This window comes from Balearica regulorum, chromosome 4 (genome assembly GCF_011004875.1).
Source record: "Balearica regulorum gibbericeps isolate bBalReg1 chromosome 4, bBalReg1.pri, whole genome shotgun sequence".
NCBI lineage: Eukaryota > Metazoa > Chordata > Aves > Gruiformes > Gruidae > Balearica > Balearica regulorum.
This window is the reverse complement of record NC_046187.1, coordinates 68,099,806-68,171,894: the sequence shown is the minus strand read 5'-3', so window position 1 is coordinate 68,171,894 and position 72,089 is coordinate 68,099,806. Positions and strand designations below refer to the sequence as shown.

Below are 72,089 nucleotides of genomic sequence, written 5' to 3'. Positions count from 1 at the left end.
CATTGTCAAGCAAAACATATTCTGTGGCTTGAAAAGTGACTCTCAAACCTCATCCCAAAAGCTTACTTGTTTCCTCAATAAATCTCAGTTTCAAACAAAATGAGGTTAGCTTTGCAAATGTGTTTAGTGTTGCCCATTTAAAAAAAAAAAAATCTGCTGTTGTGGGAAGCATAAGGTAAGAGTCTTCTTTAACAAGTGAACTTTCTCTCTCCTTTGTTTTCATAACATAATCATAGGACAGAGGGCAGGTAAGTGATTCAGAAAAGCCCTGTACAGAGTCAGTCAGCCAGAGACAAGGCTAAGCAGTTCCCTAAAAGTACTAGCTATATCTGGCCATTTTACAGGAGTGACCAGTAGAAGATAATTTACCAGTTGTCCCCAGAGAACGAACAGATGACTACAGCCCAGGAGCGAGGCTGTCCGATACTCAGTGAAATTGGACGGTCTAAACTGCTGTAACCAAGTGCTCATTTAGACACTTATGCAAATGATACATAAATCACAGCAAACAATAACACGTCTGGGGAAATCCAGGCACCAAAATCGAATCCCCCCTTGCATCCCTCACCTCCCCACCAATACACCCAGTGCACTTGATGAGGCCTCTGCCAGCCTAGCTGTGGTGGCATTTGCTCCCCTGTGTTGGGTTTGCGTGGCAAGGTTTTGGTAGCGGGGGGGAGGGGGGGGGGGGGCGCGGGGCTACAGGGGTGGCTTCTGTGAGAAGCTGCTAGAAGCTTCCCCTGTGTCTGACAGAGCCAATGCCAGCCGGCTCCAAGACGGACCCACTGCTGGCCAAGGCCAAGCCAATCAGTGCCTCTGTGATAACATATTTAAGAAAGAGAAAAACAGTGAGAGAGGGCTTTTGCAGCCAGAGAGAGAAGTGCGAAGATGTAAGAACATCTGCAGACACCAAGGTCAGTGCAGAAGGAGGGGCAGGAGGTGCTCCAGGCGTCGGAGCAGAGATCCCCCTGCAGCCCGTGGTGAAGACCATGGTGAAGCAGGCTGTCCCCCTGCAGCCCATGGAGGAAGGATGAGGGGGTGTAGAGATTCCACCTGCAGCCCATGGAGGACCCCATGTCAGAGCAGGTGGAGGCACCTGAAGGAGGCTGTGACCCCGTGGGAAGCCCGTGCTGGAGCAAGCTCCTGGCAGGACCTGTGGCCCCATGGAGAGAGGAGCCCACGCCAGAGCAGGTTTGCTGGCAGGACTTGTGACCCCGTGGGGGACCCCACGCTGGAGCAGTCTGCTCCTGAAGGTCTGCACCCTGTGGGTGAGACCCACGCTGGAGCAGTTTTGTGAAGGACTGTAGCCCGTGGAGAGACTCATGCTGGAGAAGCTTGTGAAGGACTGTCTCCTATGAGAGGGACTCCATGTTGGAACAGAGGAAGAGTGTGAGGAGTCCTCCCCCTGAGGATGAAGAAGCAGCAGAAACAACTTGTGATGAACTGACCGTAACCCCCATTCTCCGTCCCCCTGTGCCGCTGAGGGGGGTGGAGGTTGAAGCCGGGAGTGAAGTTGAGCCTGGGAAGATGGGAGGGATGGGGAGAGGTGTTTTAAGATTTGGTTTTATTTCTCACTCCTCTACTCTGTTTTGCTTAGTAATAAATTAAATGAATTCCCTCTCTAAGTTCAGTCTGTTTTGCTCGTGATGATAATTAGGGAGTGATCTCTCCCTGCCCTTATCTCGACCCACAAGCTTTTCGTTATACCTTTTCTCCCCGACTGGTGAATGAGGGGAGTGATAGAGCGGCTCTGGTGGGCATCTGGCCCCTAGCCAGGGTCAACCCACCACATCCCCATACCACTTCTGCCCTCCCAGGGTCTCCACCTCCTCCCCATGCAGCAGATGCCATTTAGCCCAGGTGGGTGCTACAGAGAGGAGGCAGAGCCATCCCATTTCTGACAGGATGCAAGAGGGGCAGGACTGGCCACCATTTCGGAACCCCACTGTTCTTTCCCCTCAGAAATCAGCCCCTGTGATGGAGGGAAGTGACTAGCATCTGTTACAGCAGCTCTGATTGGTTGCCAGTCCCCACAGAGGGGGGAATGCAAGAAAAATAGCCAATCAGAGAGAGTTTTTCAGCAAGCTGTGCTAGGCAGCCTGGGCCCTGTAACAAATGGGTCCTGAGAAAGATGGTGGCCAGGGAGCTGGAAGAAGGTTTCCATGAAGTTACAGACCTTTATTCCTACAAAGACAATAGCTGAGCCTGACTGGATCTATGAACAGCAACACACAATCCCCCACAAAGCATATGGCAGCCCTCAACTCACTTGAGCATCTGTAATTAGCCCATTTTTAAAACCCGCTCTGGCTTCTTATGCTGCCGTGGTGTGTGCTGTGCAGCCAGGCTGTGTGTTGCTGCAGACGGGCCTGGTGAAAGCGGCCGCTGGTGCTGGTGCAGCAGGAGTGGCAGAGGAAGGAGCCATTGCAGACTGACTCCTGCGTATTGCAGCAGTACCAAGGCTCTGCGAGGGGGCCAGGAGCACAGAGAGGCCAGTGGTCCCCTCACTTCATTGCCAAACAGGCAGCAACGAGAGCAATAAGAAATATTTAGAAGTGTGCAAACAGGGTAGAATAACAGATTTTAATGCAAAATATTCCCTCTTTAGTACTTGCTCTTCCACATCCTCCTGAACTAACGCTTCTTTCCAGGGTAATTCAGGAACGGGCATCTTTGCGCTAGAGGTAGATGTCTGATGGTAGGCAACTATAACCATAGTCTTTTATTTCCATGACAATCCAACAATGAAAAGTTTCCCCGCTGCCTCCTCATGAAATAAAGCAGAGAGACAAAGAGAAGTGGTCAGGCAGAGAAGTGAAAGACCCTCTCTGGAGCCAGCATCGTTTAACAATGATTACTTTGCAGCTCCTTGCCCAGCAGAAATGAGATGGAGGTGCATTAGGGTAAGAAAGTGATTACACTGCCTCCCTTTCAAGCTCTAGACCAGTGCTGTGACTTGATATGGTTTTTATCAGAGACTGCAATGCTGCATTACCAAGTAAGCAGTAAATTATGTCGAAATCAATTATACTACCCCAAGCAGAGATTCTGAGTAGAAAATGAATGGGTCTGGGGGTGGAAGGAACAGACACTGCTTATGCATTTTGATTAGATAGCTAGCTATCATCCTCCATGAGAAAAGAACAGCCAGCAAGTCATGAGATCAGGAATATTAGGTTGACTTTATCACACCTTATATTTTTTGTATGTTTTACTGCAGCCTACAGAAGGAGAGCATGGACCTTACTAGGAGTCCTCTAGTATGATATAAGCTGTTCTGTTTTTAAGTGCTTTAATCCAGCCTCTGGAGAAAAAAAAATAAAATATGACCTATATGTATAGCCTGACAGAGAAGACATTCACTATGAACCTTTCTGCCCAGAAAGTGTATGGATCGATGAATCTTTATTTCTAAAAGGCAAGGTGATCAAAACAATAGATTTATGCTGAAAAAAAAAAGTTTGTTGCAAATTGTAGTGGAATTTTCGTGGAAATGATCAGACAAAAATCCCTCCTGACATCGTAATGGATGAAGAGATTCTTGTTTCAGTAGATTACTACGAACAAAAACCTAAGCATTTACTGCCAGCCTGCTAAACAGAGCAGGAAGAAAATTACGCAGGCTGACATTCAGAGTCTAGTTACAGGCCTGTAAAGCTGAAGTAAGGGCAGTGAAATTTCCAGCACTGGGGTATTTCCCAAACTGAGGAGAAATATTTCTATTATTAACTTCTCTCAAGATTATGAGCAGTGCTTACATTTGATAACTGACATCTCTGGATTGAGTGAAAAATAATCACTGCCTTTGGGGCTGTGGGGTCTTAGAGGGAGGTGTGCTAGGATGTTCCCACCATATAACATCTGATCATTTTTGCACAACAGATTACCATTCAAGCAGACATGTTTCCCTACAAATTTAGCTCCCACTGATTTTCCTCCAGTACCATTGAAGTATCTGAATATGGTGACATGCAATGGAAAGGCAGAATTTGCTTCCTTAGATATAAATATGAGCTATCGCATTGGACCTGTGTTGAGTACAAAGCTTCACCCTAAAAGCATTTCAATAGTCTTGGAGTTTCTTTACACAGCCACAGTAGACAGTGGCTTCTATGAACTCCAACAGGTTGATCTGGCTTTTCTCTCACAGTAAAGCGTACTTCCCTGTGTCACTGCTTTCTCTGTTTTCTTGTTTCTGCAGCAAAGGTGGCTAGAGAGAAATGATCAGAGAGGTGCTCACCTTCGAAAAGGCTCAGGAGCCCACTCTAACACCCAGCCCTAGGGAAAAATTCCACTCAGAAGTGAGACTATATTCTCTAGAAAGATGAGACCTAAAATGACCGACCCTGTGTGTATTAGAATAAAAAATAAATGTAATAGAAAGGAAAGAAAAAAAACCCTAAAACTGTTATATAAATTTTAGTGAATTTTCCAACATCCTGATACTTAGCTTGCCCCATATTTGATTTACATTTTTATTGCCTGAGAAGCCTTGTCCTATTAAAAAAAATCCTGCTAAAGCAATCACACCTGTTTGAAAGTACCCCTGGAAACCTGCTTATTGAAGAAACCTGGATTTGATTTCATTTGATTTAAAACTTGGTTTCTAATACAGCAGGTAAAGAAAATGAAGTTTTATACCTGATTCACAGTTCCCTATAGCAACTAAGAGGCTTGCTTTAATTTCTTCTGTGATGGGATGCAGCATGGGTAATTTTCATGACTGAACCACTGCCTTTATGGGTGACTCTAATTACTGTGTGCTTCAGTGTCTCCGCCTGTAAAATGGGTAGTGTTATCTTCTAAAGTGTTTTGAGATCTATTGTAATAAAGACATATTTGAGAATTTACCATTGGAATTATAATTAAATTATATTACTGATATTAAATTCAGATATTACCAAAGCTAGCTATGTTAAACCTAATAAAAAGGGTTCTCCTCTGTCATGCCGTCAGAACTCTGCTGGAAGTACAGTCTTTAATATTGCCTTCCTAAACACTTCGGAGCACAAAATGCTAGCAGTGTCTGTGCCATGTTTTAGCGGTATGGTTTACAGAGCAGGCTACAGCTTGCACATTCCATAACCCAGCTTTTATGACTACATCGCAAAGATGTAGGATGTCTTCATAGTGTCTTCTCAACATTTACAGGCAACTTTAATGTGCTGATATCTACAACCACCATCTTTCCTGTTGGCACTTGATATCTTGGCCCGTTGTCTGACAATGACTACATGATGGTGCCACAAAAGCATACGGCATTCATGGTACCAGTCCCTCCACATTACAGGTACGCATATGGGCTCATGTTTGGGCACAATGTGGGCTCTGTTCCAAGATAATATTCTGGGACAATGATAAATTTAATGCAGGCAAATGTGGACTTAAGCACAGGTTCAAGCTGTGCTTAAAGTGTAACACGTATCCAAAGTTCCTAACTACCTCACATGAAAATAAAGGCATTTATGCATATGCTTGCCTAATTCTCTTGTGATCTTTTTCTAAATTGTATTGTCTTGAACAGTGAAAAAAATGTCTTGTTTCACTCCTGAAGATGAAGTTCAGTCATCGTGGGGTTGCTAGATGCCCTACATGAGATGGGAGTTCCCATACTAAGGTTTCAAATTCTGTGTTCCTTACCAAAAGCAGATGGGATATGGTTTTTCCTGTTTTTCATCACTTAGAGCTGGGGAAACTGAGAACATTTATAAAGTACCATGAATCCTCTCAAGTCTCTGTCCTGCCACTGACTTAGACTTTATTATATAGCACCTGATGCCTGAGTTTGAGTTGTGGCTCTGCAGATTTGTAAGACAGTAGCTGCGCAGTGTGAAGTCAGGTCTTGCTTTCTATGGAACACCGCCTTATTTAAAGCTGGGTTACTCTCCACTTGCTGTTCCTTTTATCCAGCTTGTGTTTGTCCTGTCAAGCTGTCGGATAACCCCATTCCTTTTTCTCTTCCTGAATCCAAACTGCAGCTGAGCTAGACACAGACCATTGCAATGATATGCATGGGACATAGGAGTGTCTGTCTGCTCAACAGCCCAGCAGAAGAGGCAGCTAGATTGGGAACCTCCTTGTGTGCCAGATGGAAGTGAGAGATTACAAATTCTGATATTATTACTTTCATATTTAAAGTCTGGAAACATCAATAGTGAGTACAATAACCTTTTTCTTTGGGGCTAGGATGGGTACTTGTGGGTGTACAGCAACACTTAGGGAGTAAAATGTGATTGAAGCTATCGCTAAGACGCACATCCTCTCAAAAGGATAGAGTTCCCTCCTTATGAAAGGAGTTACCTGGGTGCAGAAACATGGTTGTTATAGATAAAACTTTCAAGGACATTTCAATGGTTTTGGAACCCAGAACTGAATGACAACTTCATTGCTTCTGAAAATGTTATGTATTTTTTAATATGTTTATAGATTTCCTACAGAGGGTTTCTCTGTGGTGCTCTTATAACTGTCTGTCAAGGTACATTTTACAGTATAATTGAAAAAAATTCCTGGTTTGTATGTTATTAAATGCTTTTTGTCTTACCCCTTTCCCTCTTGCATCTTTAAATTTTCTGCATATTAAAAAGCCTCTTCAGACCCTGGACACACAAACTGAAAGTTTAAAAGAAAAAACAATAAAGCAAGGCTCTCCTCCATTTACAGGCAGGTTTCCTCTAGTGTTTCAGAGCTCTAGGGTAAAATAAAGCACTTGAACATAATGGCATACAATTCCATGCTCAAACCTAAAGGCACTATCAGTGTAGTGTATACAAAGTGATAGTGTAGTGTCTGTTCCCTGAGGAAGAGTAGATAAAGTTATCTACCAACACAAATGGACTTCAAACAGTAGTTTTCAGCTAAAAAAAAACAAACACCACATCCCAGATTTAAAAAAAAATAAAATTAAAAATTCTTTGCACTTCTCAGCTTTCCCCCAGGAATATTCTTCCTTCCTCTGAGTTCCATGTTGTCATGGAGAGTGATGTGTTAAGGCCTGTGAAACTGGCAGGCTGCTTACTTTCAATGTTTTAATTCACAACTAATGTCCACTAAGCAAAAGGAGGCCTTGTTTTCTGCTGTAATAGCAATAACTTTACAGAACTGGCTGCAGAGTAGGAAATATAGGCATCTTTCCCTGTAGAGTCCATATTTGCTCAGGTGCTTGAATTAAGTATTTCACTGAAAGTTCTTGGGTTTAAATATGTGAGTAGTGTGGATTAGCCAAGCAAGGGTTTTTTTCCAGTTAAACCTGGATGAAATTATTGAATGGGACAACTTGTAAAATTTGTGTCTGTATTTGACTCCTTCCAAGAGTCAAATGTTTAAAATGCTGAAACCAAGAGTTTGATTCATCAGTTGCTTCCAACTTACAATTTCAAATCCAGGTTCAAGGAAGAACCAGAAGGCTGTTTGTGGGAAAAGATCTGAAAAAGAATTGTGAAAATGAAGAATCAACTCAACACTAGAAAGTTGAGGAACAATTTAGCTGAAACTAAAATGACAGGCAAGATATTGGAAAGAAGGAATAGCAGAAATTAGCAAAAAAATCAGGAAAGCTCCCTACAGCTACAGATCTTTGGTTAAATATTGCTTCATCTTTAAACAGATTGCTCATAGGTATGATTCCAAAGTAACTACAATTACTTTAAGAAAAATCTTTGGTGTATTATCAAATTCAGTTACCATGTACCTTTTTTGCTATAATATGCATATCTTGTTTTCATCCTGAATTTTTTGGTGGTTAGAGTATCTTAAGAGACAAAGTCTTATGAAAACAGCATTTTCTATATTTATTAATTTAACCAAGGGAAAGTTTCTTTGCTATCACATAAGTTAAAAGCAGCATTGAACACATCAATCAAAAAAGAATACGTGATTATGAAATTAAAAACATAAAGAATATGTCTGTATCTGTATTGAGAACTACAGAGTATCTTATTTGTACATATAGCTGACAGAGTTGGCACTGTATACATGTAAAGAGGCAGCATAAATTATATATTGATATAGATTCCTTCAGTCCTCAGTGTAAATACCTGGAGACTATAATCCATTTTTTCATTTTTTAAGGAAATACTACAAATAACTTAATTGTAAATTTGTAGGATCAGACCTTAACATCTAATATCCCAGCTCTTGACTGATGATATCGAAGAGTTTGTAGAAACTAGAATAATATTATTTGCCCAAATATTTTGGTAAAAGTGTTGTCTTCTCCCTTTCCCCTAGTATATTCAGTGCTTTTGATACATGAAGATAATGTCATTCACATCAGACACATTATGGCAAACCTGGAAAAAATGAGATTGTTTAGAAGAAAGGATAAAGGTAAAAATCAACTATTCTGTTGACAGTATTTGCATTAAAAACGATGGCAATGCACATCACTTTTGCAAACAGTGTGAAGGGACAGAAAGGCACATTTTGCACTAGATTTACTGAGTATATACCCATTGTTTACTAATTTAAGATTTTCTTTCTAGACTTGAGTAGAGAGGACTGATTACATTGCTTCCTGTGCTTATGCAAATCCTCTTCACAGTTGTTGCATTTTTGCAGTATTTATTACCACTCCTATGAAAGCCTACTTTGTGTGGATTGTAGCACATAAATAGTCATGCTTGGCTGTTGAGGGTTTGTGCATCCTGTAACTTTTCATGTCACCATGTCACTTAAGTCACCACTAATTCATTTTTATTCCTTCTGGTCCTCATAATTCCCTATCATTCAAGTCTTTGAAATGGGCAGTGAATGAATCTCCAGAAACTTTTTGTCTGATGATACTTGGCTGGTCACTCTGAACTGTGAATGGACTGCTTCTCTTTGTTTCTTAGCTTCACTTCAATCAGAGGGAAATTCCTTCTATTTCAATTAATAGGGATTATGTTTTAGTAGGACATAATGTACATATATCATTCTCTGTGAGGAGAATATACCAGTAAAATAATTTTTACTTTCACGGAGTCTTGATAATAAGTAATCTGTCCTGTGCTTTCTCTACTAGCTGTTACATCTTAAAAGTATTTCAGGATAAGAATGTATTCCAAAATCAATAGCTATTTATCCTATAAATAGCTGAAAACAAGCAAACACTTTTTTTTTTTTTTTCCTCCCCTGGAAGAAATTAAGCTAAATTCCACCCAGAAACCGTTAGGTCAGCAGTTTGTCAAGAAAGGCCTAAAAAATAAATAATATTAAATTAATTAAAATTGTACATACCAGCTTCAAAATCCTGTAGATTAATTTTGACTCCTTTCCTCTGCATGATTTGAAAAGAAAAAAAGAGACTGTAAAAGCTTTTGACACTTAGTGTATGCTATTCGATCAGAATAGAATTAATTGGCTTGGAGGAAAAACAATTTGCTAAAATAACAAGCAATACATGTCATCAGTGCGGTGATTGAGCCAATCCCAGTAAATCATTGCTGGGATCTAGCCACCGTGCATAAGTCAAAAGTGCTAATCAGAGAATTTTGCAATAGCTTTTGTATGCACTAAACATTTGAAAGACTCATCTGTCTTCTTGAGTCTCATTTGCTGATGCATATTTTCCTAGATTGCCTTTAAACATCAAGTAAGAACAAATGAGATGTTTCAGTACTGTGAAAAGCATATTTTCAAGGCTGTAAAGCCAGAAATGCTGACCAACAGCACCTTTACATTAGTTCACAGGGAATGGGACTGACCTTTTGGACTGCTAAAACGTTTGGTTTATTTGAAGGGAATTTTTTTTTTAATTTTTTTTTCCCCCATGCTGATGGGGAAATGTAACTACCTTGAGTCAATGCCTGACTTTGTCAGGCAGAAGATACTTATATGCATTTCTCCTGTGTAAACCCAAGCACTACTCTGTTCAGCCAATGTGACTGATGGAAGAAAATACCATAAAATGAAAGCGAGTTGTCCAGTATATGCAATGTGACTAGGTACTGTAATGCTAGGAATGGCACAGCTTTGGAGAATAGTCAGGCAGTTACAGCAGTCTTGACAGTGAAATTAAGTGGGGGTGGTAGAAAAACATAAAACCAGAAACAGTTACAGAGAACTATACAAGAGAGCACTGTCACCACAAGAAAGCGAGCAAAAAGTTATTACTATTTTGTATTAGGTATGAACATTCTGATCATCTCCCACTACAGAGCCTGGTATGAAGTTGAGAAAAGTGCACATGCACTGGTATGACTACCTTTTTCCTTTGCTGGACATGACCTACTGATTATATAAGAATTCCCAGGATTTGATTTCTCACACCTCACTTCACCCATATGTTGTTCATGAAAGTTCCTTTTTTTATTTTTTCCTTCTTTCTTTTCCCTTAAAAGAGGAACTGTGTAACCTGTAGAGAAAGATCTCATTCATGTTTAGCCACATAGCCAAAAATCAGATTTTTGTTGTATTTTCATATATTCAACATTGATGAGTGATAAAATAACTATATCCTCTGTGGAGCCCTGAAGAGTCTGAAAGCACAAACTATCTAGACAAAGGTATGACAATGCATGTCTACTTTTTGGCCTAGTAACCTCAACATTGTTCTTTTAAGCTACTTCACAGATAACTGCTGTGTTATAGTAATCAAATGAGGGAACAGCCTCTGCATGTCAGAATGATACAAGAATCACATAGTGCAGAGTCTCATTGCACACAAACTGTGATGCAAGATACTTCAGCAATAAAAATATAAGCCATAGGTGTTTCCTGTGCGATAAGAAATAGTATCATTTTGATGCACAAAGTGTAAGAAAGGACTGATATTGGAGAATTGTCATCCACTTGTGGTATTCTGTAGACTGGAGGTAGGAGAAATAAAAAGATGCTTACATGCAATCTTTGCAGTCTTTGGGGGATAAAGCAAATAAGAAAATCAAAACTCTTTTGTTTATACTTGAGCGTAATTCAATTTAATCTCATTTGGAACATGACAGAAAGATGAAAACTAAAATGAAAACAGCTTTTGAATTAAAGACAATCTTTTCAAATCAATCAACATTAAAGAAGAAAGGAATTGGAACAATAAGTGAATGACATGCGCTATTGCTTGGAAACTTTTGAAATCTTAGCTTTGTAAACAAAAGAAGATCTTCTATATTTGTGTATTGATGGGACTAATTTCATCACTTACATTCCCTGAAACCATAATACACAGGGTTACTCCAGCCATATTCTGTTCATAAAGCTGTTTGAAATTTACTTCCATCTTTCAATATTTGGTTAGTCTTTATACACCTAAATATTCTGTTCTCTTAAGAGACAATATCTATGTGACATAGAATTTATAAGTAGTTCTGTTTAACTCTTGGGTGATGAACACTAACCTATGAAGTGTTGCAGAAGTGTCCTCATAGGTTTACAGAAGAGAATTTTCAGCAGAAACCCAGTAATTCATTAGAATTCATTTACACACAACATCTCGACCTCGCAATCCAATCCTTAGTAAGAATTTTGGAGTATAAAAGTCCATTTTATATACTTCCATGTCATTTTGTGGGATTTGGACATTTAATTAAAGATCTTTAAAAATAACCTACAAGCTACTCAGCTCTCCACTATATTTCCCCTGAGAATGCATTAAATTAGGTGACAATAAGGTAAATTTATAGGTTTTGTACATATTAGTTTTCTCTCACTTTTACACTTGATTGCATAGCAAAGTGAATTAAAATGGGACTAACTGGAAATGCGTGAAATGAGTGGTTTGTACTTTATTGTTCCTTTTATGCCACATGTTGAAGTGCAGTTCAAGTGTGTGTCCATGGTGCGCCCAGTTCTTAGAGTATTCATGTCGACATACAAAATGGGTGTTCCTGTAAGAAAATTAATCCCAAAACACTCATTAAATTCAAGGGTTGAGCATTATGCCTATTTGTGACATTAATGGTATGTTAAGATGTTTTAGTGCAAAAGACTTTAAAGTAATTTTTTAATTAAAAAAGATCCCCTCTCTACTTTTTCTACTTATCAACTCTCATCTCTCACACTTTCCCCATGCTGCCTGCTTCAGCTGACATCTTCTCTATTTGCTCATAAATGTCTCTGTGGCCTTTGTGCTTTGCCCTGCACTACTCCTAAAGCTAGGAATTTCTTGCCCGAAGTAAATATTGCTCCTCTTTCATGTGTCTCTTCTATGGTTCTACCACAAAACAGACAAGAATTAGCTAACTTTAAATGGCTAATTGAGAGTCATTTGGAGCCCGAGGGACTAATGGGGAAAGACTACTTTCATACATTTAATCGAAACCTGATTAAAATATATATGGATACAAAAAGGTTTATATTAACTATCTGCTTTTTTCCTCACTCATTACCTTTTGTTTTTTTCCAAGATTTCTTTGTGGAAGGGGCCATATTTAGTTTCTGTTATATAGCATCTTGTACAACAGATTGGCTCTTGTTGGTATTTCTGGGCTTTGCTATAGTGGAACTGTAAGACGAAACAGTAAGGATAAAGTTGTCTCCCATCTTAGGTAGTCATTTTAGGCTATCTCTTATTCCAGTAGGAGTCAGCAGAGTAAAATTTGAAGTTTAATGAATTGTCACAAAGTCCCATTGATTTTCCTTTTTTTAAAAATAAAAAAAAAATCATCCTTGAAGTTCACTACTTTCAGTGAGTACAGTCAAGTACTTTATGAGTAATTTCACCTCAGATACTTGAGTATCATGCTCAGCCAAGTAAACCTGACATCTAATCCACAATGCAATCCCAACACAATGTAAAAAACAAAAAAAGTGAGAAATTCAACAGTCACTTTTTTTGTGACTGAAGAGCTTTATTCAAATCTTTGCATTTCTCCATTTTCTTTGTACTTAGAGTACACTGTGGAATATATTTGGACTTCTAAACATAATTTCAAATTTTACATCTGTCATTGAGTAGTAGCTCTGATGCTTAATAACCGTGCTCCATTCAGGAAATATCCATTATTCGTTTCCAGTGTACCTTCTGGCTGATGTACTGAATCTACCTTCTGTTGGAGAGTTTTCTACTAGATTGAATTGGCCTTTATGTGGCAGTGCCCAGGTTTTTTAGTTTCAGCTTTTGCTATGCTCCACGTCTGTAACTCCACTTGACATCAGCCTAAGTCTTGGGAATTTCCAACAGGAAATGCTACCCCCAGTATGATCAGACACACTCTTGTTGTCTGCAGTTGGTGTTTTATTTTGAACACCAAGCATTCCTCCCTTCATATATCTGAGAGTATTTCAGTTCTGTGATTAAGGCTGGTATTAGATGACCTTTACTCTTCTTTCCCTTGCTTTCCTCTTAAGAGTTAAATGAAAGCCTTCCGTTCCTCTACAGGGTACTTAGAACTAAGGCACTATGGCGCTAGCAGCAGGTTGGTTTCATTACATTGATAGGATACATGTGCTGTTTTTTATCTCTAGCATTTTCTCAGTAATTCAGCACTTTAAAGTCTCAGCTGTCTACCGATCTGCAGACAATTGTTTGGTGTAATACTATCCGGAAAAAGCTGATAAAACACAGATGTGACTAGGTCTCTGAAATTTGTGGTTTGCTAAGTGGTTTTTTTTCCCTTTTTTTTGCCATTCTTGCCCATGGCAAGTTAGCTTCCCTACCAGGCATGAAGGCACAGACTTTTATTAAAATGTTGCAACAAGAAGGTAATTGCTAAAAATTAAGAAAGTTAGTTGAAATGTAAAGCAGAAACATTATAACTCTTTTCCCTATTTTTCATCATAACCCTTGGCAACCATCTCTCCATATTTTGCCCAATGCACATCCATAATAGTTTTCTTTTTCTAAGCATTCACACTGAAGTGTGGATTTCTGGCAATCCTATACAGATCCGTTGTAAGCAAAATGTTTTCTGGGATCTTTTACGCATTAAGAGCCAACAGCTTGATTTTTCAAAGGGGCTGAGATTTTACAGCCACAGTGAGGCTTGTCTAGATAAAAGATGTGATTGTGCTTGAACAAGATTGGAAGCAATCTAGTTAGATGGCAGGATGTTACCATCTCTTAGTGGTTAGTGTTTAGACAAGGACAAATTATATTCACCATAGCATCAGCTGAACACAATTTTTCCTGGCTTCCATTGACCTCTAACTTGTGACTGGCCTCCTGTCCTCTCACTCAGTTATCACAATTCCATTCAAACACAACCACATTTTGTAATGTAGGCAATCCTTACTGACAGCGTAAGAAAGTTTGTATGTGCTCACGTCTTTTACAAACTCTCCCACATAATCTTATGCTTTTCTGCATGAAGGTGTTGCTTAGTTCATGTACTGTAGAGGTTTCTTAGCATGGTAGGTTTTCATTCTGATTATCTGAATTATGTTTTAACTCTGGTGGTTAGTTTATGATTTTTTTTTTTAATTGATATAACTGGACTAATACAACTTTGAATGTGAATGCAGGTTGTTAACACAGCGGTACTTTGTTTACTCATGTAAATGTTACCACTAACAGTTAAAGGAGGCCAGCTCTTTCCCTCCTCCCAACGAAACTCAGTCTCAGCAGTGTAGCAGCCAGTTTTACTTAGAAGAGACTGACTTTTCAGCAGGCTCTAGGTTCCAAAGTAAGACGAAAATTTCTGAAGACTCTAAATAAGATGAACACATCCAAAAGAAAACCAGACTATGTTGTAATATTCCTATTTAGCTGCAGAGTGTGGGGGAGGCAGAGAAATTTGCAAAAGGATGCTGATTGACATCTGTGTGTCTGTATGATAACTACACACAGCTTTAGTGATTTATGCGCTAGACAGGTTTTCCATTCCGATTCAAATGAAAGGCCATCTTGCAATTAAAGGCTCAGTTTGCAGTTCCTGATTTCTGAAGGAAGAGGGCGTTTCTATTTATTCCAGAAACATTTAGTGGTTACATGCATGGCTGGCAGCAATTTCCCACAATGTGTAAATTAGTCAATCCCAAAGTCAGTAAACTTTTGCTTTGAAGTGGACATTAATGAAGTGCACCATTAGAGCCTAATGATTGTTCACATTTGTATTTAGGGGCCCCTCTTGCTTTTGATGTCTTAGTGCCTCGGTTTCTTGACTTCAGTTATCTAAATGCCAGGACTGCTAAACTCCTAAGAGAACTCAAAAAAAATTTAATGAAAAAAGTTACTACTGGCCTGACTGATGTTGGCACTTCAAAGCTGGAACAGACTAAATTGCTGTAGACTGCTTAATTCAAAAGTGCTCCCTTGTGGATGACAGTGCATGGTGACAAAGTTCAATTGGCAACAGGAGACAGGCAAGATCAAAGACCCTCTATTGTAATAGTTTTGTTCCATGAAGAATTGCTTATTGTCAGGAGTTTTTCAAGCCTTCACTGGCTCCAGCTTCATATCAGGATTCCCTGGTTCAGAACCAGCTTAAATAAATAATTGTAATTACATCCTTCTGATAATACGTTGCAGTTCTAAACGCTGCATGTTGTGTCTCTCCAAGGTCCAAAAAAGAAAAGTGTGTTAGGAACCAGGACTTGGGGGAGAATCTTCTTTTTTGGAACCTTCTTTGTTCAGAGGGATCCAAAAATACAAGTACTGTGGAAAGTTAATGCCATGTTAGCAGCAATTGAGACTTGCTCCAGACAAAGCCACACTGCCTTTACTATCAGGGCAACGATGCTGCATTTTCAAGCTTGTATCGCCAGCCGGTCTGGTTTAGCTTTCAGTTTAAGATTAAACTGAATATAATCCTGTAAACTGTGCTTTCTCTCTCTGATTAAGGCACTAGTCTGAGTGAATTCTTAAGAAATGCTGAACTTCATACTAGCAATGTTAAGACTATAGAAATCTCAGAAATATTCATCATTCACAGCATACCACATCTTTGTTTTCCTTTCCTGACACAGACACTTCCAAAAGATATGTTTTTTTTTTTCCAATCAGAAGCCAAAAAGAGGCCCTATCTGAAATGATCCAGTTACACTGGAAATCATGTTCATTTTTAGTATTTTTGCTATTGTTTTTTTTCCCCCAATAGTGTTCACCATGTGTAAGGAACTGTTGAAAGACAAGAAAGGCACCATCCCTCAGTAACAGTATTCAGGGATGTTGTCTCATAAAATGTACATGACATTGTCAGAACTGCTTGTCTTGAACTAATTATGAAAACATGTTTGGTGACAATTAAGGAAACCACTGTGTGATCATTTTCATGCATCATATTGACAGAAGTAACTTTTATTTTTTAGTAATCACAAATAACATTTTTCACAGAAAATTTCATCATATTTAGCACAAGATGCGCAAGTAGAAAGGAGGGATGAGCAAGTACACTTAGAAAGGAAGCGGCAAAAAGAAATGCATTGCAATTAAATGGACTCAGATCTGTTGATCTTCTGATTCTATTGATAATTTTAATTTAAACAAACCAAAAGACAGCATGCTGTTCCAATCCTTCCTTAAAACTCATTTATGAAGTGCATCAGAAGTGTGTTTGAGTTATTTCTTTCTTTCTTTTTTTTTTTTTTTTTTTTTTTTTTTGCAAGGTCTGAAAAAGCATTCTAAACAGGATTAGAAATGTACTATGCCTATACAATTTAGCTCTAGCAACTTCACGGTTGTAAATTATGATGGAACACATCATTAGCTGCAGACTTGTATGTTCTCCCTTAATCATGCTGAAGTACACATAAGCCCCAGCTGAGCAATTATGAATAATTAAATCAATTAGAGACAGTCTAACACCAGGTCTTGTGGCTAAACTGGTGTCAGCATCCATAATATTTTAACAGTAAATGCAAATGTGTGCATTTGGGTGGAGGGAAGGAGGTGGACAAAGGCTTATACAAATGCCGAAGCATGTTGCTTAGTGATGGCTTTACAATAATATCATGAAGATTATAAGCTGCCTTCCCAAGGAAAACAATGGTAATGAAATTTCAATAAAATATTTTTGTACAAGGTTTAAAGCTTAGAAATTAGTTAATTAAAAAAGGATAAAATGCAAGGCCTAAAAAATATGCTGAATAAATTAGGACTTTACATTCACCCAAAATAAATACTTGCCTTCATGAATTGTGCCTAGCCTCTTTTCTTTTGGTACAACAATTTTCTGTAACCTGGTCCTAAAAGCAAATAAATAAACCAATGTGCCTCCCTTACAACTTTGTCAGGAAAAAAAAATTACACGTTTTTTTTCCTACGTTTGAAGAAAAAACAGATAAATCTGAAGAAAACATGCAGATTTTGCACATCAACTAGACAGTAACAGCACTATTTGATACCATTGTAGAGCAAGCTCAATGTGTTTGTTAACAGAAAGTCAGGTTTTAGACATCTCTGCGCTCTTTCTAAGGTATAGAAGATGTGAAAGAGTCCCTTTATTCTCTTGTCACCATGTGCTGAACCCCTGCTGTGCAATGATCTGCTCTTCTGTGCCAGCCACCAGATGTAGTGCTTGTTCTGCCACCGCATCATGACCATGCCAGTAACAGCTATTGAGTGCTTCTCCTACTACCTTGTTCCTCCCTAGTCAGGAGGAGAGAACAATTTTTGGCTCTCTCCCATCCTGTTTGCTCATGCAGCAAAATGATATATTTCCTCTTTCTCTAGATCTATGATGTCACTACAGACCAATGAACCAACTCAGAATGAGCATCTATTTAGAAGACTTCTCTCTTAAGTATATGTTTATCTTTAAGCATACATTTCTATTCTATTCACTGAGGTCCAAGCAACTCCTTACAAACATTTAAGTGGTCTCCTGACCTAGAACACAGTTCTGTACAACAGTAACAAGAAGTTACATTCAAGACCTAGTATCTCCACCCGACCACAGAAGCCAATAAATCCTGAAAGGAATAATTAGTTAATTTTTTTCTACAAATTATTTAATTTTTTAGCAAAATTACTTACAAGTAATATTTGCTATAACTGATCACCAAGAGATTGTGCAAATAGTGATTCTGCTGTTCTTGTTATTATTAGATTACATTATGGGAAAATTTAAAGAGTCATTATAATCTCTATTGCACAAACATAAATGAAATAGCTATTCTGCTTTGAGAAGGCTCAAGGTATCCTGAAGCTCTTGCCAGTTGTTATTACAGGAAGCAATTTAATAGGAAAGTGTCTAATGATTATAGACATATTGAAAGATAATCAGAATTAAAATTTTTTAATGTATTTTGTCTTTAAGACTTACTGAACATATAAATTGCATAGGTACACTCAATTTGTTTTAAAAGATATTATCTGCATCCCACATGAGGTCTTTGAGTGTGTTTGTTACAAAAGCGATGATTCTAATGGTTATCACAAAGCCTATGCAGCAAGTCAGTGAGGGAGCCAGAAATAGAATCTGTTTCCAGAGTGTCAGCCCACTGCTCCATCTGCCAGGAAGCTCTGCTTCCTTGCCCCCCTGCAACTTGATCAGCACTGAGTAATTCTCCTATTTCGTGGTGTCCATTGTAAGAAACAGAGCTTCACACATGTGCACCACCTAACTCAGAAGATCATGATACACATGGAAAGCTTTTCCTTCTTCTTACTTGTGGAGAGTAGGTCAGTTTGTCTGTATAAAGCATAAAATCTTGAACAGTTCCACTTTTGACTAGGATTTCATTGTGAGTATTTACTATATAAACATATACACAGTTATGTCCCAATCTTGCTAAGAAAATGTTTAATGCAGGAATCAAATTATAAACTGTATGACAAGAAAAAAAGTAACAATCTTTAGAGATGGCAGTTACTTCTCTAGATGTGACGTTTTAGGCTTGCCCATATGGTTGTACTGACCTGTGTTTATAGTGAAATAAGTCCCTGTGTGAACTTTCTCTTCTGGAATAAGGGGGTTTATTCTAGAACGATGACTCTTATTTGGCAAAATAGTGATTGTTCCAGAATTAAATCACCTTTCTGCTAGAACAGACTATTCTCGAGCAGCCATTCTACCATAATTATTTCGGTGGTTTTCCTATGTAGACAGGCCCTGGTGCAGTTCAGGGGACTGGAGAGGTTCCAGAGCAAAAGCTAAGATTAAGAATGTCTGAAAATAAGGCTGCAGCTACAATGACATGGGGCTTTTTTTTAAAAAGAACCATGCCAAATTTCTTCTTCTGTCTTTTCACCCTCTGGGAACTAATTAGCCTCAGCAGTCTAAAACTCATACAGTCTTCGAGGACCGCATAAGCTGCTGCAGGGGCTTAATGTCCCCTTTCAAAGGAATGGTAGCATTTTATACTTACTACTTTTGCAGAAGTGCAAATAAGAGAAAAATGTGATTAAGGAGGGCATAAAGCCCGTTATCCTTGCCAAAGAATAGGACTCCTTAAATATTTGAATGATTATGCTGCTTCAGTCTGACCACAAGGCAATGCAGAGGTGCCAAGATGAATCTCTGACAGCTAACCTGAGCACTGGAAAGCCTAGTGAGCACAGTCCACTGGTACCAGTGTTTCTGCAGTAGCTCAGGTAGAAACAATCATCTTCCCTAATTTGCCAGGCCACTTTGCTAAGGAGAATAATCCTTGTGTAGGGAAATGACATGTCCACCAGCATATCCTGCACTAGATAGATAGTCCTTTTATTTTCTCAGGCTAGTAGTACTTCCAGGATCTTTTCACTCCTCTCCCTTATGTGGTGTAGACATATTTTGCCTGAATCAGCTGGCAAAATATTATATCATGATGACAGCATTTGAATTTGTGGATCTTACTACATAATCCTAGTCATTCACAATAATTGGACATGAAATTCCTCCATGGAACTGGTTTGATGAGGCAGGATTACTTTCTGAAGGACTGGCAGATCGACTGTCTATACAAGAAAGCAGAGATACTACTTCTGTGGTTAGTGGTCACTGCAGAATCAAATCCAATGTTTGCAATTTAACATTTCCATTATGTATACATACAATAAAAGACTACACTAGCTTGAATAAACAGTTTGAATACCAGCTCATTTTTATGCTGATCTTGATAAAGGGTAACAACTAATATAATTAATATGATATGATGTAATATTAATATATTTTAAAAGTGTAGTAAGCATTCCATTTTGTCTGAAATGCAGTACCTGTTCCACTACAAAATACTTTGTGAGATCCATCAAAACTGCTTTATTTTATGCTATGTATGATGCTGTATCCAGAAATTCTTTCAGAAAAATTCTAGCCCCAATAAAATCTGTGGCATAACTGTCACTGACTGAAGGAGACAGCATTATTTTTGTAAGCAGAATTGTGAATTTGTTAATATATCTTTAAAAACATGTTTTAAAATGATCACAATTAAAGGATTAGAATATAAGTACATCTTTACTAAAGATTCATATTACAGGGAAATAAATCCTGGGGGAGAAAAAAAAACACCCCAAAAAACAATCCCACCAAAAAAACCCTGCCCATCTATAGGAAAAAAGAGTCTGCCTAGTTTTGTTTTTCTACATTGCCTTTAGGGGAAATATAATAGTGGAAAGAGAACTCCTATATTAGGCTCTCATTATTATTCTTTTAGTTGTTCTTGCTGGTGATTAAATACTCAAGGTGAATTGATTTCCTGAAAACAGCAACATTTTTTTCCTGAGCAAAAAGAAAGGGAATAAAATAAAACCAAATTTAATCATGTTTGGATTTTAGTTTGTTTTTCAATTTTCCCCTCAAACTATTTTATTTCAAATGCATTGTCCTGTTTCATGTTTTGGCAATCTGAGTGACTATTGGTCTGGTGTGACTTTATTCATGCAAGTTTTAAAAGTTTTAGCCTATGTATGTGGAAAAAAGTTTCCTCAAATCCAAAATCAAGCCCTAAGTGTACTGAATTCTCTGGAATTATGTTTATGAGCTGTGTCTTGCCTTTAATAAGAGGATGTGTGAGTGCATCTGTAACCGAGTCCAAGAAATTTTTATGTCTTGAAGAATAATTCTCTATTCCTCCTTTCTCCTCTGTTGCTCCTAGGAGAAAAATAAAATGTATTTCCTTATGGTTCGTGCAGTATACTTTGTTTCTCTCCTTCAAGTGCACTGAAATGATGGTGAGCCAATGTTCTTTGCTGTTTTCTGCTTTGGCTACATATTTCTTGGGCAACAAATATGGAATATTGTCCAGTGATCTAGGATCTGCTCATGGTGACCACACAGATCAAATATGTAGCTAGTTCAGTTTTATATTTCTGGCAATGTTTTTGATAGGAGAAACTTTATTTTTCCACAAAATGTAGTAACGTAAAATCTGCTGATGATCTCAAACCTCATCTGTAATGCAAGGCATGCAGATCTGAGTGCCTTTTGATAGCTGATGGATCCGTGAGCTTCTTTGAAGTGATGTACTAAAGTTAGACTTTTTAGGATCAATTCTCTCTTATTTTGCCTTGCATAATGCTAATTAATTTGCTCGCAGTTGGGAGTTCCTGTAGGCATTCAGTGGCAAGCAGAGCTTTAAAAATGAAAACACTTATATTTACTACTTTCTCATTAGTCTTATTTTAAATTTCTAAAACCTGTTTCATCCCAGTGCACTTCAGAACCATTTGCAATATTTTTTTTGAGTCAGCTATCAAGTGGACAAATGCAGTCATTCCATTCACGATAAAACACTGCATCAGAGGATAAATCAGGATATCTTCATTCTGCTTATTTGGATTTACTCTAAATCAATTTTCTTATTGAAAACCAGAATTAATCTGAAATCATTCTCACTGCGTATCACTAAGTATATCCAGACTGTGAAGTGCTGTGTGGAGGAAATAGGCATTAGAATCAGATGAAGGAATTACTGTGCTTGTATAGGCACTTTTTACAGGAAAATAAAGAATCCTGGTCAGGAGCGCTAGTGCATACAGACCTGTGTTCAAAAGAAGTTCAGACTATGGTCTTTAGCATCAAACCCGTGTCACCTCTACATGAAGCAGGCTCCCAGAAGATGCTGGATGACAAGATACACCTCTGCATAGCATAGCCCTGCAGTGGTCCCTGCAGCAGAAATATCTTTTCTTGTTTCTGAAGTGCTTACTATCCAGAGAAAGGAGTTGTCTACTAAGTGAGTTGGAAAAAACCCAACCAACCAAAACAAACAACAACAACAACAAAAAAAACCCCAAAACAAAACCAACAAAAAACAGGAAAGCAGTTTTCAGGTGAGAGAGTGGGAACTTTAAACAAAGAGATATGAACAAGAAAAAAAATGTCTAGGACTCCTGGATATCACTGTAAACTATTTTGCTTAACATCTTAATTATATGCAAAGTAATGAGAAGAATGAGATGGTATCTTCATTTTCAAGTGACATTCCAATTTTTTACAGACATTATTAATGTAGCATGATTAGCTGGCCTGGAGGGAAAAATTGAGGATAAATTGTATGGTTATCAACTGCAGGTTTATTGGTCTGAGACTTCCACCACAGGGAGTGGCTGCTGTATGGAATTGATAAACGTAGAGATTTATAAGGTCAAGTTTTATGAGTCTACAGATTCCTTGTGGTGTATTACCACATCCTTATTACAAGCCCCTGCTGCTGTCCAGCTAAGCCACCAGAGGTAATATATTACACTTGCTTGTCTGTTCTTCAGGGGTTTTTTTCCAAAGGAAAAGAGGAACAGGTCAAAATAAAATACAGCTTTCTGGGATTGTATTTGCAGCTTTCTTTGGGCTTTGGGGGATGTAAGGGCAGACTGTCAGGAACTGGGGAGTCACTCTTGAAAAGGCATGAAAAAGTGATTGTTGTGACATTGGGAGAAAAATAAAGTGAAAATCTTAAGGAGGTAATGATTTTGTTTTAAGAAAGATAAAGAACAGTTACATTAAATAGTGACATCTTTAGTATAAGCAGACTCTGGCTTGAGTACAGTAAGATAAGTAAGCATAAGGTTCTCAGCAGCAGCTGTCTTGCTAAATGGTCATTTCTAATAATTAGCTAATTTGGGAAAATATGAAAAGTCACTAAATTACCTGATCATTGTAAGATGTTGGTACGTTTGATAAAGTTGTATAAGGTTTCAACATGCTATTTGTAGGACCATTCTATTAATAGGATTAAGTTAGGTGTCTGTGCTATAACACCACATGTAAAGAAGAAAAGTGTCTCTGTGCTTTTCTCTTTTTCATATTTTTTCCTCTCTATCATATCAAGACAGTTATTGCATGTGCCTTTGATGATATTGATTGAAACACACTGATGTCATATCTAATTAATATGTGATTTGCCAATTGAAATACTATTGTTCATTTATTTCATAATTCTGTGATTTGTCACAAGAAGGGACATGATTCAGATGTCCTGTGTGGGTACTTCAACAATTATTTAACTCAACCTGATACCTTCATCATTAAATGGGCAAAACACTGACACCAACATAATCTTTCTGCCTATTCCTTAGTTAATGCAAAATTGCTTCTGCTATGAAACCACAAACTTATGAGTTACGCAGGATTCATGTAACTTGTGTTATTTCAGTGCCACTGTATATTGTTTAAAAAAAATCATGGTTTTGAGTGCCCAAATAAAGGGACAGCTAAATAGAATGATATTATAAACCCTTCTTGATTCACACAATATATAACCAGGCCACTTGATTCATTCATAGAAGACACAGGAGTGGAATGATACCTGTAAAGTTGCATTTACCATGTTCTTAGTGGATTATTCAGGTGTGATATTGTTGCCACTCATTTGTCTGTAATAATGTTCTGTGGAAATGGTTCGTTTACAGTAAAATTTAGCAGGGTTTGCATTCAATGGACAAGAGGTGGTTTTGAAAGAAGACGTCGTTTTTCAGGAGTGATGACAGTGGCAAAATGTTTCATCGGCCAAAATCAGCTGGTTTTCAATATAAAATTATTCAAATACCAAAAAGGTAAAAATAAGTGTGAAGTATCAGCGCTGTGTATCAATTGCTTTCAGGATTCTTCTGTTCTAAGAATTCCTTTTAAAATCCTTCCATATTAAAGCTAGTTCAGCAAATGACCTTACTTGTGTACATGAGAATATTCTGCCTTGTTCCAGAAACACCACCAACAAAAAAAGGAATAAAGTGATGGATTTATTTATTTGTTACTATCCCTACTTTACGGTACAACTTACTCACAGATCTTAAAACTGAATAACATTAGATCATCCACGCTGACACTCGTTGGGCTCTAGTGCTCTACACATACAAACTCTTACTGTAGAATTTAGGGAAAGGAATGAGTGCGGGGCCTGTGAATCTAATTATACATATATAAAAAAAGCAATAGCTTCAGCTGTATGGTAGCAGGCACATAAGAGTGCATAGAAATCATTTAGGGTCAGAAATGAAGTATATCTTAGTGACTGGCAAAGTAAAATGACTTTAAAGACATTTCATCTGATGTCTGGGCTATTTGCTGAGGATATTGGAGAAGGTGGAATAGGAAAGCATTGATGGGAGATAATTCTTTTTCTAAAAAGAAAGAAGAATCCCTTGAAATGTTAAAATTAGTTAAAACATAATGGGAAGGTTTTGATAACAAAAGAGAAAAAAGAGGGAAATAAAACATAAAATCTTGAATGTAAATTAAATAAAATCATTGAGAATGAGGGACATGTGGCAAGAAAGAGGAATATTTCAACTTACTCAGCTAAGTAAATATGATAGTACACTTTGTTTCTGAGTTTTACCGTAGCTCTGGATATGACAGTTTGGTCAAATGACGGTCTTCTGTGGCTGCTGAGATGACTGTTGAGTGATACAGAGGCTTGGAGATGAGATGAAGTTCTTCAAATGACAGCCTGTGAATTACATCTCTGCTGCCTTTTGCTGGTAGAGATGATAGAAAATGGGAAAATATCTTCTCTCACAGGAAAAAACAACACATTTCATGTTAGTGACTTTGGATTTAAGGAACAAGTATTTAAAACTTTGTATATGTCTAGTTTAAGGCATTTATGTAAAATGAGAATTAATGAATAGAAAAAAATGAGAGAGATTACAGACCAGAAAAAGAGGTGCCAATAGATGAAACAATGCAACTGAGGAATGAAAGAAAAAGAAGTGAGAAACTAATAGCGAAAGTAAGAAAAAGAGGAAAACAGAAAAGTTTTTCCTTCCCTTGATTTTTGTCCTTGTCCTTGTTTTGTCCTGCTCTTTTCTTTTCACTTCCTTCTTTTAACTCTCCCTCCTCACAGAAGGTCTTTTTTTTTTTTTTTTCCCTAGTTTGGAACTGAGTAGGATTTATGTTTAAAATGGAATGTCCTTCTACACTCACAGTCAAAAAAGACATTGAAAGAGATCTCTGTATGGCAGAGAAGAGAATGGAGGACTGCTTTTTATGTCATACAATATTGGTTCAATACTGAAAAAGAAAAATTCTCTAAGGCTGTTTAATATGTGTTTCCTGACCCATGGGACTTGTCAAATCCTCAAACAGTTCCACTTTATTAAGAAGTAGTTAGAGCAACTGGAAAGTGCTTTGACCTGTTGGCACATCCTGAAGAGCCTCAGAGATTCTTTTATACTTAAACTCAGCATCGAAACAACATTAAACCATTGAAATTTCTAGCTCTTTTTGTTTGCTATTCTCTTCTCCAAGTCTTAAGAGAAAAAAAATGTTTTATTTGTTCCTATAATTGTTGCCAGCTTTACATATTATTGCATATTTTAGCCTGCTTATTGAGATCAAACTAGGTCAACATCAATCTTTAAAAAAATTGGCTATGTTTTTTGAACTTCAGGCTTTACAGTAAAAGTAATGAAATAAGATGATGATAAATTTGATACAAAAAGGGGAGATCAATCCTAAATATAAATACAAAGCAAATGCAGAACTTCTATTCATACAGCTACTAGTAACTTATTTCAATTTATACACTGTTAAAGCCTGGAGAGGTGAACAGATACCTGGATCTTAAAACCACAAAGAAAGTATAAATCTTTGCTCTCTTATTCCGAAGGACAGCTCAATCATTTCTATTGCATAGTAACAGATGGTGCTAGGAACGTATGAGAGACAGATAAAAGGAGATGTCACAGTTGCTCTAATATACAGTTTAGTCCTCTGTTTACATGGTAGAGAGACAGAAAATGTGCACAGAAACTGTGGATTTGTTTTGTACAGATACATTCAGCAGAGCATTACTTTCAATACCCTCCTAGATGCAGTGGAGCAGAATATGGCTGACTACTGCAGAAATGTTGGCAACCTTAAGAAGCCGGACTGCTGTTGTTATCCAAGGAACTAGGAGCTTCATCCAAAGTTCAGTGGATTCAAAGAACAAGTTTTGGATCAGATCCCATTTCTTAATTCCTCTTTGCTTCCACAAGGTTTTACGCTCATGCACTTCCATTCACTTCAAGTGAAATTACTCCTGACATACCATTATAACTGAAGACATCCAACTCTATAACACTTACATTCTTCCTAATTCTCATATATTGTACTTCGTAATAAAATTAGAAGGCACATAGTGATTTTGAAGTCAGAAGAACCACTGACAATACATGATCTGCCCATTATTTCTTCACCTCATGGTCATAATTGTGTTTATTAGTAATCAAGAGGGGACTTACCATTACTTAAATGTTAGGTACTTACTCCTGATAATCCTCTAATCAATGGGAAGAGCAGAGCATTTCCAGCAGCTAACTCATCCTAACTATTTTAGAAAGGGAGGAATCATTGTCTAGAGTTACCTCCTTCTTTTTACCTAACTGGATGGGGGAACTTAATTTAAATTTTCCACCTGATTTTTAACATGTACCAAGTCAGGGGAAAAAGCTAAGGTCTAAATTTCTTTTAAATCAGCTCTCTGTATTCTGTACTTCCTAAACATAACACTGCATTCAGTTCTTTTGCAAGGAAATATACGTGACAGATGATTGTACCATAATGACAGAGCAGCTCAAATGAGAGACTTGGCTGGTTCTTCTGGGGGACTAAAAGCTATTTGGGAATGGTATACGTGAAATTCTCAGCTATGCTCTGCAGCTTGTAAGTGTTAATTAAGAAAAGCAAAGAACAGACTAAAATCATACGTAAAACCATAGAATGGGTTGAGTTGGAAGGGACCTCAAAGACCATCTAGTTCCAACCCTCCTGCCATGGGCAGGGACACCCTCCACTAGACCAGGTTGCCCAAAGCCCCATCCAACCTGGCCTTGAACACTTCCAGGGAGGGGGCATCCACAGCTTCTCTGGGCAACCACTTCCAGTGCCTCACCACTCTTAACAGTAAAGAATTTCTTCCTAACATCTAATCTAAATCTACCCTATTTTAGCTTAAACCCATTACCCCTTGTCCTATCACTACACTCCCTGATAAACAGTCCCTCTTCAGCTTTCTTGTAGGCCCCCTTCAGGTACTGGAAGGCTGCTATAAGGTCTCCCTGGAGCCTTCTGTTCTCCAGGCTGAACTATCCCAACTCTCTCAGCCTGTCCTCATAGGAGAGGTGCTCCAGCCCTCCGATCAGCTTCGTGGCCCTCCTCTGGACTCGCTCCAACAGCTCCATGTCTTTCTTGTACTGGGGCCCCCAAAGCTGGATGCAGTCCTCCAGGTGGGGTCTCGCAAGAGTGGAGCCGAGGGGCAGAATCACCTCCCTCGATGCTTCTTTTGATGCAGCCCAGGACACGGTTGGCTTTCTGGGCTGCAAGCGCACACTGCCGGCTCATGTTGAGCTTCTCATCAATCAATACCCCCAAGTCCTTCTCCTCGGGGCTGCTTTCAATCCATTCCTCGCCCAGCCCATAGTTGTACTTGGAATTGCGCCAACCCACGTGGCAGGGACCTTGCACTTGGCCTTGTTGAACTTCATGCGGTATGCACAGGCCCACCTCTCCAGCCTGTCAAGGTCCCTCTGGAAGGTACCCCTTCCCTCCAGCATGTCGACCACACCACACAGCTTGGTGTCGTTGGCAAACTTGCTGAGGATGCACTCAATCCTGCTGTCCATGTCGCCGACAAAGATGTTAAACAGCACCAGTCCCAGTACCAACCCCTGAGGAACACCACTCGTCACTTTCTCCACTTGGACATTGAGCCGTTGACCACAACTCTTTGAGTGCAACCATCCAGCCAATTCCTTATCCACCGAGTGGGCCATCCATCGAATCCATGTCTCTCCAATATAGAGACAAGGATGTCATGTGGGACAGTGTCAAATGCTTTGCACAAGTCCAGGTAGATGACATCTATTGCTCTTCCCTTGTCCACCAACGCTGTAACCTCATCATAGAAGGCCACCAAACTTGTCAGGCACCATTTGCCCTTAGTGAAGCCGTGTTGGATGTCACCAATCACCTCCTTATTTTCCATGTGCCTGAGCATAGCGTAATGTGTGCAAATGTAAAGATACTGATACTGGAAAACTCTAAACTTTACAATACTCTGTGTTGTCCTCTATAGGTTGAAAGAAAATTATCAATTGCATTTAGAAAGCAATATTTCTATTCTTCACTTTCTGGCTCTTTTGCTCTCCTTAGCCATTCAGAGCCCTGTTATTTTCACAACACTGGGGACCAGTATGATCTGACAGGCAGTGTCTGCCTATTTCCTATTTCCTGATTTTCTTCCTGGAGACTCAACATTTCAAATACCTGCTTTCTCTTAGGCCCTCCTCCGCCTTAGGATCTAGGTGACTGAATCCTGGTTTGCATGTCAGCTGCTCCTACCTGGCAATGGCTAGTTCCTTTTCTATAATGCCAACTGAAACTGTTTATGATGGTTTTAGGATAAAGGAAGGTTAAAAGGGGAACAACTGCCAGGAGGAGAAGAGATGAAGGTGTTTCAGGAAATTAATGGTTTGGCTTGGAAATTAAAGTTTTGATTTTGCTCAGGAGTATTATTACTGAATTCCTTTGGTGTAAGATCAGGCCTTACTTAAACATTTCTCAGATGGTGGAATACTTACCTAGCCCCAAAACACCAGGGAGAAGGGCATAGCAAAGCTCTGCAAAAGCTTTTGCTCTTAGATTTACATCTCAAGCTGCATGCTTGTTCACGCTTCACAAAGTGGACCCTTGTCAACAAAAATAAATTTGCCATTTCCTATTGGCTCAGCCATAGTGAAAACTAGTGGGTCAGCTTTTCTTTTCTTTTTTTTTTTTTAACTGATCAGCCACCAATATCTAGTTCCGATAGCTGAGTTTCATGCTTTACTCAATGAAGATCGTAGGTTCAGATACTGTGAAATCCCAAGTTGTGTCATAGTAGTACATCAAAGAATAGACCTTATAGAAATCCCTTCAGAATAAGACACTTAGCAGATTTTAACTAGTAAACTTTATAGCAGTTCAAAGCATATGAACGCAGCAGTTATAAAATCATGTCTGAAGTTTGAGTCAACCATTGTTAAATTTTTAGCTGTAGCATATGTCATTCCTTAAGGCATTTCTTGAACCTAGATAAGAATTATATTAAATTGCATTAAAGAGAAATAAAACAGTTAAGAAATTCCACACAGTTGCTTCTATCGTTTTAATTTGGCCACTTACAGATGTAATTTTAATTACAAGATTACTTTCCATTTTCTAAAGTGCTGACAGAACTAGCACTTAGTCTCCTTACCCTGTGCCTTGGTCCATTTGAACGTCATAACCTTCACTGAGCATACCCACCCTGCAGAGCTTCGAGCCACTTTCTGTCCTGCCTAGGTAACAATGTGAAAAAGGACCCTTCTTCCCCATGTATTTCCTGTGCACAGGATCGTTGTGCACAGGAAGGATTGCAGAGAAAATCACAGGGACAGCTTTGCTTGGATATTAACATTAAACCGAACTACGAACAACTAAAGTCAGGCTTCTATAACATGAAATATTAGACACGTTAACAGTTAGAAGTGTCATGAGTCTACCTCTTCTATTATGTGCTTGCATTGCAGTAGTGCAGAGGAGACTCATCCTGATCCATTACTGAATTCTGCTGGTGAAATGAAAACAGTTAAAAAACAGCTCCTGATTCCTAAAAGCTATACTATAAATATTCTAGTCTTTTATTACTATTTAATCTAGATCTTTATGCAGAAATAGACAATTCTTTCAATTTTACAGCTCATCTGTGATTACAGTTTTCACTGTTGAGGTCTAGTTGCTGCTATCGCCATATACATATATGAAGCAGTTGTGATTGCTATCTCAGGGTGGCGCCTGCAGACACCAGTGATCCCCCTCCACTTCAGAAGGCAGACACTGAATGTTGGGAAGCTGCTATCAACACAGCAACACAAGTTCCAGTTACTTTTCTTGTTAGAGTTGTAAATTCAAACCACATTGGCAAAGACAGAACAGACCTACTGCAAGTCACCATTTGCACCTGAGAAGTGTAATGCCTAATTGAAGCCATTTTGCAAGCTGAAATTGAAGTTCACAGCCTTACTTCAGGCTTACAGAGGAGGTTTGCAACGATAGAGCAGTGGTTGTGGCTGCTCCCTGATGGATACAGCTAGGGAAATCCCTTGTGCAGGCCAAGGCGTATGTTTCTCTCATTGCACATGTCCCCATGTGATAACAATAACGCTGATGAGACAGATTGGTAAAATATTAGCTGCTCCCTCTCTCAGCACATTTAACATGCAGTAATGATGTAGTTTGCCAAAAACAAAGGTGAGGCAGAGCAAATGTTGTGTGAATCCTCAGTGGATAGTATCTGCTCCTGCATGTTTATTTCGTTTCCTTTTTTCATGGTGTTTTTACTCAGTGTCATTCTGCCCAGAGATTACAATTTTGACAAACTCTGAATAAGCCAATGGTTGTGTTCTGGGAGACTCAAGCTTTTCTGAATAACACATGCAGTGCAGCTGTAGTTGAAATCTGTTTCATATTTAGTGTAACAAATTATGCAAAGTACACCAAATAAGACCCATTTCAAATTCCAGTGGGCCTTTCTGAAAACATTTTAGAGAAATGTTTTCTTTGCTGTTTCCCTTCTGCTCTCATTAAAAAGGTGAATCACTAAAAGTAATTGTGTAACAAAACAAAATGACAATTGGTTCAGAAAACAGCATGACAGGCCATAGACTTCCCAAAGAAAAGTCTTCTTGTCTTTTATATTAGTGAGAGTTTGACTACATAATCCGGAATGGACACTTGGCTTAGAAACTGCGCATTTCAAGCCAACAAGGAAAGTTTGAAATATTTCTCACCATAAAATATTTTAAACTACACTTCTTAACGTTTCTTCTGTACTGAACATTTCTTTTTATTTACATGGAAAATACCATGTAACATCAACAAGACTGAATTATTTTGATGGCTATTTAAAGAAGCAAATAATTTTAATAGAAGAGATAATTAGAAATATTGGGGGGGGGGGGAGGAAAGGTAAAATAAAAGACTGGAAGTAAATAAATGTCCCTGGTTCAGATCAAAACTCAGCTGGTGGTTACCAAAAGTTAGAGCAATTTATTTTGGTTCCTTGGGGACACAGTTTTGTTGTTTGTTTTGTTTTTTTAACATGACATTAACTTCATATTGTTAACCTCAGATGTTAAAGTCATGTCAGGCCACAGAAATAACAACACTTCAAAAACTAAGAATTTGGAGGCTTTCTATTTGTTGTTTTGGTTTATAGCTTTTCTTTTTTAAAAAAACAAAACAACCTTAAGGTCTAGAAACTTTCTGCTGATGTAATCATATGGCTCCAAAACAGGGGCTTTACAGAGAAGTATCAAATATCATGGCCATGATAAAAATCTCAAGAACAGGGAATACTCCTAATTAGTGGTTGGTGATGGGATGAGGGAAAATTAAATCTGACTAACAGTCTTGTCTTTAGAAGTTATTGAGCCATCCCTGTCCTGGTTGAGGCATAAATGTCTATGGGAAAAATGCTGCTCTATTTGTGTGTCCTGTATCATATTGGTAATTATTTATAAGTGTCTGTGGTGTCAAGATGCAGGCCTCTATGAGGTCATTTGGCTCAGCATCCCTAGCTACTAACTGTCTGACATCATAATACCAATCTTTATTGGTAAGTCTATACAGCCATGTTAGTTTATAGCTCAAGCTAGCATGCAAGATGAAATTCCCCAGCCATCTATAGTGCTCCTATAAGTTGTCTCACACTTTGGCTCAGATCTGGAGCAAGGAAGCATATTTGCCAAACAGAGAAACTCCACGGTGGATTAAGCAGTATAGACACAACGAATAAAAATCTGTGCTTGGCCACAGCTAATGCAGTACAGACACACCTTTTGAGATTGTCTCAGTGACTTGAACCAGCTACTGTCATGTAAAGGCCCACACCCCATCAAATGCTGGAAAAAGCTTGCATCCCAAAACCATCTTGAGATAACTCCTGCTGCCTGTGGTATTCTTCTGCCTTTTTGCCCATGTCACCAGACAAAAAGTCATCAAACAGAAAGAATCCTAAGAAATTTGAACGTACTTGGGCTCGGGGGTAAATAGGAGGGAATTCCTTTCTGATTTCAGCATCAGAAAAAAGAGATAACTGTTCATTCTTGATTTAACTGCATCTTTTGCCTTGTCTTTGTAGCCTATCATGAGCATGATATTCTCCAGAATGTTGTTGCTATTTCTCCATTCCAAGGGAATGGGTGTTTTTAAACTGAGTTAGCATCTTAAGCTAGCTTGTTAGATAAAAATGACAAAAACGTCAACCAAAATACATTGTTAAATCATCTCTTCACAATCATTTCTGTAAGATATCCAAGCCAGGGCATGCCACTATCAAAGAAATGAAATTGTTTACTTAGCACATTTAAATTTATATTCTGCAAAATGTAGCCTACATGGCACTACTTTGGTTATCATTCTTCTTTTCTTTGCGCTTTATGCAGCTGATGCATCTTTTTTGGCAATGTGGTATCACAAAGTTTAATAGTCCTATAATTTTATAGGGTTTTATTGCTGTATTCTTTATCAAATATTGCTATTTCTTGGTAAACCCTAAGAGCTTAAGATTGAATTAAATTATTTCTTTTTTGCTGACATATTGCCTTAGAAACTCAGATGTGATGTCCAGTTTGCTAAGTATTATCTCTAACAATCATCTCAGCACAGCTGCTTTCAAAACTGTTTTTTTAATTGTATTCAGGATAAACCTCTAGCAAATATAAGGATTAAGTATTCTCATGTTACTGGATGGTAAAATCACATTCTCCTGGTAAATATGTGTTTTGCTTGCATTTCTAGCCTTTCAGTCTCCAACACGATATATGTCATAGGTAGTAGCATCACTTTGTATTTGTTGGTAAAAGTGCTGACAGCATGCTTGGTGTTATACAAAACCTTGGCACCAAGTCAGACCTGTGTTGAAGTGTTGTCCATCTCTATGTGTGAGTAAATTTCAAGAAAGTTAGAGAGCTTCGTAAGTGTCACCATTTTCCTCTAGCCAGACCACCATATGCCTTGCTCTGTCTCTGGGTAAATTCTCCCTCTCGCTGACCTAATGGGAAGAGACCATGAGGAGACAAACTGACCATTCTACTCAAACTACAGTATCCTCCCCCACGTTTCTCATCATCATCTAATTTTGTTATGCTTTCCCATAAAGAAAACAAAACAAAACAAATAAACAACTCGTCTGGCAAGAATTACTCTTCACCAAGCAATTGTGGTTGATGGTTCAGTTATCCTCTTGCGGGGGGGGGGGGGGGGGGGGGGGGGATTTTCAAAACATTCAGCACTGAGCTAACCCCAAATCTGTCAAAGTCGGTGTTGGTTTTACCATTGGCTTTAATGTTAGCAAAGTTAGGCTAGTGTTGGCAGTTTTAGTGCCACTCTAATTAATTCCTGTGTATATTTTCTTTATTATTTTTAAGGAATAATGTAAAATTCATGGTACTTCCATTTTCAATGGGGTTTTTCTTATTAATGTGTGACCAACAAAATCAAGTTTCACAGCTAATATTGGGAAGATAACCACCAATTCCTATCCTCTGTTCATTTAGAAAGAACCACTTCTCCTCATATATTTGTAAAAGCTAAGTATTTTCTTCTGACTCCCTCTAGGAAGAAAGCTTTGTTTCCCCATCTGTAAGTTTTAAATGACCTGCACTTTGGGCTGCACTTATTTCTCCTTCTCTGTCCTTCCCATTACTGTCCGTATTCTTCCCTACCCAATACTGGTCTTAGCTATTTATTATTTTCAAATTTTTAATTTTCATGGAGAGTGTAATTTGTTGCAGGTTCCAGTGGCTCAGATCTTATACACACTCTTCAGTTCAGATTTGGTCATATTTGTAACTACCTTGCCATTTAAATTGTTTTGGCTTTGGCTGTGGCCACGTGACTCGGGATACTTTGATATACTGGTACAAAAGTAGTACACAATAGGTACACAACATTTACTAGGGACATACAAAGTACTCGGTTTTAAGATGCCATCAATTTTTACAGCTATTGCTGATTATATTCAGCTTTACATTCAGTTTTATATATTATATTCCGCTTGTATTGTCAGGTTATAGCTATGAGCTTGTTTTTAGTTATGACACTAAGGACATCTCATCTTTCCGTTGATTTCTTTCTTATAGTTGAACTGAGATTTCACTTCACAATCCACCCGTCAGAATTTCCATTATGCCTCCAAAGCCATAATCATTGTCAGATGCTGTATCATTCCTCTTGATCATTTGACATATTCCTCAAATATATATACAGACATGGAGGTAATTAAACTCATGTATCCTTACTATTATTCTTCTCTTGTTTCAGAAAACCCTATCTTCCCCTTTACTTTGCAAGTAACGACCTTTGAGTTAACAGAACTCTATTCAGCTGCTGTGGTTTGAAGTATATTCGATAACATCTTCATGTTTATCAGTGCTCCTCCTACTACAATGAAAATTGTTTCACCCAAACAGACTATTGCCCCATTGAGATGTCTTGAGAATCAAAAACCTGCCTCTTTACCACCATGATGAAAATCACACACTCTGGATGTGTTTTTTCCATTTAGCCAGGGCCCTTTCTCTTTATTCTGAAAGTTTCCTCCAAACTAGTGCCCAAACCATGCTGTTCTGGAGGCTAAAACTTCATAGCATCAAATGATTGAACTCACCCAACTGCAAATGATATTTCTGTGAGGAGAGACAATGGATGGCATAGTCTAACAGTTCTCTGATGACAAAGGTGAAGGTAGTAGAACTGCAACATATTTCTGATTATTTAAACAAGTCAGATCAGAAATTATGTGTAGTATGTGAAATTATCTGTAGTCTGAAATTACATATAGTAGGCAACTCTGAGTAAAACTATAAAAGATCAGGGGCAATATGTTAATTAAATTGTGTAGGTTGCCAAAATCCCCATTTATTATCTAAACGTGAATATAGGAAAAGTCATGTTGTTCAAGAGCAGTTTTTGAACACAAGTCCATCTGGTGATTTGATAAAAGTATTTAGTTTCTCAAGGCAATCTGAGTGTATACTCCCTAGGCGCCACCGTTTATAGCTTAAATATGACTTGCATGTGGATTCAGCATTACAAATAGGAAACAGCAGCCCTTGGACTTGTACTCTAATGTAGTCCTTTCATCACCCAGTTACCCTTAAGCATCTCCTTTCCTATTGTAATTTGGGCTAAATGCAAAGCATTAGTCCCATCAACAAAAACTAATGGTTCTACTTAGAAAAAAAAGAAGTATATTTAAAATAAAGGAGATGATACAGATAGCTTGCTTTTCCTTGTATCAAGGAAGTTAACTGGATACTGGCCTGCAGCCATCCACTTCTGGACATAGGACTATTGAAGCAGCACCATTGTCATGAAGGATCAGCCTACACCTGCACCCTTAAAAGCAGTTTACCAGGAAATGCATCTTACTGACTAGTGCATGCAGCCAAAATCAAGGAACAGCTCTATTTTTCTATTGATGGTTTTACTGAAACAAGTATTACAGTCCTAGTGAATATAAGAAAATATAATTGAAGAAATAGGCAGCAGAGATGCAGCACCAGGAATTTTTACAATTTTTTGTCACTGTGAGAAAAATGTCACTTTAATTTTCTTTCTTGTTTTAGGTTAGTTGATGTGGTAATGGAACTTTATTTTTAGTGCTGATGCTAACAGATCGTTATAAAAACCATACAGAAATTATTAAAATGCCATATTCCAGTAAAGGAAGGCAAAAGTCACATTTTCAACTGTGGTTAAGCAAGGTAATTATAGTAAAGTTAAAAGCAGTACTTTTAACCTCCGCTAGCTGAAGATTTGACACCGTCTCTGCTGTTGGTACCAAGAAGTTTGAAATAGCACAGAATTGTATAAATTCCCCATGCCATCAAAGATGCAATTTGCATAAAAAAAGAATCTGCACTTTAAACATGGGAGAAATATTTGGACAAGCTGCAACTACAAAATTCAAAATGCTGGTTTGTTCAGGAAAGCAGCACTAAATCCTTGCATCTTCACTCAGGAGAAAAAGTTTCTTCGTGGAACCCATATTGAGGTCAAGCAGAAGGGTAAAAAACTCAATGCAACATTTTTAGTTGTTAAGCATATTCACTACAGTGGAGAAATTAGTGAATTGTGGTCCAGATCTTGCCTCAACAGTCCAACAATTTCTGACACTGGAAGTCAGCCAAATCTAAGCTTTGCCATAGCTGCAGTTTGGCAAAGGTAGCTGCAAGAACCGTAGTGCATAAAACTGAACTATCAGTCTTTCAGATAGTAAATTCTTTTGTGAACTGGACAATGTCCTCCGTATAGTGTGCAGCTCCGAGCACAGCAAGGGATGTTAGCAAACAGTTTCTCATCCTCATTTTCCAGGGAAAGGTTTGCCTCAACCCCCCTATTGACTTACCCTCTCTCCCCCCAGCAGCCTGACAGAATCTACTTCCGTTAGCCTCTTTGTTTCACAAAGGACACATGCTTTTGTTTGCTTCATGCTTCTTATCCCTGCACAATGATTCTCCTTTTTTCAGATCTCTCTCCAAAGCCCTCAGCTTCCAGTTAGGCACCCAGTGCTAAGCACTTCAGTCTTTGTTCCAGTCTTTCCATTTTAGTTTGCTGTAAATGGGCAAGTTTCACCTGTAACAATAAGCATATTTGTGACCTTTCAATCTTGCAGTAATTCTTGTCATCTCGCCCTTTTTCCAAACACTTGCACCTTCTTTTAATAGTTACTGTTTTAGTTAATTGGGCTATGGCCTTTTTTTAAACTGCCTGTTAAGCTCTGTAGTCACCTGAGGCACTGGATACATAAATAATAATTAGTGAAAAACAATGAGATTGAAGCTCCCATTAAATTGTTTCATGGTAAATTTCACCTAGTGAACTCACATCCGGCAACAGGAAAATCAGATACCTTGTAAGGAGAATTAAAGCAGGTTTTGAGGTAATTAATACACAGATACACAGTTAAGAAATCTGGAGGACCTGGCAAATACCAGCTAGGGGTCTTTGATTAATGGATATATTTAAGTAATTTAAAATGAGGAAGCATTTGCTAGATTCCAAATAGTTATGGAAAATAAAAGATGAACACTTGCAATCAGTTCCATTTAGCAGGTGAGAGGGAGAACCTATTAGTCCATAAGGCCATTTGGAACTCTCACAGGACAAGGCACATTTTTATTAACAATATTCCAAGAAGCTCCTAAATGCATATATTCATGATGTTCAGAAAGAAGTCATTCAGTGACAAATGTCAAGAGGAATGTTAACTATTCCAGTCCCTCCAAATTCTGTTTTAACTGTTCATATTTTGGGGGGAATGCAATGTAGTTCTAGATCTTATTTCAATCATTCCTTTTCTACTGTGATCTCTAACCTCTAATATCTCTGTGAGGTATAGTACAGTCATTGTCCTAACTTTAGGTATGGAAAATGGCTACACAGAGAGTCACCTCTGGACTTAGGCATCACGATGACACGTAATGCTGTACCTAACCTTTGCTACCTATGGCAACCCACAGACATTGAAGTGTTTCAAACCCACAGATCGAAGTGTTTCAATCCTGTTTACATTCCATTGGGAGATTTGGGAGGCCAAGAACATGGTCTGGTTTGGATATTCATTCAGAGACAGGAAACCTGTTGACTACCTTCTAAAAAGAAACTTTATTCTCCCAGTGAATGACCTTCTTAGGTGGTTACACAGAGCCTTGAGAAGGGGATGAGATGGCTATATATGTGTCTTCTGTTTGACTGTTTCTGTTGCTGATATTGTTCCTATTTGTTTGGCATAATTAAAATGTCATTGAGCCAGAAAGAGATGACAACAAACAGAGAAAGCATATATAAAGAAAAAGACAACATAACCTTGTAGGTAAGAAATGTACTGTGATGGGGAAGGTGTGCACCCACATAATCTTACTATTAATTCTGAATCCAAAAAATATCTTCAGTAATCATTTGCAGAACTGAAACTTTGGTTCTGTCTCCTCAACTGAGTACCCTAACTCAGAAGGTTATTTAATTATACTCCAACTTTCTGCTGCTTTATCCATATCAATCAGCAATTTTAAAAGATGCACAGCAGGGCTCCATCTCAGTCTAAAACTTTGCAATTCAAGTACTCAGGTAGCAGAAACCAAAGGCTCTTATTGTTCCATAAAGAAAAGGAAATCAAATTTAACACACCCGTGTCACCACTAACCTTTGAGTTGTGGTTCCTGCTGAGTGCTGTGGGTTTCAGTGATGACATCATTACAAGATTCAGTACAGAAACAAGAAGCTAAGTTTTCCCAAAGTTGTGTTGGCTCCATAGAGAGCCTGTTCAGGAAAATATGCATTGCTTCACCAGAAGTGAGAGATTCTGAGGAAGCAACACAGTGCAAAGACATGTTAGTGTCTTTGGAGAATTAGTGGAGTTCAGCCAGTACGCTTGGGTTTTGCCAGAGTTGGAAGGGAAGGTGGCAATGTGAGGACTCAACAGACACTAGCAGGCTGGTGCAACAGGAACAAGAGTGAAGAGGCAGCACATGAAGACCTCATCCAGGGAAGAGGAAGATGAGGTCATGAGAGTCTAAGAGAATGGGAGGAGGAAGCCAGGGGCAGGATTACCTAAACCACCAATTTTATTAAATGAATATCATCTACCAAAATCTCAGAAACTACTGAATTAGATAAAAATGAGAGAAACCTACCTTCTCCCACTATCCATTACAATTGGCCTTATGAATTAAGTCCTGCCAACAGGATGGATGCTCCAGCTAAAGAATTGTACCACACTTGGGCAGTCCTGGGCACTACCAGGACCATGATGTCTAGTGAGCTTTCAAATTCCTTTTTTTTTTTCATTTAAATTTATCTGCAGTGTTTTTAGTTAATTTACATTAGTCAGATTCTTCTTGTAACACGTAAAACTTCACCAAGACATGAAAAGCCATCCGCAATCAAAAGAAGGCACAATTACCCAGTGTTCTAGAAAAGTACTCATAAAAGACTTTCCTAGATGTCAGTGGCAGTTTTTATGAACCTTTAAAAGTTTAAATTTGCTCTTGGTATATGCATTTTCAGAATATGGCTTTGAGACTAAGAAATACATGTATAAGTAACAGCATGTGTGAGTGTGTCTCTGTGTGTATGCATGTGCCTGTATAACATACTTGCACTTAGAAGTGAAAAGGTGTTGCAATGGTTGCACAAAAAAAATGCTTTAATTTTACCTATGATACTCCTATGGGGATAAAACTCTGGTCTGTAAAGATAACCTGTAAACATGTTTTTCCTACTTGTTCTTTTTTGGTTTGGTCTTCTACTTCTTACTGAGAGAAATGGTGAGAACGGAGGCAATAGACATCGGTGATCCCATAAAACGTGTTCAATTTATTAATAAGATTTTAGAAAAAGATGAGACCCAGCAGCCTGTAGGCATGAGTAAGTTCTACAACAGTCTGGTTACCAATCATTCTAAGAGCCAGCTAACAGCTGTCTGACCATTGGATATGGCTATTTGCATGGCTAACAATTGGATGTCTATCTACTATGTGAATGGCTTGCAACAAGCTGTTTGTTTGGAGACTATTCATAATGGCACAGTCAAAAGTCTCCTGAAAGGCATACTCGTTTCCATTTCTGTTCTTTACCCTTCTAAAATTGGCAATTTATTACATCAAAAAATAGCAGTCAACCCAGAAAAGGACAAAATTGACACAGTTCCCTTTTGATCTTTCAGTTTTGAATAGGCACCCACCAATGAACTTCCCAATGAATATTCATTGGATGCAAAAGAAGTACCCAGCATTTTTTTAAACAGAGAATTTACTCTAAATATTTAATAAAAGGGATAACTGCTGATACTTTATATAGCACAGATGCATTTTCAAATATCTTTAGAAAAGAGATTTAATCACCTTGCATGCATTTCCTATATTATTCCCTTTCATTTTATATATATACACTTTTCCTGTATTTGCCCATATTTCTGCCCTTATGGCAGGTTATTCCTTACCTCTTCTTTGCACGGTTTCTTTTACCTTTCTTTAAAGCAACTGATGTTGTTGCTTTTGACATAAGCAGTTTATACCATCAGTTTCATCCAATATGCCAAATGCTGTCTTCCTTTGCAATCTATAGAATGATTGAAGGAATTTACAGTGCAGAACAGGGAAACTATCTGAAGTTTCCTTTTACTGCAAAAAGATAATGGGCCAAAATACACTTTGTATATGTCAAATTCCATTCATTGAAACTTCAATTTCAAGGCAGTAATTCCAGATTTTCACCAGCGTAAACAAATGTGGAGGTTGGTCCAACACTTTCAGTAAAGGTTCTATTGATTTGCTACAAATTACTACAAAATAAAAATGAAATAATTGTAAGGTATGCAAACTCAGCAGAAGGCCTTTTTTCACTCTATGGATGGATAGATGGATAATATGATTTCATATATGAGACATACATTACATTTTTGTCGGTGATGTTCTTTCTGTTAAACCTAAGAAGATAAAAGCTAAATTAGAGCCCTTAAGGGCAGAGCCTGCTGTCTTTACCTAAGATATTTCATAGGTCCCCAAGAGATAAGATATATGAATTAATATAGTTAATATATTAATTTTACATCTGCTGTAATTTCATAACATATTATAGTGTCATGCTCTACATTAAAGTATTCAAATGTTCCCATATCAAAGCCATTTGAAAGTACCGTTTAGGAAAATTGGCATGCTCTCCAATATTTAGTTGCTTCTCCACTGAATAAAAGACCAGTCTTTTCCTTGGGATGTCAGCTTGCTACCTCAGACATCCTAAATAGAAACTTGCCATGACTTTGAAAACGTACAAAATTCAGTCCCAGTGCATGACTTCAGCAGGAGCCACTTTTGGGAATCTGCAGATTGGAGTTAACTGCAAATAGGACCAGACGCTTTTGCACATGTCTCTTCAACTCACATTGAAGCTGCAATTTACAATGCAGCAGTTTACAACTGGTAAGATACAATGCTACTTAAGATTGCCGTTGATAGGATATTAAAATGTTTAGCAATGAGATTTATAACATAGAAATCAAATTAATTATAACCTCTGGAAATATATAAACAAATGCAGGTTCAGAAATGCTGAGGGAAGTTCATTTTGCTCTCCTTTTTTAACTAGTGAGTTCTTCCCATTCTGCCACATTTTGTCTACAGTCATGCTTTTCCATTCACTGATTAGATTACCATGCTGCTTGCTAAACATATTATGCTCCTGAAAGTCACTCAGAAGCTCCAGCTGGTGCAGATGCAGTGACTCGCTTCTTTAGTCAAACTGGTCAGAAGAATCACACTGCACCAGTACATTAGTTACTGCTTCCCTTCAGAGTGCAAATCAGCATGCTTTTTTCACTTTGAGAGCCTTACATGATCTGAGACTTAACTACCTGAGATACACTTTCTCTCCTCATGCACTGCTGCGAGTCTTTTGAGAATAGCTGAGATCAAGTGATTTAGTAGCATTTTAGCTGCAGATGAGAACATCAAATTCTCACCAGACTTCTCAGTTCTGGAGTTTTCATCCCCAAATTCCGAGAGTGGCTGGGACTGCATCTTCTGCATGCAGAAATTGTACCACTTTGATTAATTAGATCTCCTTACTTTGATTATACTATCCTAGTGATAGGTATGTAGCTATATAAGAATTAAGATTCTACTTTTACTATATTACTCTTCTGCTCAAAACATTAAAAATAGGATTCATCTCCACTAATGTATTTATAACATGAACTTCTCCAGCTGAACAAATCATCTAGCCTTCCTTCAGAGTCAGTGAGGACAACTAGAAAGAAAATTATTCTTGCTAGTCTAAGAATCAGATCTACAGGGATCAAAGAGTGGGAAGCAGTGATTAAGTCTATATTGTGTAAGTCAGAACCACAGCAGTGACCAACCAATTAATTCTGAGTGTTCAGGTTTGTCTACAGAGCACAGCGCAGCAATAATTTAAAGCAGACATTAAAGCCCAGAAACAGCAGAGCCACAGTATCACAATTCTATGGTTGACTTACTATAACTGTCTCTCAGAAGATTCAATGCCATCTTAACACAGCTACAATTTTTGACTCTATCATCAGCTAGAGTTAGCTCAGATAGGTCTGCAACAGAATATGGTGCAGACATACCCCTTCGCATTCACTGATCGGCAAGTTATACTTGCATTGAAATAGCTGTATCAGCTCTACTAAGATCAAGCATTTTCAACTGGTACCAGTGCATCAATGTCAAGGGTTATATATGTTTAAAATTGGACCTCAAATTGTCATAGCTACACTAGAAAGCTATATGGGTAGACCAGGTCCCCCCCTGTTGACCTTCAGGGCACAGTGCAAAGCCCATCTCTTTATTCAGGCTTTCTTCCAGTGTAAATAGCTTTTTTTTTTTTTTTTTTTTTTTTTTTTGATTGCTCAGCTGGAGCTTTAAGGACATTATTCTTGTGTCTTTGTTGTATTATATCATAGGTAATTGAAAACTTAAGTAGTTTAATCTTCAGGGAGGCAACAGTTGGCAACGTATCAAATTTTATTGAATGGTTTTAATGTGGGGTGCACTGTGAGGCCAAGGGCAAGGCAGAGAGTTTCAGCTTTATTGAATCAAATTTGGAGACTATGTATTTGGTCTCCACTTATACTCTATTCATGTAGAACATCAAAGACCTTTTAACCATCCAAAATTTGGAATTTTATCTCTTACTGCTCAGGCTGACTTGTACTGTTTACATGTTCCCTGGTGGATGTAAAGTTCCCTAAAGCAAGTATGCGTGCCACTGTTATGGCTATGGGACTTATAGATCATGGCTACTAGCAATGATCTCTCTGCTGAAATACTCCACTGAATCGCATTTTCTTTCACTAATTAAATAAGACCTACTAAGTCAATGCTTGAGCATATGTAGCCTCAAACCTGCAGTCTATATTCTAGCAGCGCTCTGAAAACCAGCAATGGGTAGGTAGATTTTGCTTGAGTTTGGTTTGAGATCAGTGATAGAGTAAACGTAGCTCAGACCACCCCAGTGTGAACTACCCACTGTTACATATCTTAGCTACAACTTTGAGGAAATGCTATTAGTAACAGGAATGTCCTCTAGTCTGTGTCCTGAAAAATTGCCTTTCTTATAGCTACAAGGCTGGCTTAAGGTGAACAGAGGTGATCTCTGTTCAGTTTGGAGTGAACAAAATGCAGGGACAAAGACTTTTAGTAGGTCACTTAGTAAGAGGTCTTGAAATTCAGACTAAAAAAAATGCAGAGTCAGAAACAGGAGAGAATGGTGTGGCCAAATTTGGAAAACATAGATTTTAAGTCCTGGATGGGTTTATGGTTGGCTCACTAGAATGATTGCCAAATTCTTTTTCATTACATGGAAAATAAAATTTTAAAATGGCACTGTATGAAAAATTACATGGAAAAGAAGATTTTCCTTCTTGGATTACACTATAGAAATGAAAATGGTTTCTTCTCTTGTTGAAAGAAATCTGGTATGTGACTTTCCATTAGCAGGCAAAAGTTTTTGAAATTATGTATCCAGTAAAGTGAGTTAAAATGGATTCTGTACCATAAAATAGTCATCATTCTATTCTCTATATAAATCATTTTGGTTTGCTTACATAGTCAGTAATGGTCCATCTTCCCAATCTAAACTGCCTTTCTGATGTCTCCTCCTAGCTCTCCAAGATATGTTCATACCTCCAGATCACCTTTAAGCCTAATTACTATAGGGCTTCTTTACTTCCATAACCTCTTAGACGCAACTGTCTATCTACACTGGTAATTTCTCATCCAAGGTCTTAGGTAACATCTGGATTATTTTTACTGTAACAAATGCAGTTTTATCCCATACATTTCAACACAAAAAGTTCCTGTTTGTCACTTTGATCATGTTACGTCTCCGATGGCATCTCTCAGTTGGTTCCCATTTCTCTAACAGATCCAAGATAGGTTCCTTATCTCAGTTACAAAGGCCTTCATGACATACTGCATAATTAATATAATTTCTATGCAGTATCCAGAGGTCACTTACCACCTCTTGTCATGTAAGTTGACTTTGCACATGTCCCAAATAAGCACTTTAATGCTTTTTCCCTTGCTAAGGAGAAATTTTCTGTAAACATATTCAAAATTTTCTCTATCTACTTTCAAGCCTGACCCGAAAGTCATCCTGCTGAGCTTCCTGTCATGCCCCAGAGCATTGCTTACCGCAGTTAACAAGAAGTAAGATCTAATATGAAGGGGTTGCTCTTCTACAGCCTGCATTGTTTCCCTTTGGGGCACAAGTCATTATTTATGACTATCATGCCATGAGAGTGGAACAGACAGCAACCAAAAGAATTTTGAAAAAAAGTCTGTAGCAAATTAATTGATTGCTGTATGGTAACTCAAGGTGCTCAGAAAAATGTGAACTCTTTCCTTCCTTGTGGAAGGGGGCACTGTAGCTATGAGAATGCAGACAATTTAGTAAGACTATCCATGGAGAAGTAACTGGAAGATGAGGGTCTAGAGGCAGCATCTCAAGCAATCACAAATTAAGCACTGTAAGGTTTGTAAGTTAAAAACATATTTAAACTTCACCCAGAAATTAGTGTTGAGTGTTGCCTTAAATACAGTTTGCTACAAGGGAAAAATAAATGACCTGTATTGCTCTCTGAGAAGTCTTGTGCCCACAAAACCCTTGAACTCCATTAAATAAAATGTAGCATTTTGGACCATGATGACTGTAAGAATTAACTTCAATAATTACAAAAAGATCTAATGCAAATAAAACCAGATGTTTTGATATATAGACATGCTTTAGAAATCCACAATAAATCTCAGTCTCTTCCCTGCTATGAAAAAGAAAAATACTGTGTCACAGAACTGAAGCATAAAGTGAAGAATTTCTTTGAGAAACTATGTTTAAAATACCTGTAATTTACTAGACATAAATAAATAGATGAACAAACAAACTTTTGGTGCAGAACTTGGTAATTCTACCCAGTATTTCCAAATGTCAAAATGCAAGCCATGGCCAGTCTTCCCCTTAGATCAAACAGAACAGGCAAGCCCCTTTTTCCTGATGCAAGCAACAATTTAGTGACAGTATTAAAAGACTGTGCCCCATGGAGAGTGTAATTTGAGATACTAAGATCACAATAAAACATTATACAACTTGTGTTAAAATGTCTGAAATTACTAAAATAGTTGAAAAGGTAGTTGAGAAACCACTGAACAAGTCCCCGAAGAATCAAATCCTCCATCTCTTATTTTTTCTAAAAATCAAAATTATATAGAAGTAAAAAAAAAAAAAAAAATCCTTTACAAAACTTCCCAGTGTTGTATGAATGAAAAAATGCACCAGCCTTGTATGAATGAAATGAAATGTCTTCTCATATCAAAACTGTTAGATTCACATACCATATATTGATCATCATAGCACTCTGCACCAAATCGAGAATAGTGAAACTAATCTGAATAGATTTTCCAATAAGCCTTGAAAACACACCGATTAGGTTATCAAGCTCATTCCCATTTATGAGCAGAAGCACCAGCAGAACTGAAAAAATTGCTGTAAGATTTAAATAATAGTAATTAAAAAAAAGAGGAGTCCTTTTACATTCTTCTGGCAGCTATCCTTGGGGTGTGCTGCAACTCCCAAGATCCCACTAGCTTCCATGGGAACCCTTTGTACACATCTTGAGGCAGAACATTACAAATAATGGTCATAGACCTCCTCACTCCAGCACTGTGCAGACATTGGCATTATGTAGACATCTTACAACTTACTAACCAGCCTCCACTAACTTGGTTGTGTGTTGTCCATTGGTATCTTAGTGAAGATATAAAGTCATTGGCGGTGTATTCATAGTTTTGGGAGCAAGACTAAGAGCAAATCTGCTTCAGCTTGTACTTTGATAGGAGAAGCCTTCTCAGTCTCATGCTACTACTTAAGACTTATCTGAGGTTTCTGTATTTCCTCCCAGCATGTCCTCATGCATGAAACTGGTGCAGGGGCTGTGATACCACCTTTAGCTGTCAGAGGATTCTCTACAAATTGAAATTTCCTGCCGGTATGTAATTCAGCAATAGAAATATTTTGCATAAACAACATAATATAAAGACATCCTAGCTAAGTTCAAGATTGAGCCCTATGAGTCTGGCAGAATTCAGTTGTTCTGACAAACTTGGTGTCACGTTGCAATTGCCACTGTGTATACACTGGATATAATTCAAAAGAATATTTAAACAATGGCAGTTTAGCTGATAGAAAGTACTATAATTACTCTTTAATGCACTAATTACACTGTATGATTATTCTTTTTTATATTTGTAATTTACTTACCAATAAGGTCTATAATTAGAATGTTTACTCTGAAATAAATGTTACAATGAATGCAGTCAGATTTAAAAATACATGTTAAATATGAAAGTGAAAGTGCAGTAATGTATTTACATGTTCAGTATATAAATTGGAGAATTAGCCACAGTTACTCAAAAAACACAGCACAATGTAGTAATATTCTAAATATAGTGTAACTATGGTGGTGTTTATTTATGTATTATAAACAATATTTTCTCATGGTCTGTTCTATGACAAAAAAGTCAAAAGTGTGTGGCCCAAACTCTTCTCACTTTTCATTCATTAATTCTTTTTGTCCAGTTCCTCTTGGAAGCTCTCCAGTATTTAGCTATGACAGTGAAAAACAGTGATGTCACAATATCAAGTTGTCAGAACACAAAACGTACCAGATTGAAATTGCCTTCATAATCCACGCTGAACAATTCATATCATATAAGAAGATGCTTTACTTGAAATATTATCAAATTAAGCATTTTGTCATTAAGCTCTTCTTTTGTTATGCTCTTCACAAATGAGAGTGAAATGAGATCTTGGTTTTAGACTTGTCCCTAGGCAAGTATAGGCATCCCCTCACTTTGATATGTGAATATTTTTTATCTTTGATTTATTTATCTTATTAAAAGTTTCCGTGGTAATGATAAATTAGTTCCCATTCATAGGTGAGAACTGAGACACAAATAATAATGAAAATAATGAAAACATGAGACAAGTCTTATTCTCAACTTCTAACTTAACTTCTGCATGTATTAATAGACCTAACATTTCTAAGAAAATTATGCACTACAGGCTTGTTGCCCCATGTACCAACTGCACTTCAATGTTTCGGATGAGATGTGTGAAATAATAAAACCTCATGCATCCTCTTATCTGAATGTCTAGCTTAACAGCAGTTAATTACGGTATGTATTTGCTTTTCCATTCTTCATTTTGAAAATTATCTGTTCTGGTTCTCACTTTTTCTCACTCTTCCCTTTATCTTTTATGCTGGTTTTTTGGAGATGGAAAAATCTGAATACAAGCCACCTTAATGTCATTCTTGAAAGTACCATATTCTGCTATAGCTCCAAGAATAATGTCATGGCATTGTAATTTGGCAGACTTAGGCAAGCAAATGCTCTTCAAACTTCTGATTACCAGAAATAGCTGTTACCATTATCTTATAAAAATATTCATGAAATATTTTTATGTCTGTGCCTCGGTGATTTCTACTTCTCCATGACTGTTTCTTAAGTCTTTTGGAGTGATATCACAAATTCACCATCCATAAGGAGTTAGCTGAGCAGTGAGTGCCTTACCTCTGATGCCATAGCTGTACCACCTGACACTGAGCTTTACCTAAAGTAACAGCAAAAGGAATCAGGTCAGTAGTGGTGGAGCGGATAAAGATAAATCCACTTCAGTGCCAAAGTTCCACCATTCGTCGATGCTTCCTAGCCAATAACTTGTTTAAATTGTCACCAAATTGTTTTTGTTTGATTGGAATATCAGAATCTAACATTTTTCAGCATGTCTGAAGGATAAAGCAAGCTGAAATGTTAGATGGGAGATCAGTTTTACTCACTGTATAAAGTAATACTCACCATACATGACTAGAGTAGACAAGGCTTGGTAATTCATGGCCATCAGATTGATGAGGAGAATTTTATTGAATTACTGAAGCTTCACAGCAATGACAATGAGACCCTGGGAAGCTAGCTGAAGAGAAAACAAGATTACACAAGTCCAACAATTCAGAATGAAATCATCAGTCTAATGAGCCGTGAAGTTATCCACACTATTGTAAAGGAAATTAATTGTGGTTCACAATACCACTCTGTCATAGCTGATAGAACTCAGGATTACATAGATATAGCATGCAGGAGAAAAGTGTCCATCTTCACCACATTGACCCTGGCAGGCAAACTAACAAAAACTCGGTTATAATTTTCTAGACACCAAACAATTCCATGGACTTCATTGGAAAAAATGCTTACTGACATTGAGTTACTTGTTGGTAACGCACAATACTGATGAATAAATCAAGAACATTCTCGAGATAATGTCCTTAAGTGCATATACTTTTAAGTGTATGTACATTTTGAAATGAGATGGGATTCATAGATCATCTAGTCTGCCCCTCCTTCATAAAAGGACAGTTTCAATGGAATCTAGTACCCAGCCATATGAGATACTAAAAGGAAATTGAAACTGGAGGTATAAAAACTAAGGCCAGCAGTCTCTCGATGGGAGAATGCAACGGTAAATGTGCTTGTTTTAATGTCCCACACTCATAAAACTCCTGATGAGTCTAAAATAAAAGTTTGTAAGAGATCCAAAGCATGACACTAAGCAGAGTATGTCAAGTAAATTTTGTCAAAGAAAATTTAATGAGGCAAAGAACTGATTCAACTGTGTCTATTATTAAATAAGCAGAAGAAATTGTCTAAACATTAGACTTGGATCCAACAGCACCTCCACAGCCCAAAGCTTCCTCTGCTATTGTGCTGTTAGAGGAGACAGCAACTTTATATAATCAAAGGAAAAGAATTTTTCAGACTGCAGTACTTCAAAGAAAAGTGTGTTTTGTCCAGCTGAAGACCTCGTTCCTGTGGGCTGATCTGAATGAATATCCACAGTTGGAAGGAATGTTTCGTGTTGATGTGAATGAGGAATTTGCTGGCTGTGAACCTGAGGGGAAAAAAAGTCACGATTAAGAAATATCCCCCACTCAGAATCTGACCATATGAAATATAACTAGAGACATTTTGCACACTAGAACAACTCCTGTTGGGAGCGTGCAGTCTGGTAACTGTCTCAGCACAGCTGCAGTCCCTTCAGTGTGACAACTTCACCATCAACTGCCACAGAGAGGCTGTGACTGCAGAGCTCCACAGTTGAAGCCACCTCCAGACTAGACTGAGGACAGATTAATTTATTTTCCTTTTCTACCAACTTTGCCTGCAGTGTTTGTTATTATACTTACCAGCCCAAAGATTCACAGCACATGCTGTTTCCCCAAACGTCTGCTTTGTTAGGAACTGTCTAGCTTTGAATGCTCTGCAAGCATCATATCATCATTTCGGGTCGTATCAGGGGAAAGCATGCTTTATCAGTGCCTTTACCTTTTATACAAAGCTGTGCATTTACCCAGAAGAACACAGTTTTAGGCAATATGCTTAACATATACATCTTAGAAAAAGGAGTAAAAGGAGGTTCTCAGGCGACCCTTGCTAAAATTTCACTAGTGTATTGAAAAATTTCTTTGGCTGCTGTAGCTGGTTCCCTGTCACTACTGGTGAATCATCCTTGCCAGATGTGACACTCCTGTAGCTCATAAAAATACAACAAAAGAGAAAAATTAGTAACTTTGGAAAGGTGTTGGACCACAATCTAATCATGCCTTTTCACTCAAAAAGCTCAAGGCAGAGGGGAAACAAAGTGTTAGTGCCATGAGCTACCTTAAGCTCAGGAGAATTAATTCAGAGGTAGAAATAGCTATCAAATACATAGAGAAACTGCTGTTAAAATTCATCAATTTGTTAAGCAGGTGATGGATTCGATAGACTTTCCAAGTACAGCTATCAGTTGAAAACCTGAACTTTCAAGAAAATTGTGCAAGTGGTTAAAGCGGTGAGATTAGTGTAAGAAACCATCAGCTCACTTGAAAACTAACATATTCTGGCCTACTATGTGACCTCAGCTTTTCATTTTACAAGGTCTTTATTTAAGGGAAAATATTTGAACCTGTAAGAATGTTCTGACCTTCGTGTATCAGTCAAAAATTGTATTTGATGAGGGGAGTAGAAGACAGTTGCCAACTTGAGATGCTTCATTCAAAGTATAAAAATATACATGGAGAGATAAAGAGTTTCAGAAGCATTTTCTGGATAATTTCTGTCTTATAATTTCTTTGGGTCTAAGAAGCATTACTTTGAAAACTTACTTTATGCATTGGAGAGATTTTAGCCTGTTTTTGTCTTAAGTAACATGTACAGAGATATCCATGCATCTTGCTGCATCACAGTTTATCCATTAAGTGAGGAAATAGAACATTTTGAGGTTTTTGGATACTTTCAGAAAAACTGATGTTGCAGGATAGTAACTGTAGTGAATTAAGTCCAGCATCTTGATTCTAACAGCAATCGATGCTAAGGAAAAGCTATATTTATGATCATATACCACTGTGGATTTTAGAGCAAAAATCTTACATCCTAAGGCTGTTTCCTTTGCCTGCTTTTGCTCTAGTGAGGTAGAAATGAGTGCATGATGGTTAATTTCCACATTCCATTGCAATATACTTGACTAATTTTGAAGTGAGATTCCTCAGTGTAGTCTGTTCACCTGTTTATTACTCATCTTCCATTTTCATGCCTGACCAGTTCCTTACAAGCACTCGTACTGCCAATTTCATTGCCAGTCACATCTTGCGACGTATTGCAGCTCTTGAACAAACCTGTTCATCCGTACCTGCATCTGAAGGGTATATAAACCTGCAAAAGAAAGCCACTGCATTGTTGCTAAGAGCGCATTCTTCACAGCACTGTGACCAGCCAAAGTTTGCAAGAAACCAGTGCAGAAAGCAAAACTAAATGAGTCAGGAACATGAATTTCTTGTACATTCAGTACATACATATCTCCTTCCATAGCCAGTTCTTCAGATGACGTGTAGGTTGTTTGTATAGGTGTAGTGCTTTCTGCTCTCCAGTAACCAAATACATTTGTTAAGTAAGGTCATTTAAAAGTAAGGAGCTCCACGAAATAGCAAACTGCCCAACTGCAGGTCAGTGCACAATCTGCTCTTGTCCTGTATCTCATAGTCTGGCTTGTAACACACAATTGCAGTATCTCATAGTTTGGAAATGCAGATACTCCTCATAATTTCAAAATTATAGGGAAGATGGAAGAGAGCAGACCTGGGGGGATTTTCAGGAATGCCTGGTAATGGAAAGAGAGGACTCAAAAGGCACATGACTTTTGTTGGGGTAATACAGAGAACAGCTCATCAGTGACAGTAGTTGAGATGAATAGTTGTCAGCAGAGCTACATCATTTTTAAAATAGTCAAATTATCCCACTCAAGAAAATCCAAGGACAGCAAAACCCCTTAAGTAAAATTCACCTGCAGTAGCTGGACTGTGTACCCCATAAAAAGAAGTAGTTCTGTATCTCCCCACCTATACGGTATGAATTGGACCATTTTCTTGGTTTCTGTTACGTCTTCTACAGCCCATATATCTCCACTCACATCATGGACAACCAAACAGCAACCATAACTCCATCCATAAGTGTAACACACCAAAGCAAACACTTTGGCAGGTTTCAATCCTGCAATTGCCTCATAAAAATTAATACCAAATGTAGAAAAAAATCACTTAATTGTAGATCAGCCATTCCGATATTTCCCTGAATATTAAAGAAACGCAGTTTACAGCTACCATTTGTCACTGTATCTCACTTTCTTAAACATCCCAACAGAAAACCACATGCAGAATTACTTAAAGTGTAATTCATGAAAGCCACACCAACCCTAGAGTAATCGTTGTAACATAGGAACTTACAACCAATAAACATTGTTTAAAGTAGAAAGCTGTATGCTGGTGGCTCTGGATTGAGGTGGGAGTATGCGGGTTGCGGGTGATGGAAGGGAAGTAGTTGGAGCTGAGAAGAAAAATTGATCAGTGGACTGTAAATGGGGTGTGGAATGATTTAACTGCTTGTTTGTTTTCATTTGTGGGCTGTGAAATTTAGGAGCCTTGTCTCAAAGTTCATGAAGATCTGGAGCATGAGTATGTGTCTGTAATGTGTGTGGGTGTAAAGTAAAATTAAATATACATTGCAGGACATCAAATTTTCTTGGAGAGGAAATAAATTAGAGTCTGGTTTTTGCTTGTTCATCAAAGTAAAAATGGTGTCATTTAACTGAGAAGTTACGAGATGACACTAGTAGAAAGTGAGTGAATGAGAGCCAAAAGCTATAAATATATTACTCATGGCCAGTGTTTTACTCAGAGCTTATAGAGCAGCAATTAAAGAACGGATACATCATCTAAACGCCCCCTCTTGCGTTTGTTCTGAAAACAGCAGGTCTGTGCTCAATAGTGGGACAGGAGAAATCTGCTTTTTAATTAGGAAGTCCCTTACAGCAATGCTTGATGACATTTGAAATACTATACTGCATATCCTGACACTGAATGTAAAGACAAAGTCAAGTACCATGTAAAGATTTTTGTAAAAATGAGCTTCAAATGTGCAAAAATGTTTTGCCAATATAAAATCACTTCAGTAGAAGAAATCCTGGAGTTCTGACAAAGCTTTTCCTTACAGAGAAATCTCAGCTGTGCTTTGAAGATGCAAGATACTTGCATCTACCAGTGTATTCTATATTCAACAATAACATTATTGTAAAAGTGCAAAGTAGACAAATGACAAATGTGAAAGGATATTTTGTTGAAAGGCAAGCATAGATTACAGGGCTTTAAGGGTGCTACTCAAAAAAAGTCAAATGTGTGAGTGAAGTTTCACTAAAGAAAAAATAGAGTATATAACAGGTTCTGTTGCTGTTCAAACCTAAACGCAGAAATTGCACATGAATAAGTGTCAGATTCACATTTTGCCTGGAAATCTGACCACTCAGAAAGTGCAGTGTATTTTGTTAAAGGTTTACTGCCTGTGGCTTGAAAGCACTAATATTAAGTACAAGAATTTAAAACCAAAATTAAGAGCTGCTTTGGCACGTGTTTTTTATAGCTTGCATACTTGAGATTTATTTAAAATCTGATCCACAAACTACTCCGATGCAAACTTGCTCATTTAGATGCTGGTAGCATTATTGGTCATGTAGTAGTATCATTTGACAAAGTATTCAAAGTATTTTTGCTGTACAATATTACCTTTGCAACATTTTCTGTCACAGCAGTTAAAAAGTCTTGTACTTCATCGTATAAGCAAATGAGAGGGATAGGAGGTTGGTTGGAATGATTAGGGGACATAAACACATGGCAGGAGGCTCATAACTAGACAGACAAATCTAGAGTTAAAACAGAAGAAACAGTTCTATGTTATCAGTTGCAAGATGGCATTTCATTTTTCAGTTTCTAACTATTTGAAGAATGTCTGCCTGTGCTGAAATGTTGAGGAAATACATACACAAACAGATACTTTTCAGACAATACCAGCAGGCCTTGGCTTTTTTTTTAATTGATCCTCCATTCATTTCAATGAGGGTTTTGACTAAAAATGAGGGGTTTATATCTCAGTCTTTTGTCAATGTTCTTAAGGCCAAGGTTCTTGGCCTTAGCTCTTACTAATCCTTATTCGTGTGAATTCCTCTGCAAGTGTGGTCTGTCCCACTGTATTAAAAAAGAAAACAGAAAAAACTTCCTACTAGTGGAGTTTTACAAGACTTGGACCTGAATGCCCACTGTTGTGGCATATGGTCACTTCCATGATTCTTCTTATCCAAAAAGTTGGGAATAATTATCATGCAATTTGAAAGCTCAACCATCCTCTTGCTGTTTTTCATGGTATAGAATGTTTCATGTTTCATTTGCCACAAAATGAGCCCTATGTCTGTACATGCAGCTGTAAAGCAATCCCCTTCCTGCTTCATTCCTAACTACCCATGGAAAAGTTAAGCTCTGAATAGACAACTGCTAGCCATTTCATTACTATCATCTTCCTCACAACATTCTTTAAGAAGATCTAGCAAGAGTGAAGGCAATCATTTCTCTGTGAATTCATTCCAAAACTAAAGATGAGAGAAATCACATGAAATTTCCTAGAATCTCTGTGCTATTATCCCTCAGCTCTGTAGACCGAAAATGTCTTTGGCAGATTTTTTCCTACCTCTTTTAGCCAAATGCATATTTTTCCCTTTGATGGCGATTCATATTACAAGTAATTAGGTCTTGCTCAATATTATCTTTCCATGTTCTTCTTCATTGGCCTGATAATTGAAACTCCTAACGATGGCTGTCCAAAATAAGTCTCGCTGGTCTGTCTTCCATCATCCTAACCACATACTCTGCCCACTCAGGTCACTGGGATTTCACTCCATTCACTACATTTGGCTCTTCATAGACCTCCCACAGTCCCTTGTTCAATAGTTCTCTCCACATTCTCTGACTGGCCCAAACATTTATCACAGGAATTTATTCTCAAAGATCTTTAACTGTCTTTTGGGTTTTTTACTAAATTCCATTTTTTCCCATCCACATAAAACAACACATCTCCCAGTGGTTCTATATATTGGCAGCTTGGCCTTTCTCCGCAATTGCCTGGAGCTAAACATTATCTTCAGAGAAAAGCAACTGTTCATCCTCTGTACTAATTGCACATTTTCCATCACCAAAATGTTGCTGAAGCTTTCTGGAATTCATAGTTGGAATACATGATTTGGAAATTATCTTTAGAAATTATGAGTTTAATAGTTTTGATTAAACCTCTGTTTTTATCAGATTTTAGTAATATTTCATTCATATCTATCATAATGTTTTTATGACTGTTTTCTTTTTCCCTGTCACCTAAACAATAGTTTCAAAGCTAAAATGTCATTTCTGACTTTATTCCAAGTTTCTAGTATGAATTATGTACGCATTATCACATGTACTTATCTTCCCAGAGCTATTGTTATTTTTCCTGTTGCTGACCACCAAGTTACACAATTCCAATATTGCATATTGTTTCCAGATTAACATGGAGGTTTCCCATACAAACAATAGTTTTATTACATTTTACCCATATTTACGTTTTTTAAAAAATCAAATCCTCTAGTATTTGATTCCATGGCAGCGATGGAACACAATATGCTATAAAATTAGCCTTAAATCATGTAAATATCCCCTAATTCCTTTAGCTCCAGGCAAAAGATGGTATCTCTGAGAGAAAAGATTTTTAAAGCTTAAGGACTGCTATTTTGCATCCAAGCAGTAAAAGCCACTAAAGTATTGCTGTTACCTTTGTATCACTATTTGTGAAGAACAAAGGCCTTTTTAAGCAGTGAAAAGCATATTGGTGCAATTAAAGTCTGTTAATAACAATTGAAAGTATTTTCATAAGTCAGTGCAAACTGGGGTTTTAATCTTTGGTGAAAAGATTTAATCAGGAATTTCTAACACGCTGTAATTGCTGTCAAAACTGCCAACTTGGTAAGGAGTTAGAAAGAGAATTTATCTCCTGTTCATCTATCTATATTCTTCCCATTTGATAGTGCCTTCTAAGCTCACTCATTATCTGTAGCTTTAATTTCATTCTCATACTTGTTTTACTCTTTGGTAGAACTCAGTATGATTACAACTTCTGTCAAGTCTTAAAATTAGTTAGGCTGTAAGAAATTCCTGTTTGGAAGTACACTGTGTTGTAAATGAAAGTGCAAAATATAGGCAGTAACCAAGAAAGAAGCAAAACAAGATTCGGCATATAATGCAATGAAAGCACGGGAAGGGTGGACAGAACTTTAACAGGGTTACATGGAAGCTGACTGTGGAAGAAGTTACACTCTCTGCTAAACATTTTGCCAATGGAATAAACAATCCCTGACATTTGGGAAATGGACAGCAGCACACAAAAATGCCAACAGACTCACCTAAAATAATTTACAATTTTATATACTCATATAAAGAAACTGCTTTTGTTTGCAGGTGTTTTGTTGGCTGCAAACCTCTCCTATTGCAGATTGCTGGAAAGCTATCAATCAGCCTATTTTTTTTTTCTTTACATGGATAAGAAGAGACTTGCCACAGAAAGCTTTTGCCTTACAGAAGGTCTTTCCCGTGGCATTTTGCCCAAGCTTGATGTTGCTAACCCGCACTGCCCGCCAATAGGCATGTTTGTCTTCATGTGGGCCTTCAAGCCAATTTAAGCAGAGGAGGAAAAGTGATGGAGAAACCCTGGAGGCAGCTTCCCTGTATAAAAGGTTGGTGGGAATCCTCCCTTTACTCTGCCTTTTGTCTGTCCTTCTATGTAGAGTGTAAGACCTTTCGACAAATGACTGTCTCTGCTTACAGGCCTAGTCTAGAGTCCCTGAAGTAAACAGAAAGACTTTGATGGTCTTCAATAGCACTTGATTCCCAGTGTGTGCATGTACAAAACCCCATCTAGGTCAGGGCATGTCAATGCTGTTGCAATTATCAAGAAGTTAGCTGTAACTCTGCCACGATGGCTCAGTTACTGTGTACCCAAAGCAGAGAACGTATTATCCAGGCAGCAAATCCACCCTGTATTTACAACACAATTTTGGAGTGCAGGATGAGTCTTTTTAAGTCTCCAGGTAAATACATTATCTTAATTTACCCCTTAATTTGTTTAAAACTGGATCTGCCCTTCAAGAAATTTAGCATCTGTGTCAGTGTTTTCTTTGAGTCTGGTTACACATAATGGTAATCCAAACACATTAAGATTAGGGCAGTCTGGCACCTAAATAACTTTAACTCTGCCCTTCAGTGATACCACAAGTAGAGAAAACATAGGATTGGGGAATCTCATGTGCTTTTAAAAATGAAATATAATCTAATCCAGGACCACAAATACAAAATGCTTTAATTATAATCATATAATTACCACACAGTTAAAGATGTTTCAGAGCCTTAATCTTCATTGCTTACCTTAATGAGTGGATCTCTTTTAAGTTTAATCACATTTTCCAGCTTTGACTTTGATGTAATTGAAACAAATCTGTACAATATTTTTCCTTGAATTAATTGTTTTCTTGGTTTTAACACTGTCTTAATTTAGTTTTTTATCAGGGCATACCAAGTAATTGATTTCTAAAATGAGTAGCTATGTGCCTAGATCAATGGAAAAGCTCATTTTTCAAGAGATTTATACAGCATGTTAGAAAATACTTTGCTTCAGTTGAATTAAATACCCTAGCAGTAGGGTATACTGGGGAATTACTGAGCTTTATAGCTCAGTAGATATATCTTCATGTACAATATGTATATGAATATCTGCTTTTAAATAAAAAAATTCTAATACAGTTTTTCACATTATTTCATTTTTTTACAAATCTCCCAGTATGACAATGATATTAGAATTTGATCACATGGCATATTTCATTAAATACAGTTCTGAAAGCAGAACACAAAAAGTAAGTGTTCTAGCAGGAAAAACTGCAATTTATATATATCTTTATCTTAGAAGTACCTTGTCTATGCTCTAAGTAGGTTAGCTTTCTGTATGTTGCTACAAATTGCTCTGTCAATAAATGCCTTTGATCAAAATCTAGGGAGGAGCACCACCCTTTGATTACTCTATCTCCTTCTTAAAGCCACTCAATAGTAAAGGTTGATAAGAACAGAGATAAAAGGTTAGCAACTGCCTCAGATTTGGAATGTAATTGAAAGCTAAGATACCTACAAATCAGCAGGGTGCTGTTTAATGTGTAAAAAAATAGGATCATGAACAAGGAACACTAAGAGTATGTGATTTGCATGTTACGGTTATGAGGGCTATCCTTGCTTGTTATCAATGTTGAATGACTAATGATCAAGCACCGCATTTTGCGAAGGTGGTAAATTAAAGGTGGAATTTTTAGGACAAGTCATTGAAAGATTTATATGTAAAACTGTCCTAGATATACTTTTTGTATCAAAACCTGTCAGTCTAGACCCGATATGCAGTAGCAATACCTACATTTGTGGAGTCATAGTCAACAGAAACTGTAGGAAAATGTAAGGCTTAACTCGCGCAGTGCTCTCAGGTCCTGCTGCGGTCAAGAGGGGGAGCTTGCAGCGATGGAGCCAGGTGTGTGAGGTGAACAGGGAGGGCAGCCATTGACAAGCTCCCTAGAGGCTGTGGTAGTAGTTGATATCACAGAACAGTGCCTCCCAGTTGAGAAAATGATGGTGACAATGACGGCCATTAGCAAGCCTCTTTTAGAAATAACCCTATGTAGACTTCCTTTTTGCCATAACCATTTTCAAAGCAATTGCTATTTCAGTATGACTCAGCCTGCGCCACTCCATGGCAATAGTACCTTACTCTCATATTGTTCCGTTACTTCGAGAGGGGAAATTCAACCTCAGTCCAGTGAAACTTAGACAAATGGTAATGTCTACAAGCCTGATGTGAAGCCGATTGTACTGTTTGCTTTAATGTTTTGTTGAATCAGGATTAGACCAAAAAAGGAAACAAAGTAGTATCTCAAGATTATAGGGGGGATGGGAAAAATAACTCAAGCTCTAAATAAAGACACACAATTCACTGAACTATGTAGAACGTATCTAATGTTGGCAGAACCATTTTACAAGTGACTGGGTTGTAGGAAGAGCGATGACCATGTGAATAACAATTTTCTCTGTTCGTGCTGCTCATTCTCTGTTCACTTTAGAACTTTTAAAGTTAACTTAAAACATTTGAGGCCCTTCCTTTTTGATTATGTAAAAGAAACAAAGTATACTTTAAGCTAGGATATGACTCTATGCCTAGACTAAAGTTTCTGCAAGAGTTTTCCGTGATGTGTATATTGCTTCCTTTGACTGGACACTAAGAACCGGTTTCTGGGACAATTTGTGTTGAATATGCTGGAAGAGACACTAGTATGGCTGAGCAAGTGGTTATACCTAAAACCTGATCCTATCCAGTACTCCATACTGAGACAAAGCCCTGTCTGAGACCGAGATTGTCCCTGCCTTCAGGCACTTTCTAGTCCATTCTGGACAATTATTCAGGCATTCATAAAATAGCATTAAAATTAATACTTTGTTTATAAATACATGTTTTCAATGAAGCTCACACTTATTTCTAGGCACTGGGAAAGATCTCAGGGTGATTGTAAAACATAAAATATATCCCTAGAGTGCAAGAATGGGAAAATAAAAATTAACCCGAAAAGAGGACAGTAATATGATAATTATCCTTAAATGGTAGATGAGCTTGTTTTAATTACTAGCTAAATAGTTATTAGCTATTCTACATATATAGCTAGCATGTAGTTACTATGCACTAAAGACTGGAGTAGTCACTGAATAATTGTATTTGTTTTATTTAGTTGAAGCTCATATACTCAGAAGCTTTGCTTGTCATTTCAAAAGGACTAGAAGTTTACCCCCAGCTTAGCTACCTCACTCAGCTCCCTGGAGAAAGTGAGAAACTGCAGATGGGATTTATCTTACCTAAATATAGCTGCCTAAATGTTAGGAGTCTAGTCTGCACCACTTACCCAGACTTCCTGTGTAGCCAGTGAAAAACTACGGTCATCTTCTTATGCAATAAATTCCATCTACCTCAGATGCTTTATTACATCTACAGCTACATAGCTATGAATCTATAGCTATGCTTTCCTAAAATGTCATGGAGGATGCACTGTTTCTTCCAACTTCCTCTCAGCCTGCAGAACACTTCACTCCAGGATGCTTCCTACACTGCTGTGTTTGTGAGGTTAGCTCTGTATGGCCCTTTCTACCTAGCTTTTATTTTCAACAAATGCTCTGACTTCAAAGAAACCCTGTTGATTTTCTTTGTTACCAGATACAGTCTATGAGATGATTAAGCTGGAGTCAAGCACAAATTGCTAAGTGGGGCAAGGAAGAGCTGCAGTCAGCAGAGTGAGCACATGAGACTGCAGTGATTGCAACAGCAGTGGAGCAGAGCCATGGTCCAGGCATTTGGGAGCTGCATTTTCTTGTTTGGTCAGAGACCTAACTGCTGAGAAGCCATATGCAATAGTTTCTTAATCCATCTCTCCACTGTAGCTCTGACTGTATGAATAATTATGTTCTGTTATAACATACTAACAGACAAACAGATAAGTTTAAAGCTTCCTCCTTAGTAGTGATTTCAGCTAGCCTGTTTGTTTGATTTTGCCTTAAACAGCCTTGGAGCCATAACAACTCCATGGGACAGTAACTGCCTACCCATACACCATCTAGCCTGTTTCCTTAATTGGAGCTTCTAGTTGCTGCTGGGAAGAAAAAAAAATTAGGAATTCTCACTGTTAACAGCTTTCAAAGTTAAGAGCAATCACTGCAAGATAAACCTAAGAATGGGTGGTCAAATCATCAGGGATTTATCTGAATGTGTTCTAGTATTTTGAAATTATCAAGAAGAAATAATCTAAGATGTTTGTCTGACTTGCCAGGAAGTGACTACATAAGGCTGAATTTAAATGTCATGCACTTGTTCACTGTGAGTTGGAAAAGAGTTTGATGACTTTAGTGTAGTTTGATGTTACATCTAATCTTACAAAATTGCACTTGTAACCCTCAAAGGGGGTTGTCCTGCTCTTGCATTGCTTCTTTCATACGCTCCCTGCCATGTCACTTGCCTTGGACCTACCAACCAAGTGACCTAAGGGTGAGTTAGTGTGGTTTGCTGTTCTCATGGAAAAGTAATCCACAAAAAGAAAAAAGCAAAAGAATAATTTTCTGTTGCATCAGTTCACTGAACCATCTCATCCTCTGCTAGAGCTTACACAAAGAAGGGGAAAAAAAGCAAACGGTCTGAGAAGGGAAGGTGACCAGTCATTCTGGAGGAAGTCTGCAGAGCTTTGAGTACAATGAACCTCAGACTCTGGTCTTACAAGTGGTTTAATTTGATCAAAAATGGACTGCTGCCAAAAAGCCCTATAGCAACCTCCATGCTGCTGGTAATATGTTTCCACGTCATCCCTTATGCTGACCTTGCATATAATTGTAGCTGCGCCAGGTACCTTATGTACAACAAAACTGTTTTGCAGTATCAGCAAGTCCAACCACAGAATTTTTTGAAAAGCAGCATTTTCTGAATTCGTTTTGGTAAATTAAAATTCAGCTATGTCGATTCCCCCATTTAGATCATTGAGTAGTTATCTAATTGCTAGAGCTGGCACAGGAAGAAATGTCAAGGTACGGGCTCAGTGCAGCCCCTTTGGTGGGTCATTCCTAAATCACCTTAAAGCAAATGTGAGATGTGATACTACACCCAGGCTACAGTGGGTATCAGGTTTAGATCTAAAACACAGAGAAGACAGATAAAATACCATCTGTGTTGCTATTTTGTTACATCTTTTTATCCCCTTTACCTGTTTTCTGCTTTTAAGGTTCGTATTCCGTGCAGAAATAATTACAACAGCCATTCTGCTAAGCTCATTTTAGGCAAGTGTTTTCTCTTTCTATACTGCTGTAGTCGTTATTCTGAATGTCAATAAATAATACACACCATTCTGAAGATAATTTCAGGTTTTGATCTGTTGATTCAAATAAAATGTGTCTATAATTAGCTTCTAAAAGGAAGCATTATATGTGCTGGGTAAAAAGTGCCATTTTTTCAAGCCTAGAGAGATTCTGTTCTGCTAACAGAAGAGGCTGTGCATAAATCCAGCGTGTAACATACATACCCAAGGGACTCAGCTGTACACTAAATGTGGACTAGAGGCCCACAGCTTCGTGATATATTTTTGTAAGATGTATAACCTATTTTTACACCATGTATTTCTTCCTTCTTTCCATTAAGCATGAGGCATATGTATGTGATCTCTGTAGTGTAAAAGTTTTATTTCTCTTATTTCACACTTTCTCAGGACCTTCGTCTTAGTCATCTTTGATATTTCTTGCAACTTCAGTCTCTTCAGGGGACAAAGAGGCTTCATCTTCCACTCTGCTGCACCATCTTTGCTTCTGGTTGTCGCTTGCAGCTAAAACAGGTCTTTAATTTTCAGCAAAACTTCTGCTTTGCAAAACCTGCAAGTTTTGTCCCTCTACTGAATATAATGATCATCCTCAAGCATTTTAAAGGGCGATCCTTGTGTGCAGTTCTTTCAATACTTCTTGCCTTTTGCTTCCTATGACAACATGTTGTAGAAAATAAGCATATGCCAGTATTGAAAAAAATAACTGCATTCTTAAAAAATATAAATAGTACTTTCGAAGAGTCAAGGTACTAAATACAGTAACTCTCCCATTACATAATTTTTAAAAAAATAGAGTAGGAAATCAGTAAGTGTTGTGAACAAAAAACTAAGGCACAGAAATGTCTTGGGAAAAAAATGTCTAAGATGAAATCCTGATTCTTTAAGAATCCATTTCCCATTGATTCCTATAAGGCCAGGATTTTATCTCGAGCATTTATGCTAATTATGCTTACTATTAAATCCTTTCTCCTCATCATGAGGCAGTAAACTTTCATTTTCTCTTTTCCTTCTTAGAGAAATTTGGGGATGCACAGCATTCACTCCTATAGATTTCAACAGCCTCCAAACCAGCAGTCAGCACCTTGTGAATGATTTGGTCACATTTTGAAAAATGCTTGATCCCAAGTTGTTCCTTGTATTCTCAGTGGCAATGGGAGGGAGGGTTAAAATATGACATTTGGAGTTTACCTGCAGATTCTCTGTTGCACAAGCCCCGGAAAGGTACTTAATGCAATGAGCTACTTCTAGTTCCAAGCATCTGAGATCCTTCCCATTTTTAACACATGAAAGAATAATGTGGGACCTTTCATCTTTATAAACTTTCATGGTGTTCATTGTGAAACAATTCTAGGGAAACCTGGAACTTGAAAGTGGTTAATGAGGCTGCCATGCTGCCATTAATTTATTGGAGAAGCACAGAAGATGACTATCCATAGTAACTACGGAAAGGATGCAAGACACTACCCAGCCTCTTTCATCTCCTCAGAACACACCCTAGAGTAGCTCTAAAATATGAATAGTGGAGAAAAATTAGGCACAAGTCAGGTATCTATACCTCTTGATTTGCAGTGCAGTGTAACACCCAGAGGCTTAATGTTATATTTCTTAATTTTTAAATAGTTAAATAAGCTATTGTCAACTGAATCTGCTGAATCCACAGAATACAGAGGATTGACAAATATGTGAGCATCCATTCTTTTTACAAAGAAAACTACAGAATTATGTCTGTGTTTGCAAATCAAACACAGGCCTAGGCTGCAGACGTATGATCAATCATGATGTTAAATTATTACCATAATCCTTAGGACAGTTTTGGCTTGTGCCAAAAAACCCCCAATCTCCCAAACTGCATCTGGGGCAATGACCATTATCAACAGATAGTTTGGATTTGGCCCCTTGATTCCAACAGGAGAATTCAACCACAAAGATGTGAGCTGTGTCATACCACTTAACTATGAGGCCAGAAAACAGTTTGTGGCCTGTTTTATTTACTGGAATAGATATGTACTAAGTGTGTTGAAAGAAAAGGGAATATATTTTGCGATGCAGCGTAAGAAGCCAAAAAGACTGATGCTTTCACATTCTTAAGCAAGACAGCTACAATTACACACACACACACACACACACTCCATTAAAATTAAGGTGTATAAAAATACATGTTGATGTATTGTAATGTAATGTTTACATTTTTGTTTGTATTATTTTCATTGTTAGAATCTTACTCAAAATATTGTTTTTGGTAAAAATATATCCTTGTCATTTATTCTGGTTTAAAAGCTAAAAAGTTTATCTTCTCATTTGCATCAAGAATATAACCTTGCCTAGTTTTTTTTCCATCACATTCCTTACAATTTGAAATGTGGAATTTGTAAAAATGTTTGTGATCAGGAAAGCTGAACTTTAAAACAGCTTCTGTATCTGTCTCTATGCATTTTTATGTGCCTTCAATTTCAGACAAAAAAACCTCAGAAGAACTGAGTCAAAAGAAGCAAAGTCCTGCTCTTACACAATATCAGCTTCCTACCTCAGTGGAAAAAAGAAGTCTCCATAGAGATTCAGAAAAAGATCAAACCAAATTCTGGCAGTCGCATCACTTATCATTGGGTATGGTGCAAAAGTTCTAGGTTATTCCAGTATCAAAGTGGGACAAAAAAAAAGAAAAAACAAAGCTATAAATAAGCCAATATGTAATAGTACTAAAGAAAATTCAAAGAAATTACCAGCTAATGTGTTATACCTGTATACAGGAGTGTTAAAACTGATTTAATTTGCTTTTGTAAATAAAGAATAACATTGAAGCATGTATGTTTATCACTTTTGAAAAGATAAGTGTTCCATCTGACAGTAGTCTCTGCCTACAAGGCTGGGTTTTTATCTCATTGTATATTTTCCACATCTAGTAATCAACAGTGATCCTTCCCATGCGGAACAGTTTTGGCATAATGACTTCATTTTAATCTTATTTTTAGCTAGCTACAATTGCACTTTAGCATATGATTCATAAAAAGCAAAATTAGGTTGCCAGGGTCTGGGTCTTAATAATCAGTTTTGTAATATCTGCTTTCCTGTACTAATGGTTCAAATAAATCATTGCTGAGGTGGTGGAATTTAATGCTAATAATCACCTGTACGTTTCCCTCCTCTTACCTTTTAGCACTTGGGAGGGTGAGAATTACTGCTGTCTTCTTCAGTGCATAAGGTGAGAAAAACCTGGCAGTGTGGTTATGTACCCATAATGTTGTTCCAGCTGCAAGCGCTGATGTATGATATGCATACGTGATAAAATGTCTGAGAAGAAATATAGTCAGACAAGTCATTATGCAAGCTGTGGTTTCACTTAACCTTTTTAGTCTGTGAACATATTTGAAGTTTTCTTACAGCAGATTTAATAAATTCAAACATCCCTAGACTTCCTGGCCACCATTGTCCTTCACTGGTATGTAGATCTTTGGGATTTGAATAGCTGGAGGTAACTCACACAGTCTGTTCATGCTACCTTTGCTACTTACATTTTAATCCAGTATAAAGCAAATAAACTTTCATCTTCTAGGCACTTAAGTTAATTACATTTAGCCAGAATCTCAAGTACTGGAATCAGTTCTATATACAGCCATTACAAAGCCAAACATCATAAAATCCAGATGCAAAAAAAAATGGCAACTTAGTCTAACAAATTTTCTTTGGCGTGAAACATAAACAAAACCATGTTGACCGCGGTAGGACTTCAGATGTCAAACTGTTAATTAGGGTTTTAAAATAAAATCCTATTTTACTGTGATGGTTATATACATGTACATTATTACTAAAATGTACTTTGATTCAAATATTAGAAGGTTAGTCTAACTAGTATGTTGAATCTCTGAAAGTTAGATACCCATGTGTTCCATTTCCCAGAATAGTAATCATAAGTTATAAAGTCAATTTCAGTTTAATTTCATACTGTCTATTATTTTTTCCTTTGAAGGGATTTTCTGTATTTTCATTTCTATGCCACAAGTATTGGGGGAATTACTGCTTTTTCAAAAACTATTAGTAGAGATAATAATTATAGTCATTTTTAAATCAATCCAACTTTTAACACTTGAGTTAACCCTACAAATTTATTTCCGTGTCATACTAAACGGTTGATAAAATAAAACTAAAAGCAAGAGCTTATAGAAAAGTGTAGGAACATAATCTAGCTGCCTCATTTTTGGCAAAATAATTCATTTATGTGCCAGATGATTGTGTGATATATTAACCTCTTAGTCTTGCACAGGTACATTAGCACCCTGATTTGGGAGCATATTACTCCATTCTGCACAGTGAAAACTGCTTTTAATATTCCTTTGCTATATGCAATCCAGTAACAACATATATTAGTTCAAGGTCCAGAAAAGATCATTTTAGCTTTAGAAAGCTTTGCAGAGAGTGTAAAACTGCTCCAGCCTCAGTGTTCTGATTCCCAAACTCACTCTCTAGTTCATACTGCTGTCCATCGCCTTAGGTTCATTTTATGTTGTTTACATAAAAGTAAGCCCTAATTATTGTATGGATTTTATAGGATACATCATGCACCTCATTTTGGTGGTAAAAGTTCCATTTAAGATAATTTGGGAGTTTTATATCTTATTTATATTAATTCATTGTAACTTGTTTACCACTGGGTTCATTTAGTAAAAGGCGCACTGAGAATGAGTGTGGGGTTCGGTTCCTTTTGTTATTAGGAAAGTAATCTGAAAAATGATCATCTGGCAATTCCTGGAGGCAGCCTGCGAGCTCGTCTGCTTTTCAATCATTAGGAATCCTCAGTGCCTGTGAAGCAAACGTGACACCTAGAGTTCATCAGGGATTTCCCATCATGTCATTTTCCATCAATGGCAGTTAGTCAAAATCAAAATTTCTCAGTGGGATATTTGCACTAGTTCCAGTGAAGGTGCAATTCTTGTTCAAAATAAGAGAAGGAGAGTAACCCACATTAGACTAGAGAGAATAAGATTCAGGATCTAACAATTTTTTTAATTTATTTATTTAAACAGATTTAAATATGTCCTATAAAAAAAGACTGAGAAGATGCACTTTAAAAGAAGCAGATGGTGGAGTCATTCACGGGGGATTTTGAAGCCTGAGGCAGGGCGCAGATACAGTAGGACAAGCTGAAAATGCCAGTACTCCTTTTTGGCTGCAGACTATTGCCCCAGAGCTCTGCTGGAGGAAAGAATCATGTTCGTGCTGCCTCAGAAAAAGCCAGTTAAATGAAATTGCTAGTGTAGGTGTTTTGATATTGTCTGACACAGGCTAGAGAGGGCTTTTGTAATTCTTCCTCCACCTTCCTGCTGGCAGAGAGAAGGGACATTGTGCACAGCAGGTGTTGCTTGAGCTGGAGGACGCTACCTCCACCGCTTTAGATTCAAGTCCTTTACATCTCAAGCAGAGCATGGCGTGGGTTTTCTCATAACGAAGGTTTAGATCCTAACTACTGGTTCTCTCATCTTTTTCTCTGTGAGATAGGAAATGTCTTTCCTTATCAGTCTTACCGGTAACCATCATGTCACAGAAACTGGCAGTGAAAGCATTGAAGACCAGAAAGGCGAGATACTCCAGGATTCAACTCTGCTTTCAACTCTGTCATCCAAAATGCTTGTTAGTTAAAGTTTGGCTAAAAGCAGCCTGAGCCAAACTTATAAGTGGATTCCATGATTTCAGCATCCAAACACCAAATTAAATGACAAGCCTAACTTGACCAGTCCCCTAAGCTCAATAAACTTCTGAAGTGCATGAAACTAGCTTTCACTGTAACACATTTATTAAAGACTTTAAAAAAAGACTGACCAAGATTTGTTGTAGTTGTTATTGCTGTTGTTACTGCTGGCATTCCCTGAAACATGATTATTTTGAGGACAAAACCCCAAACAAAACCTAACCCATCAAAAAGAGAGTAACAATACTGGCATTTTGAAAGTAGCCAATGCCACACAGATTACACTCCAACTTCTTCACAGGGGATTGCCAAATCTTTTTAGTGTCTGGGGGGATTCCTTCCTTCACCTAAGTAAGCAATAAACCAGCAATACAAAGTTTACAATGCAATTTTAACAACCTGTGTTATTTCTTTTCCCCATGGATGCTGCAGGTTGTGAGCTTCCTCACAACCTGCCTGTGACATTAAGTTCATACATTTTGCCTAGGGAAAAAGCTAAATATGCTTTATTTACACTCTGTCCTGTTAGCACATCTCACACTCTAGTATACCTTGAGTCTAAACATTTTAAGTTTTGCCTTTCCTTGTGTTATAATTTGTGCCACTGTGCCTCAACAAAAGTTATACTCACAGGAAAGGTGTCCGTATTATCCACATCAGAGTAAGCATGACTTACAAACATCTTCAGACATACCACCTATATGTATTTGAGGAAATCTGAATGTAAGTGAATTTGAGTAAGTATAATACCTTACCTGCATAAGAAATCTACTAAATATATTTAAAATAATTACAAATTTATATAATTGCATTGGTGCAAATCTTTGCTAAATAAGCTTAGCTTTCATAAATAAGTTAGGAGAGCAGGTCTGGCATTTCTTGGGTCAGTACAGATTTTTGCACAGTGAGGGTCTGAATTAGCTGATGTGTGTAGGCCAATCTCAGTGTAAACTTGTAATAAGTGATGACATCATAGGTTTTCAAATGCATGGGTAGCTCTGGATTACTTAGTTTCCACCAAAAGTCAACAGCAGTTAGATGACTAGCTTCCAAGGTGCAATTTATTTTTCATAGCCATTAGATTTCTAACTTACAAATACATTTTAAAGCAAAATGAAAGTCATTCTTCTTTCACACACTGCTCATAAACTTCCAGCTTGATTTCTCCCATGGAGAAAGGTGGCCTATGGGGAAAGACAGGGTCTGTGACCAGTGTGCAGTCACTGTAGAATTAAGAGTCTGGTTTTAATCTAAGTATTTGATCATATTTGAAGTATGATAAGCTATACAGTGCCTTTATATGAAATGATGCTGAGGCAGTATTCAGACACCAAGGAGGTCTCTTCTAGTCGTGCATTTTGTTTTGGAATCAATTTGATGTTAGCATACATTTGCCATAACGCTTCATTAGAGTGAAAATTCAGAGGTTATAGTCTCCTCTAAAGTCAGGGTTCCCTGATGTAGCAAGGTCACATCTCTTTCTGGCTCACTGGGCACGGTGCCGTAAGAACTGTCTGACACAGGGCATTCACGGCCATTTATACTGGAAGTTCAGCCAGTGAAGGAGAATCAGGCTTGAGTCACACAATTCCCATGAGGCAGCATGGCAGTTGGAAGATAGACGTGGCTGCAGGCCAAGACTAGGCATTTGGGTGCATATCTGTGAAAATGTCTATGCTTTAATGTTCTTGGCATTAGTGACACTGCATTCCAAAATATATCGTTAATCACAGAATCACACAGAATCACAGAAGTAAGGCCTACTTCTTCAGATGTCTGCCCTAATGAGTTACTTGAAAATATAATTTCCAATAAAAAGCTAAAGAGGGAAATTCTTAATGTACTGTTGAGCCAGCCATGTACTTCACTTCTATAACCAGAATGACAGAAAAAGTATCTGTCAGCGTTTTCTTAGATACTTAACACATTCAGCTTTTCCAAGTGATGTGGCTATCTCATTGCAATATTTGAACTCTGTTAAGAACGGCAGTTTCTTCTAAGAATGGGAGTGAACTTTCCTGGTTTTCCTTTTCTTTGTTTTTCCCTCAAAATATATAGTTTTAGTGAGGGTCCAGTGGGCCGTTAAGGACTGTCTTTATTTTGGCTTTCCTTTTGACTGAGCTCTTTATAAGAGATGATGTGTGGTTTCCCTTCAGAAGAAGAGGAGTTTTGTGACTAGTTAAGGGCAAAAAATTGAATTTGTTAGTGGTGCATTCCACACTTTTATGACTAAGCCCGTAGCACATGTCTATGTAACTGGTACATAACATGATACTAAATCAGCTCGCATAACTAAATTGCAACATACCATTGATTTTAGTCACTAATAAAACACATACATGTGTTTCAAGTGGTTTTAATTATCTGTTTATTATTAAAGTGTGTTTTCTCTGCTGTGTTTCTATAAAGTTTTGATGTAAGAAAGAATTTTGCTTCCAAATTTAAGCTTAACTGTATTACTTGAGACATTTTTGGACCAGGCTAACAGTGACAAATGGCCGTTTACCAAACTATTGTTCTTTAACTTTGACCTCTTAAAGGTGCTACAGAAATCATGCCTGAAAGCTGGTGTTCATGGAAAAATAATTAAAGGTCCAACTGATTGCATGATAGGACTATGTGGTTAGCTTCACAGAAATTAACCACTTCTTGAGCTGAGGCCAGAACAATCTGTAAGCCTGAGTAGCAAACTCGCAGGAAGCGGGCTCTGCCTCACACTCTTTTCTTGCTGATCTGATAATTCCTGCCTCAGTGATTCACTGTCCTCTGCTCTTCATTTTGTTTTTATCCCTTATCTGGCAGCAGAACTCTAACTCGCTCCCATTACTCTTTTCCTCTCTTCCTGATCTTGCACAGCACAGTATGACTTAGTGGCCTAGATGCCTTCCTGCACCATATATGTTTTCTCCTTCAGTTTTGCCATTTCCCTAAGTGATGTTCTTCAGAGTAAATCTACTTCATCCCAGTAACTTTTTCCACATCTCTGACCCACTCCTTAAGCTTTCCATCTTCCTATATTCACTTGTCTCTCTCGTCAGGTGGCATCTCACTGACATCTTTGGCGAGGAAATCGGCAAAGGCTTCTGGTTTGTCTTGCTTTCTCTTCTGCTCCTCAACGTTCTCTCCTTTCGCTGTGCTAGCTGTCCTCCTCTCAGGGCTCTGCTTTCTTCAGCAACCCCACCCCATCACTTGAATACCCTCTTCCATTTTATCCATTACTCTTCCCATAGCTTTTGCCACTTGCCCCTTTCAGCACAATCTTGCTTTGGTCTATCCCACAATCACCTCCCCCACCCTTGAGTCTCCAGCAATTGCCCTATTTACTTTTTACTTTATAAGTTCACTGAAAGAAAAAAATTAGTTTCTCTTCTCTGGTTCCATCATAGAACATCTTCCAGCCAACACTTTTTGTATGCTACCAAAATGATGATTGCCAAAGTCTTTTCAAACCTTTAGACCACATATCCTTATCCTGCTTAGTACCTCTCATTCATTTTCAAATATTGGCTCACAGATGTGAACAGGAACATAATGACACTCAGCGGTTTATACTCACATAATATGTTTTAAAACAAGTACCTTCATTTCTTTGCCTGCTTTGTCCATTACACTTGGGAGGAACTATCCACAACTCTCGACAGGACACGACTTCTTCACAGTGTTCTTTTTCCTTGATGTCTGTGGATAATTGCTAGATTACTGACCTGCGGAGACTCTTACTTACCATACTTTTACTAAATTCATCTGATATTGCCTAGTTTCCTTGACTCATTTGTCTGAATCTATTCCTTTGTCTTATCTTTGGATGATTTTTAAGGCAAGGCTGTGGTTTTTATCCATTCATCATAGAATTCTTCCCACAGTGGGGTCTCAGCCCATGACTAAGGCACTACTTCATTTCAGTAATAACAGCCATACCTTAAAGGCTTAACTGAATTACAGCTGTATCTAAATGCACATAATTGTTAATAAACCAGACTCCTATTTTTATTGGAATTGTTTGAATTTAAGGCCTTTTTCAGTAATTTACTCTTCTTTGTAATTAAAGATAGTGAGAAACATATGGTTACCCTTTTTGATCTGAGCAGCTAGCCATATTTTGAGATCTCATAGGTTATTCCCATTGGATGGAGAAATTGATGGGGTAAATTTTCTTTGATGTTTATTTCTGGTTATTTCTGAGAAGGTTTCTTTCCAAGAAAGAAATTCCTGCTTTTTTTGAAACTATCAGGATTCAAGGTACCAGAAATAATACATCCTCCAATCAGTACCCAATCAATAATATATTCTGTAGACTTCTCCTGGGGCTTATACTAGAATTGATTCTTTTTATGTCTTCTATCTATTTCTGAGCTTTGCTCCACTTCTCAATTTGAACTCTCTTCTCCACACACATATACCCATGCATGTGCAAGCTAACCAAAACTGCTTGACTATTTTTATTTGAATTTGTGTTTTGAGTCTGGAGACTGCTGCTTGTCTACATGGAGGGATTGGATGACCTCTTACAACTATTATGAACAAACAGCAAGTTCATCTCTGTCCTGATAATGCATCTATTAAACTGAGGTTTCTTTTAAGAACTGTATGCAGATGAGTTTACTATGAGTTTTCTGAAAAGATCTGTAAAATCCTGACAGATAATAAAACTACTTTTGTATTTTGGTTTTGTAAACTTCTGGAAAAACTCTTTCACTCAAAAACATAAAAGATTTTTCATGGATCATTGGAAATGCAACATTCACACT

The 72,089-nt window shown here is 37.7% G+C and overlaps 1 long non-coding RNA gene across 4 annotated transcripts; it reads right to left on the bottom strand.

Annotated features, from left to right (window-relative positions):
* Positions 1-20,765: 20,765 nt before the first annotated feature.
* LOC142601777 (uncharacterized) lies at positions 20,766-71,167 on the bottom strand. Of its 4 annotated transcripts, none has more exons than XR_012835398.1 (5): positions 70,921-71,167; positions 67,973-68,038; positions 53,446-53,582; positions 48,158-49,244; positions 20,766-20,867 (listed from the first exon to the last, which is right to left on the bottom strand). It is a non-coding gene; the product is annotated as an uncharacterized LOC142601777 (long non-coding RNA). The 4 variants fall into 4 exon arrangements; XR_012835397.1 differs by lacking the exon at positions 20,766-20,867 and adding an exon at positions 35,733-36,857; XR_012835396.1 differs by lacking the exon at positions 20,766-20,867 and adding an exon at positions 47,712-47,912.
* Positions 71,168-72,089: the final 922 nt, after the last annotated feature.